We start from the raw sequence: 72,089 nt of genomic DNA on the forward strand, positions 1-72,089 counted from the left end.
AGGAGTAGGGGTAGGAAGTAAAAAGTAAGACATAGCATAATACACCCCACCCGCCAAGAATGCAGAAGCAGTTAAAAACAGTACAAACAACTGGAATACAAAACATTTAGTACGACTGAGTTTCTGCAGTTTGACTCTATACGCCTGAGCTCCTTCCAAATCGTTCAGCTTCGAAAATGCCATTTCCCTACGACCGTCCGCAACGTTTCTTGACGCACTTCGTTCTGTGCAGCAATGGTCAATCCCCAGGAGTTCCTAGGAACCGACGGCCTTTAACCTAGCGTCAAGACCTACTGTCCAGAAGGAAGTACGCGCGCGGCCCTACGGCCCTCAATACACAATATGTATTTATTTAGCACAATAATTCAGCTGTGGAAGGAAAAAGAGATACAAAAATCTCAATATATGTACAAACAATTTTCAATCATACGAAATGTTCAAAGTTGATCAGGGGAAACGAGGATATTGCAGTTATCAGTTTCAGCAAAGCAAGAAAACAATTTTATTTGTCCTTAGTATGAGAACGCAAAGAATATCGATGTTTCCCGGGACGTGTCTGCTCGTCAAATAAAGGATCCGTTGAAGAGACAGCGTCCTGCTGATCAGTTTGTTGATTTGGTCTTGAGTCTTTTGCTGACAATGTTCCAACAGTGGCTTTCTGCTGCGCCGAGTGTTCACCAACAAGTTGTGCGTCGCTAAAAGGTACAAACGCCGGCAATGTCTCTGCTTCTGTTGACGCAATGCCTTTCCTCACCCACGGGTCTGCCGGCAAAGGAATAGGGACTCGCTTACAATGGGTAGCATGTACCCAGTTCTTCCGTCCCTCAAGACGAACGGCAGTCCTCGTGGCCAAGAGCACCTGGTGAGGTCCAACAAAGCGGGGGTCCAGATTCTTCTTGCGCGAAAAATTACGGGTGACAACCCAATCACCGGGCTGGAGCTGGTGGCCTGGACCCTCCGTCTGCGTCGGCAAGGCGTCGTAAACCTGTTGATGAATTAACCTCAGTTTAGCAGTCAAGTCATGTAAGTAGTCAATCAACATCGGATACTCAAGATCAACAAATATACCTGGCCTAGGAACCCCCCACACATTCGCAGGACGGCCGAACACTATTTCATAGGGACTAAGCCCTATTCGGGAGTGTACAGTCGCCCTCGTTGACAGTAATGCTAGAGGCAAAGCGTCAGGCCACGAAAGTCCAGTCGTAGCCTGAATCTTCGCTAATTTTAGTTTAAGGGTGCCATTGTACCCTTCAACCAATCCAGCTGACTGGGGATGATTGGCGCTATGGAATTTCTGACTAATTCCAAGGCCCTTACACACACTCTTCATCACACTTCCAACAAACTCGCTTCCATTATCTGACCACACAACTCTAGGCATTCCATACCGAGGAAAGTATTCCTTCAGTAGGATTTTCGCAGTAGACAAAGCAGTATTGTCTTTGAGGGGATAGGCCTCAATCCATCGGGAGAATGCGCAAACCACAACCAAAACATATTTCAAGTTATTGCATCGCTCCATATGGATGAAGTCCAATTGGATCACCTCAAAGGGATACGAAGGAGGAGCAAAACTGCCAGGGGGGGTTGGGGTTCCTTTGCCAGGATTGTACATTATACACACCATACAATTCTTCACCAGACGTTCAGCACACTTTGTAATGCCATCATTCTTCCATACAGGCGACAACAACTTGCAAATGCCTTTCGCGCTGATATGTGCTAACCCATGTGCCATTGTCACAACGGCCAGCACATACGCATCAGGCAACATCCATCTTTTCTGATCCGACAAATCAATCCAACAACCATTCACATCCAACTTTCCCGTGCTTTCTTTCCACTTCATCTTTTCCGTGTCGGTGGCCTCATTCTGAATCGCTTTCACGCTCTCTATAGTATTCTCACACATACTCGATTCTGTAGGCCACCTAACCGAACTCGTCACATACATTCGAGTGCTAAGGTTCCGGGCAGTCTCCTTAGCAATTTCATCTGCAAACGCGTTACCACGACCAACATCATCCGTCACCTTGCGATGCGCACTACACTTAACAATTGCAACTTGAGCAGGCAAAGTCAATGCATCCAAAAGATCGTTCACGAGCTGGCCATGCTGTATTTTCGTGCCATGCGACGTGAAGAAACCACGCTCTCGCCACAATCGTCCAAAGCTATGTGCTACACCGAAAGCGTACTGGCTATCGGTGTACACATTCACACGTTTCCCTTTCGCTAATACACATGCTCTAGTAAGAGCAATCAGCTCTGCAGCTTGGGCAGAATTCTGATTCAATCTCGCAGTCTCAACAACAGTATTCAACGTCACAACAGCATAAGCAGTAGTCACATCACCATTCGGCAATTTAAAACATGACCCATCCACATACAGGGTGCCGTCAGGGTCTTCCAATGGGGTGTTTTTAAGGTCCACTCGACCTTTTGTTTCCTCCTCTGTACGCAAGTAGCAGTCATGTTCTGTTACTTGATCTGACTCTGCACTAATCGGTAACAAAGTTGCCGGATTTAGGACATTACAACGTTTTATTTGAATGTGGCTTGCCAAGAGCGTCAATTCGTACCCAGACAACCTTGCACTCGTCAAGTGCTGAGTTTTCGTTCGATTCAAAAGAGTATCGACTGCATGCGGAACCATCACCGTAAGCATATTATCCATGACCAATCCTGCTGATTGTCGGATGGAGACCGCAGCTGCCGCAGTTGCTCTCAAACAACTCGGCAATGCTCTAGCTACTGGGTCTAAGGTCGAGGAAAAATATGCACATGGACGTTGCTTACCACCAAAAGGTTGCGTTAAGACACTCAACGCACAGCCTTCTTTCTCGTGAACATATAACGTGAACGGCTTACTGTAGTCAGGGGTACCTAACACAGGAGCCGAACACAATGAATCACGTAATTCAGAAAAACTTTTCTGACATTCTTCCGTCCATGGTAAAGGAGTTGAAACATCCTTGCACGTAAGAGCCACCAATGGTTTCGCTAGCAATGAAAAATTTGGAATCCACTGCCTACAGTACGACGTGATACCTAGAAAGGCACGTACATCTCTTTGGGTTTGTGGCACAGCCATTCGCGCAATTGCTGCAATTCTCTCTGGGGTCAATCTCCTTCCCTCCTTTGACAATAAGTGACCTAGATAGGTTACTTCTTGACAACAATATTGGAGTTTAGAAGGTGACACTTTGTGATTCAACTCACAGAGATGTTGCAGCAATGACACCGTAGCAATTTTGCAAATGTCCTGAGTATCAGCAGCCACCAATAAGTCGTCGACATATTGAATTAAGGCCGCACCAACCGGCAACCTAAACGCATCCAGCTGACCCTTCAAGGCTTGACTGTAAATAGACGGACTTTCACAGTAGCCCTGAGGAGCGCGTTTGAACCGGAAGCTACGTCCACCAAGAGAGAAACCGAAAAGGTCTCTGCTCTCTTCGGCAATCGGGATGCTGAAAAACGCATTTTTCAAATCAATCACCGAAAACCATGAAGCAGTAGCTGGAATCAGAGTCAGTAGCGCCGTGATGTCAGGCACAACAGGAAATTGAGGAACCACAATTTTATTCACCTCCCGTAAATCGATAACAAAACGATAAACAGGCGGTTTGGTAGGATCAGTACGTTTAAGAATAGGCAGTACAGGGCTATTGCACACGTTTCCCCGAGTCTCCTCAATAACATCTTTCTCGATCAAGTCATAGATGATCGCTAACAAAGCTCGTTCACCATCAAGGGAGATACGGTATTGGGGAATACGCGGCAACCGCACATTCGATTTCAACTGAACAACATAAGGGGAGATATCAAGGAGGCCCACATCGTTTGGACCCGTCGCCCACAAAGACGCAGGAAGAGAATCCAATTCCGGTGGAAGCTTTTCGAGGGACAAATACATGGGAGAGACTACTTTCTCTCCGAACGTAAGCTTTACCCCCGCAGGAGAACAATACAAAGTCGCATACAAACGTTTAAGCAAATCCAGACCCAAAAGATTCTCACCACAACCAGTGGTTAAAATCAACGGAGCTTCAAGCTCACGAGGCCCAATTTTAAGGGGCAAAGGGCGCGAAACTGGATTGCTAACGGGGGCGCCAGAGAATCCAACGGATACATTTGTTAAGCCAGACAAAGGTGCGCCAGGGAGTTTCGAATGCATGATAGAACTTTTCGCTGCACCAGTGTCCAACAGAAAAGGCTCAACGACGCCCGATGCAGCAACTGCGACGTAAGGCCCTCTCTGATCGACCGGAACTGATACCACTCCCTCTCCTTGTCTTTGGCTGTCCTAGTAATTACTGTCGTCAGTTCCCTGATCGACGTAATAATCGTCTACATTGTACTGCGCAGATCGTCCTTGCGATGATCCACGTTGGTCGAAACAGTTATTAGAATTTGATGAGTTGTCAGAGCGGTCGTTCTGAGCACCACGACCTCTACCACGTGATGCATTCTGTGAACCACCACGGCCTCCTCTAAACGAATTACCACTATTACGATCAGTTAAAGCAGGACAATCAAATTTAATGTGTCCCTCCTGTCTACAATAAGCACATTGATTGTACCCCAACGAAGATCTGTTGAAAGAGGAATCATTACGCGACTGCGATCTATTCGATTGCGACTGTGATCTATTCTGCTGAGACGCATTCTGATTAGAACGCGGCGGATATGCTTGTTGTAACAACACTTTAGTTTTCAGCTCTTTTGTCTTTTTATCAGCTCGGTCATTTTCTTCTTTCTCCCTATTTTCATAATATTGTGCCGTAGCCAGAATCTGAGCTGAGGTAGAAACGGCCCACGCACTTTCTGAATTCTTCAATTTATTGCACAAATCGGGCAATAAGTTCGATACAAATTTATCCACAAACAGCCGTTGTCCACCCTCAGTACCCATATCCTGTCCACTATGATCAACAAATGTTTCCTCAAACCTCGTAAAGAAGTCTGAAACACTCTCATCTTTCTTTTGCTTACAGGCTGACAACTTGTCCCAATTTACCTTCATGGCTGGCATAAGCGTTTTCATTAATGTAATGATTCGCTGGGGAAGAAGTGCAATCAACTGATCGGGTTTAGCAGCAGCCACTTGTCCAGCGTCTGCCGCTGTAATGGCAGCCCAATCACCACCTAATTCATTTACGTGATCTTGATGACGAATCTTGGCCCATACCGGTTGCGGTACGACATTGCCAAACAACATGTCAATATCGGCAAGATTCATTACCGTAGCATCCACAAGCTGCGATAATTCTTTGTAATACCCCGCAGGATTTTTGCGAGGATCAGGCAAAGTTTGTTTCACCTGAAGCACTTCCGATCGTTTCCATGGGAGATGTATCCATACTCTCTGGAAATGTGCCGCTATTGGGTTATTAACATCAGTATTATCAGCAGGTACCCAAACCGGCGGAACTTCACGCATAGGGTATTGGCCAGACTCAGCTTGTTGGCGTTCAAGATCCTCAACAAACAGTGCGTGAGGAATAGGAGCAAGGCGATAAGACAGCAACTGCTCAATAGCTCGTCGGACATTAGTATCGACTATCAGTCCAGTTGCGAACTGAAGCCGAAGATTGGACAGGGCGGTCAGCACCTCGTCAGGCGCAACAGCCGCTATCTGATCATGTAGGAGTTTACACATTTCGTCAAACACATATCTCTGAGTCGGTATGTTGAATTGACTAAATGTTTCAAGAACGACTCGGGGTGGATTTCTTTGCGGATTGTCCATCCAACCCATCGCCATATTGTATAGCGCAGCGCGTTCCCTATTGGCAGGAAGCTGGCTACGTCTCTGAGGACCATCGGAACCAGCAGACCCAAAAACAGGTCCGAGCGACTGAAAGAAGCTAGCCGCAATGGGAGAATTACGATTACGAGTAGAGGGACAAGAGTAAGACACAGGACTAACAAGAGAAGGAGTAGAAACATTAGCAACGACAGGGGTTAACAACACAGGAGCAGTAGTGTGAGCAGGAGTATGTGGAAGCGGAGGAGCAGTAGGAATAGAAACAGGCACAGGAGCAGGAACAGTCGGAAGAGCGGGTGCAGGTTGAGGAACAGGTGGAGGAATAACAGGTGGAAGAACAGGTACGGCAGGGACCACAGGAGCTGCGGTACCCTGTACGTACGGAGGTGGCGACTTCATAAGATAGGACATTAAAGGATCCTCAACTGCCTCTTCCTTCTTATCCGACTCCGTAGGCAAAGCAGGATAACATTTATCTATGGTCATACGTTGCAACCTCTCAAACACTTCCTTATCCTTATCCTCCTTATCACGCTGAAACTGCTCAGCTTTCTTCACAATGGTAGCAACATTATCTCGCTCACTACGTTTATTCTGTCTGATTTCTTTCTGTCGGGCTTCTTTGCGCCACAACCGAAAGGCATCAAACATGGCCGGCCTAGATTTGCGTTCGAACAACTTAATTTCCAAATTATCTAAGATCGACGCTTCGAAGCTACCATGAGGTGGCCAACGAAGATCGCCGTCTTTCTTTGTATATTTTATCCAATAATCGTTAAAAGCAATCGGGCCTAGCCCATGTTTGCTATATAAGTCATAAGTAGGAGTTCCTACCGGAGGTATCGGACACGAGTCCTCCAGCAGGGAATCCGCACCACAAGGTCTAAAGCAACTGAACAAAGTACTGCGACCAGGCATCTTGCACGCTAGCCGAGTTTCACAAACTTCAAGGGTTACGGGAATTACCAAGTCCCAGCAAGAACAAAACCCTCGGTCTTTGGCGGCTGCAGTCGTCAAACAAATACAACAACAAAGTTACGCTAGCAAAGTGTCACCGACAAAAACACTCACACAGCGTGTACAACAACAACAAACCACTAGTGTTTACAACAAAGACACTCGCTAAAGTGTCTACAACCAAGGATTCCGGGAGCGACCCACAAATACTTAACTCAAAGATCAATGGCGTCCTCAGGAAGGCCCGTCTATCGTCTCGCTATACCAAGGTCTACGCCAGGCGCCAAAACAGGTCTACAGTCAGGGCAGCAGTCCGTCGCAGCCGTTAGGAGGCGGGAATCTTCGCGGGAAAAGTCTTCGGGCCACTTATTTCGACAACAGGATCGATGAAGCGGGGTGCACCTTCCCTCGGAGATTTCACACGAAGTTCCTCACGATCGTCGGGCTTGGACCGGTACCACTGATGCAGCCCCACGTTGGGCGCCAACTGAAGGACTGGGTTCTTTTGGACCCAGCGGTGCCAGGGCACAACACCTGAAACCTTCGTGGGTAACCTGTTCCGGCGTACAAGTCACAGAGACACGGGACACTTCCTTCGGCGTCAAAGAGTCAAGGTTTATTTACTGCAGGGAACACAGAAGTCACAGGAAGTACATCGAGTGTAGTTCGGGGAGACTGCTTCAAATTGGTTTTGTGGATCGCTCCTTTTATACAGTTTTTACCCATAGGCTAACATTAAACACAAAGGTTTACAACTCAGTTCCCACATCGAGCTCCCAGAGGGGTCGCTTTGGTCGCTTTGAAACATACAAGGTCCGGAACATAAGTGCGGAAACATTTGGCGGTTCCCAACTGTAAAAACCCATCTTCCCACCATTAGCAAATTCCAATCAGCAGTAAAGTGGATTGAAACAGGAACGAAAACAGGTGCAGAGGAAGACGGAGACAGTGGGGAGATCGGAAAGGGTGTAAAAGGGGAGGTGCCGGGAAGCACGAGATACAGGCATCAAAGGGACGTGCCTAATGAGATGCACGGCTGAGACAATAAGTCCGTGCGGCAAGATGAGCCTCAAGCGGCGCCACCTGCCTTACAGTAGCAAACCCCCTCGTCATAAAGACACTTTCAAAGGACATGTGTCTTCCGCAAATATCTTGGGAGTCCCAGGGTCGCGAAGCGGACAGCGTCCGTTCGCTGACTACTTGAGGGCAAGAGACAAAATGGATGCCGTATCTAAGATGGAACCCGTGGGTACAGATGAAAAAGCCCACGTAACAAACGAACGGTTTAAGTTAGCACAGCGAAACTGCGCACACTTATTAAACTCGTCATTTGCGGTTCATAGATACTAGACTCGACCATATTCGTGCGAGTCGAAAACACCACTGACAATTGTCACGGAACCTCAACTCGCACAAACTCGGAGCCGACACAATACGACATCGGATGATCTGGGGCATAATCGACGGCAACTCCGGTGTCCTAGCACAACCAGGAACCCATCTTAGACTCCTTATTGCCTGGGCCGTGGGGGAGTCGGGCTGCGAGCGGAGGTGCTGGAGGTCGGCGCCGGCTACTGGTGTTAACTGAGGACGCGGCTGTGCGGGCCTGGACAATCGCTAAACGGAACTGCGGGAGACGGCACAGAACCCACGCTGGTGGAGGTGGGGTAAGGGCGCTGTCCCAGCCACGGATGCAATACATTAAAGATCCCACTTTGCGAGCCCGCATGACTTTATCTTTGCTTTGAAGCCTGCTTGTGTGGGTCGGCAGGGCGAGGGGCCGCCATTTTGGATTGGGCACAGCACCGCAATTAATGTCGGACTTGGGGCAGACCTGTGCATCCTGCTTTTCAGACATCAGTGAAGTGGAGGTTATTGATTTTACACTCGCTTGGAGGGTCAACCATTAAAACCATAATCCCGTGTCACACAGCGCTACTGTTGCCTGCGCCTCACACAAGGGGTTCAGACACTGAGTGATCTGTGCATGATCATGGTGGCAATGGCGGATTGCCCCTAATTGCCGAGGATGGTGTCGGCCCCTGCCTTGTGGATCCAAGCACAGTTCTTATACCAGGTAGAACTGACCAGGCTTCTGGTGCTGTGTTGGGTGAGGAGCTACATCACGAGAGACGGAGATTGGCCCGGACACGCACGATGGAGCCCACGGTTGGAGACCTCTTTGTGCCGCTGGCCGCGCGACCCGAAGGGGAGATAACGCGAGACAGCGTCTTAGTGACACATGCCTCGCGAACATAACGTCAGCAGCGCGACGGTCAGGGTGCCGCCCCCTTTAGGGGGTGGCCAATGCAGGGCGAGCATGTAAGGTGGTGGGCGGTCCTAGGGCCTTTATCTAGGCCAGCCTGGTGCAGTACTTCCTCTTTGCCGCCGCGTTTCATCGGGACTACTCTGCGCTGTTGTTCCGTGTGTGCCCAGGGTGCGCCTGCCGGCCTTGCTGGTCTAGCGTCGGGTATTCCCTCGTCGGGTTTTGCGGTGAGTGTTAGTCGAGGGTCCTGTGTTCAGTTTGCGGTAAGGGTTGGTCTGAGGGTCGTGTTTTCAGCTTGCGGGCGTTGCGTTGGGGGGGCACAGAGCGGGAGGAAGCGAGGAGCGCGAATGGCGGTTTGAGTCTGTCGATTGTTCAGTTTGAACAAGAAATACCGGAAGTGCTCACGCGGAGGCTGAGAGATGTTCTTATAAGTCGAGCCTGATTCCGAAATGTGGATGAGCTGTGTGAAAAATTCTGGGATAGTTCAAGAACACTAGCCAAATGGGTTAGAAATGTGGTTTGCTGGTGCCTCGCCTTGCGGTGAATGCAGGTGTTCGTGAGCACGCGTGCGGGCGTTTTGATTGTAGAGGGGCACAGAGCGGTAGGGACAAAGAGCGGAAGTTTTAGATATGTTTGTCATCTCCGATGCCGAGTAGCAGTTTGTGTGGCCTGGGGCGCCGAGGGAGAGCGTGCACGGGATGGATGGTCAGGCCGTGGTCATCAAGGGGCTGCTTGCTGTGGCTCGGGAGGCCCTGCATCTTTGGGACGCCTGGGTCGTGGAAGTGCTTTGCCGTGGCTCGGGAGGCTCTGCATGTTTGGGATGCCTGGGTCGTGGAAGTGCTTTGCCGTGGCTCGGGAGGCTCTGCATATTTGGGATGCCTGGGGCATGGAAGTGCTTTGCCGTGGCTCGGGAGGCTCTGCTGTGTGAAGTTGGCTACGCCGCGATGTTACAGTGCGGAGCGTTTAGTGGCGGTTGCGGTACGGCAGACTCGACACAGCTGGCATCGCGGAACTGGGGATTGTGATAGGTCGAACGAAAGGTAGCACTGTTAGTCTGTTGGAATGTCTGGACTAATTTTCAGGGTCGTGTGAAAGGGGCCGCGTTGATCTTGTCTCCTGGGTTGGCGGGGTGGACATTTCATCTCCCTAAGGGGATGGGTAGCAGCGTCGCCTTACAACGCATTCGCAACCCCCCTTCCTGCATCAATATGGCCCGATCGGTGTCCTTAGAGGGATCGGTTTGCAAATGATTAGGATACACGGTGAGGATGGTTAGCAGCGGCGCGCACGTTCCTCCTGTACCCGAAGTTTGCTAGGCCGGGCTGTTGGCCCGAGTGCTGCGGGTCATCAACACGACTTACAGCCGAGTCAGCCAGCCTGCTCGGAAGTCGGTTACTAGAAGCAATTTTGGATGATGGACTTTGGCTCCTTGTCGTGAACAGGAATCCGCATGTGTAATTGACTATGATGGGCAGGAGAGCTTTAGTTAATTTTAAGGTGTAGCATCGCTACGTGTCTAGCGAGGTCGAGGGCATGGCGCGGAGTGCTCCTTAGCGGGGGCAGTGTTTACCTCCGATTGTGCTTGGTTTTCAGGGAGAGAATGTGGCATAACAGTTAGGGCGGTCGACCGCGGAGCTGGGGATCCGGGTTCGAGTCTCGGTAGGGAAGCGAAACATTACGTGTAATTTCTCAATGCCTGCCTAAAGTGAATGTGTCGTCTGCAAAATAACTGGGGCTCATTTAAAGTGCCCTGATACCTTCAGGTCTAGTGGAAGCGCGTGCCTAAGTGTACTCTACTGGCCCACTATACACAACTGATATAATAGCAGTGGCCAAGCACACAGTGCTACGGTGGTATCTTACAACGCAAGTGGGTGGAATGTTACAACGCAGGTGCAGTGTCACTCAAGTGCTGGCTTGTTTTGCTGGCCCGTCTGCGGTCGATGCAGCCTGGATTAGGCGGGTGGACAGATCGAAGCGTACTTATTCTGTATTATTGCTGGGCAGTGTTGATTCGGGCGGGTGATGGGAGTGTCCATGCTGCCTCGGTAATATTGACACGGTGTTTCTTGGGAAGGTCCCAGGTGTTAATGTGACATGGCAGTTGTCGTATCGCATGCCTGACACTATCATCCAGCTCTGTGTTTTTATCTCTAAAGCAGGTTGCATCCGGCAATCCGTTGTTCTAATTTTAAGGTTGCAATTATGGGCCAGACATACGCTGCAGTAGTTATGCTTCGTTATCAAATGTAGCGATTTTGTTTTTCTTTACATAAAACATTGTCTTTCGCTCTCAAATGACGCAGTGTAACTGTAACCTAACTTGCTCGCATTTCTCCCTTCTCGGGCTACTGTTGTGTGGCTTTTGTTCATCAGAAAAAGTAAGCTTAGGAGTCACTGAAAGTTCCAATGTATTTAATGTGTTTCTTAAAGACAATCCGAACAAAGTCTGAATTGCTGTTCATATTTGTCCACATGTATTGTTACTTTTATTTCGGTTGAAAAGGTCTTACAATAAACAGTTTTACTAGTAATACAAATTATACATTAACAGCCAGACTGGTTAGTGCCGTTTTATACGGCCGAACTACAGGAGATTCCCTACTTCTTCTCTGTACCAAAGACATGGTGACAGATAAGAAACTGTCCCAGTGCTGGGCAATTTGCAGGGTCATTTACGCCCACGCTCAGTGACTGTATCAGTTTCACCAAATGACTCGTGCAAAGGCATCATACTTTACCAGGCAGTAAGTATGCAGACGCCTAAAGGCAAGAACAATAGTACATTTCCCAATAGTGCAACATTTTGCGTAGCACGAGTGCAATCTGGCACTGCGCAGATCAATATATATATGATTCGAGGACTTGAGGCACCTCCCATTAGCTGCATCTAATGCGCCATCCGTGTCTTCGTCCTTTTCATCTTCTATTTCAAATCATTGCTTTTGATCCGGAGAGACCGCGGGAACTCCGCGGTCTCAGCACAAAGGGACAGTGGGTCTCGCGGTCGTCTAGACCGGGCTGAAGGGTTAAGGAGAGCTAATACCCGTGACATGTTAAAATGATATCCCAGGCAACGGTAAAATGGAATACGACTTATTAAAAAAGGGGAACGAATCCAGAGATTGAGTTATGTTTTGCGAAGTACCCAAGGTCTGCGGTTAGGTATCGAGGCTGCAAAATCTTGCGTAGTTTTTGGATTTTGTATCATGAAGAAGATGCAAATGTTGTGTTAGTTTTGCTTTTATGCAATAGGCCTTTCTCCAATAATGTATTCTGTTTTAGCGCTACAATACAGGGCAATGCGCTTAGCGCGTACTACGGCATGAATGGCCCATATCTCCACTACCCTACTGGAAAAGTACTCTGTAACCATTCCTCAATTGCCAGTCTTACAGCTAGAGTGTAGCTATGCTACCATGTAAACTGCCAGTGGGCTTCAGCCTTCCAAAGGAATGTGAGAGGGCAAAGCCTATTGTATTGTAAACTGCCAGTGGGCTTCAGCCTTCCAAAGGAATGTGAGAGGGCAAAGCCTATTGTATTGCAAACACTTGTTGGGTTAGCTGGCCTATATAACATGGAGGTAAAATAGACAGACCAGTGCTTACTTTGTAAAAAAAGAAGTGCCGGGGCCCGCCTCTAGAGGTCATTGTGGGTTGCACCACCCATTAACCCTGGCGGTAACAGTATCAACGCAACTACTAACCATTGCACTCCTACAAGTGGACAATTCAGATTATTCCTGACCCCCAAAGCTATGAGATGGCTTGGGCAGCAGATATTAGTCCTTGGTAATGTTTATTTGGTTAGTAAACAACTGTCGCGAGCTCATCTTTAATTTAGACAAACAGTGCCACCATTTTGTAGATTGTCATAAGTAACGGTGTTGGCAATTAAGTGCCAGGTCGAACACCAGAAATAACTGGCTCAAATTAAGTTCTGAGACCAACCATTGCCAGCTCAGATCATTGCAACATTGAGAGAAGAATCCTTTCCTTGACTAAATCTAAAACCGATATCGTACATCACATTCAGCAGAGAGAATGATCCCAAGGCTGTGATTTTTAGTAGGCTTATTCTACAAACTTAAGAGCAGAGGTAGAATTCTCCCCTGCCGCACATCCTGCAGCAGAAGACTATTGGATCAACAAGACAGCATAGTAATGAACATGCATTCTGAGCCAATGAGATAGGCTCCCTCATCTCTTAAAATGGCTACTGACTAGGGGCTATTCCCAGTGATTCTTATATAAAGCCTGTGAACATATCCCTTCCCATGTTACTGCTACAGTGTGACCAACCGGCGGGGGGGGATCCTTGGGAAGCAAATTGTACAACTTGAGGTTACAAAGTTTATTCTCGAAACGAGCAAATCATTATTATGCCTCCTCCAGCTTGCCTGCTCCTATGTAGTCGGTGAAATGATGTGTATATATATATATCTCTGGATCCTGTATCTACTAAGCCGTTTGATGCATTGTATATACTTCTGATTCTTGCTTTTCCCTTTGTGCAATTTTACGTTTAACTTACCAACACGTATGTAGATCCAAACGTGATCTCTTGTACTGGATCCGCTTTCAGCCACTACTTCATGTAGAACATGGACAAAGGAAGATGATTTCGTAACATGTATAAACATTATGCCGCTTTCAGTAAATTCATATCATCCTGCCACTCAGGACCAATAGAAACTTTAATTAGATGCACTGGGGGTTTCATGATGGGCTTTTCTGGTGCAACCCAGATGCCCATTACGCTTCTGTTCAGCACTCTATCGATCAACACTACAGATATATTTAGTAATGTTATTCTTTTAAGCGAAAGTGGTGTGGACATATAGCCATTTCCAGTTCTAGCCAACTAACTAATTGTAACTCTACGGGGGTAAATGTGAATTATAAAGCTCCTGGAAGAATATGCCTGTCCTAGATTTCCAGCCGGTGCTTCTTTCTGAGATCAGGGGGCTAGGATTAGGTGAAGTGAACGGGCACTATATAAGGTGTATGCTCGGATAACAATCCCTAGGTGACCCGCGTTTGCTCAGTACGAGATGCTACCGGTACAGCGGTGCCGCCAACTTATACCGGGTGCACGCGTTATTGCAGGAATACTCTGCAGGACACTTGCAGAGGTAAGTAATTATGCATTTTGGGTCCTTCCAGACGCGAACCCTCAATTTACCTGTGCTCACCCAGTGGTAGCTTAGCAAACTTAAAGGTAATGTGTTAAGTTAACTTACCCATTGCAGACATTTTAGGCGTTCCTTCAGTCCTTTACAAATGCACTCGAGAGAATCATGTTATGGTCATTGTTGCCTTGCCGCTTCTAGGAATCTTCAGGTAGTTTGCAAAGCGCCACAGTTTGAGTTAAATGCAAGCACAAATCCAAATGTGTCCATACTAGCACATGTATCCTAAAAGGCACGGCTGGACTAGGCAGTAACGCACAACACTTCAGGGGTACACACCGGACGTTTTGACATGTTAATGCAATGTCACTCAACCAAACGGGCAGCAGTCCGAGATAGCACCCCTCCTTAAAGTATATTTTGCCCTGATTTTAGTCCGGGTCCAATGCCACTGTAAGCACGAGTTTATGTATACAGTGAGAATGCATCCATAGGAGCAAGCTGGTGGGACATACATGGCAGAGTGTGCAGTAGGTGACATCGAGGCACAGTGATTGGTAAGTTAGGTGGCAGGTCAGGCTCAGGCAGAGCTGTAATTATGGCAAAGTGGAATTGTCATTAGGACGCCAGTCGAAACCGCCCATGAGCATGTTTCATCAAAGAAGCAATACATTCCGACAAGGCTAATGAACATCTGCAATGGCTCACCACCGCCACCTTCTGGCTACCAGCCCCTTACGGAGAAGGAATTGGTTTTGTGCACATATATTCAAAGATGCTAGTAAAGATTCTGAACACCAAGTCTTGAGCAGGCGGCACAGCCCCCTGTCCTGGCCCACGATAAAAATCATTATGCAATGGCGGTTTTATCAAGCACGCCATCCTGAGTGAGGCAGTCTTTCATTGCTCGAGGTCAACTTTTGCCTAAAGCAGGTGTGGTTTTGCAGCTAAGGGTGTGGCCTGAGAACGGTACCTTAGCAATCCCCATCAGAGGTGCGGCGTTACAACTAGGGGCGTGTCCTAAGAACTGTACAAGATCTCCATAGCGGTGTGGGAATGGGAATTATGATAGAGGTACCCAAAAAGGCTTAGTAGGGAGGAGAGGCTAATTCAATAACCCAAATGCAATGGTCACTGTCAGGCTCTAGCAGCGGCATAAGGGGTAATTAAGGGTTACAACGGCCCTTAGGTTGGGTACACTTGTCGGGGTTGGGGTGAACATGTCCCCCTCGGAAGTATAAGTGGAGCGACAGAGAGCGAGATGAAGTAGCTAAGTGGGTGGGGGGGCTCTGTCATCGACGGGGGCCTCCTCCAGAGCTGTGGCGGAGTACAGGGCGATCTGGAAGCAGATGGACAGTAAGGGTACCTCTGCGGCAGAAGGAGACAGCAATACCTCTGCCTGGCACAGTAGGGGTGCCCGAGCCAAGAACCTGGAGCCGAGGGGGTTCCAGGAAACAACGTCGGCGCCCCGTTAGTCCTTCGGGCGGTCGGGGGGCCTAAACCGACCGGGGGTGTGCCTCATCGCTCCGCCCCGACAGGGGGGGCGGGAGTAAACGAGAACTATTAAAAGTATTGCACCGTCAAGAGCATCGACTTACCGTGCAAATTGGCTAATTAGGCAGGCGGGTCAGCGAGGGGCTGCCGTCTTGGATCGCCTGTAAGATGACCCACCTATCTGCTATTTGTATGCAAATAAACCTGCATCACCGTTTTCCCACAATTATGTCTCTTGAGTCTTCTTGGTTGTGAATGTATTGGGTACAAGTGGAGCGAGCGATGGCGGTGTGGGCACTATGCCGCTGGCCGCGCGACCCGAAGGGGAGATAACGCGAGACAGCGTCTTAGTGACACATGCCTCGCGAACATAACGTCAGCAGCGCGACGGTCAGGGTGCCGCCCCCTTTAGGGGGTGGCCAATGCAGGGCGAGCATGTAAGGTGGTGGGCGGTCCTAGGGCCTTTATCTAGGCCAGCCTGGTGCAGTACTTCCTCTTTGCCGCCGCGTTTCATCGGGACTACTCTGCGCTGTTCCCGCCCTGGCCCAGACCCAGCGGCAGAGCAGCAGGTTGGTGTGAACAATTAATGGTCTGTTTTGTGTTGCAGGCGGAGTCACAGGGCGATCTGGAAGCAGATGGACAGTAAGGGTACCTCTGCGGCAGAAGGAGACAGCAATACCTCTGCCTGGCACAGTAGGGGTGCCCGAGCCAAGAACCTGGAGCCGAGGGGGTTCCAGGAAACAACGTCGGCGCCCCGTTAGTCCTTCGGGCGGTCGGGGGGCCTAAACCGACCGGGGGTGTGCCTCATCGCTCCGCCCCGACAGGGGGGGCGGGAGTAAACGAGAACTATTAAAAGTATTGCACCGTCAAGAGCATCGACTTACCGTGCAAATTGGCTAATTAGGCAGGCGGGTCAGCGAGGGGCTGCCGTCTTGGATCGCCTGTAAGATGACCCACCTATCTGCTATTTGTATGCAAATAAACCTGCATCACCGTTTTCCCACAATTATGTCTCTTGAGTCTTCTTGGTTGTGAATGTATTGGGTACAAGTGGAGCGAGCGATGGCGGTGTGGGCACTATTGCTCTCGGCTCCCTCCATGCCGCCTGGGTGGGAGGAGCCGCAGAGCTTGGACGGAAGCTGGACGCCATTGTTGCCCCACCGACGGATGGGAGCCCCGATGGTCCTCGGACAAGTGGTGCCGCTCGCGGCTCTGCACCGGCACCGGGGGTCACTGTTGCACACCTACAGTTGGTTACGTGGCGGGCCCCGGCAGGTATGAGAGATGGGTTCCGTACGGCCGATCACGTGAGTGCTGCATGGGGGCCTGGAACTACATTGCAGGCAAAATATTTCCACAGAACAGTGGCTTTGCCCATTCGAGTAGCACCACCTTTGCACCCGGTTGAGGTGGCTTTCTATTCTTTGTTGCCCTGGCTGTGTCGCGACTTGGGAGGATGGCTTGGAACCTTGTTGCTAAACCTGGACGTCCGTATGTTGTGTTTTGACGGTTCCCTGCTGCTGGAGTCTCACATGGAATTGGCTTTGCCTTGCTTTCCTGTTGACTCTGATCGTGTGAGATTGTACTGTATGGCGAATATTCAGTTGACACGTACCAATGGACGGGTTAAAGTGGGTCAGGGTTGAAATTTCTTCCAGATGACAAGGGACGGATGCCCGGCCAGCTACTGAGAGGGGGGTGCTTTATTGTTCTGTTTTTATAATGCCACAGTCGATTGTCAATTCGTGGGCTTATCTGTGATCGATCCTGTGCTACTTAGTGCGAGCGGGCGGGGGAAGGCAGGGGCCCGGTTTTAATGGCTCTCCTCCGTTTTCTCCCTTTCTTTGGGGTTCATTTCAGGGGCGACAGGCACGCTGGTAGGGGGTGGGCCGTAGCCTCTTCAGACGTGCAGGGTGGGGGGTTGGGAGGGGTGGGGTTCTTGGTTTCGTATACTCCTTATTTCTATGGCCCTCTTTCTTTGGTTAAAAGTCTCTCTTCTCTATATTTCGGGTTTTCGTTTTAAGGGCGACAGGCACGCTGCCAGGGGGGGTAGGCCGTAGCCTCTGCAGGGGTGCAGGGTGGGGGGTTAGGGGATGGGTTTATTGTTTCATTCTCCCTTAGTTACTATGGGCCTTTCCTTTTTCTTCTTCTTTTTCTCTCTTGTTTCCTTTATCTATCCTTTTTCTTTTGGGTCAGTGTGCTGGGTCAGTGTGATGCCTCTTGCTGTTTTCGCTTACTGTAGTAATGCGGGAGGTACTAGGGTTGTCCTACGTTCTTGGGGTGGGCGATGACTGGTGCGATACGTGTATAGGTACCTTTTATCCTTTTAAGTGTTTCATCACCGGTATTCTGAATATTCGCTGTGTTGCCATTCTGATGTACGTATTGCCCACTCGGTGTTTTTGATCGATTGTATAGCATCTGAACCTTTATATTCAGATTTTTTTTTAAAGGAACCTTATTTACTCCTGCATCTCAGTAGTCACGTTTGCCTTCAGTGTAACTCGGAATGCTTGCTGTTTTTATATCGATGTACTGCTGAGTTGTCATATAACTTGCGTATGTGCTGCAAATTGACGTCGAGGCCGGCCAGGTGGTTGTAAGCCCGTAACTGTTTGCTGATATTGCACAATAAAGGTTTTCACAAAAAAAAAAAAAAAAAACTATGGATTCAACACTGGCACCTGAAAGGGAGTGATATCGATTTGCAAGTGCCTTCAAGAACTACTTCAACTTTTGGAATGTGGGGTATAGGGAGAGCACAAGGTGACTGAGGGGACCCCACCATACTCCCTCGAATGTCCTTATCATGACAGTTTTCTTCTGATGGAAAACACTACAGTATTTGCAGTTTCGCACTGCTTGATTTGGAAAAGAGTATTGCCGGTGCACAAAGCCCTGCTCCGAAACCCGCACCTGGCACTATTAGATGACACGAAATACTAAGGCTGCATAGTCTTAAATCCACTGCAAGCCTCTTTAATCCACCATCATACACACCGTTCTCCTTTGTCTCACTTTTGCAGGTTCCTGCTTTCTCCCTTGTTGACGTTTTTTCTGTCTTTCTCTTCCTCCTCCATTCCCAAATGTGTGTGTTTCTCCCTCTTGCTGCCAATAAATGACTCACTGAATGTCTGATGAGGAAAAATAAGTGCCAATCCCCAAAAATGAGTGCCGGTGGTCTCCACCGGCAACCACCGGCTCAAATTTAGCAATGCAATTAGGAATGCAGGGATGGAGGATTGCTGTCCCTCATAGGCCTCCATCCCTGTTCGGTCTGATTTGAAAAGAGAATCCTTCCTTATTCATATAAATGGGCAGGATTCTGAAAATCCTAATAAAAAAGCCAATTTTGTGCTAGTACAGATCAGTACACCTGCCGCAGCACAAAATAAGCCCAGGATGATAAACCAGTGACGATGCAAGCACAGCTATTACTTTGCAACTCAGGATTTTGTACATCGGGCTTATGTGTGTTGCTACATTAAAAATGCTGTAAGTGTTACTACTTTCATTGCAACTGACCTTCTATTTATTTATTTATTTTGTAGCACTTGTTGGACATTCATAATGCTCTCCGCATCCTATCGCGCCCGCCAACGCTTTCGGGTCACCGCCCTCTCCAATGTTTTCTTCCATCATCCTTCTCTGCAGCTGTTTTTCTCCCTGATCGTGAATGTACACTGTCCTGGAACTGGATAATTAAGGTGTTTTTCAGTGCTCACTTATGGAGGAGCCCCGTCACGTCATTACAAACAAATTATGACGTCACTAGCCGCTGTGCATTCACATATTGTCTCAGGAGAGGACAAACAGCCTTGATGCACAATGGCTACTCTCCATGCACAAGATCCCCAAGATATACATGTGCAGAATTTTTGATTTGTCTTAAGAATTTTACCTTAATCTACATCTATATCAAATAATATAATATAGTTTTTAAGTCTGACTTGACAGCACTTCTGTGGTCAGACTTTATGTCAACCCCAGGAAGAGCTTTAACCCGTTTAGAGCGTCGAACGTTCAGCGCCCAGTGCTGAACGTGCGGCCCCGTCCGCCAACGGTCGTGCGCAGCACTGGCAAGGTAGTGCTCGGGACGACCGTTGGCCGACGGCAGCACTTAAAGGGTTGATAAGCAGTACTGGGAGGGGCTCAGGATCCGCCCACATTTTGTCCTTCTTCTCAACTAGCTTTTGAATGGGCAGAAGGCGTGTGGTTTTGCTGAGAAGGGATCTTTGCATTGCACGTTTTGCCTTGTTGGAAAGATCATTCTCAATACAATATGCTTCTTTGTTTGTTTTGACAAGCCAATTATAAAGGCTGTAAGTCAGAGGTCATAGGATTGATCTATATATTTTGAAAAGTTAGGACAAAGGCAGCAGGCATGGCATTTGTTGTGAAAGGCACATGTTAAAAAATCAGTAGAACTTTAAGAGCAGAATATTGTCATGTTAAAACCCTGTAGACATAAATTATGCTCCCTGGAACTCAGGGGCATATTACCAACAACTAGCGATAATTATCGCTATGTTGGTTTAGCTGCGATATTTTTATCGCCGAGCTGCGGCAATTTTTATCGCTTAGGAACCTTGCTATTATCAAGGTTTATCTCCTAAGCAATAAAAATCGGCCGAAATGCATGAATATCGCTGAAAAGTCAGCGATATTCATGCATTACCGAGCTAATGCTCTTAGCCATGCTATCCACCTCCCATTGGATAACATGGCTAAGAACTGCTCAGGGCAGGTGTTAGCTTTTGGAGATATTTGCGCTTAGCGCGAATATCTCCAAAAGTTGATAATAGGAGATAGCGATGTTAGCGACTGTTTCCAGTCGCTAACATCTTGGCACGCCCACTTTGCATATCATTAGCGATAAATATCACTGACATGCAAAGTGGGGCCCAAGATGGTCGCTATCTCCTACTAGCTGTCGCTAACTGGTGTTAGCGACAGCTAGGTAATAGGGAGATCATTTTATCTCCGCTTTCTTGGCTTTTAAAGCCAAAAAAGCAGAGATAAACCCCCTTGATAATATGCCCCTCAGTTTCTAATAGTAGCCAAGCGTTTTCGGGAGTGGTTTCTCCCTCTGGCAAGCCCTGGTGGTAGAAGATCTATACTGTGAGAATCCTTGTTAGGCCTTTAACGAGATGGTATATACAGGTATGACAAATGTAATTGTGCGCAAATTTCTATCCTTATGAATGGGTTCCTGTTGGTTGCCTTATTACCTAGTAGGTCTAAGTTGATTATGGTAAAGGGGGTATGGGATTAACTGTTTAATTACGAAGAGGTAGGTCATATGCCATAGGGCTGCTTTGTTTATTATGAAATGTTATGGCAACAGCAGTAGGACTGACTTATTTACTGTGAAAAGCATATGCTTAAGCCAAGCAACCTTTTCAGGATGGATTGTGGTAAAGCCAGTATTGAGGATTTTATAGATTATAATAGTAAGCAAGAGTTTGGATTTTGGTTCCCTTCTCTGACAGTTCCTGAAGACAGAAGATTTGCACTATGCTAAGCTTTCTTAGAGTGTGTTGGGAGGATTGTATATTGTTTTTCAAACTGTAATTTTGTATACATTTGTACTTTTTTGGGTTGTATTTAGCTGTGTGCATATAAAATTAATATTTAGACAGGGCCTGGCAGCTAAAGTTGTCTGCTTTTCTCATGTGATCAACATAATTCATATAAAATATATATACATTATATACATATAGAGGGGCTGTAAGTCAGTCCGCTTCAGCCATTGTTCTATTCAAGTGTAATTCCCATTCTGCTGTGCACTAGACAAATACAATATACAGTATGGGGCAATGGATCAGCCAACATAGACATTTTCTTTATTGCCCTGTGAGTGACTGGATTTTGTCTGTTCACTTGTGCACATCTGACTGAAAACTGAATATTCTTCAGTGCCAGGGCTAGTGAGCCAGACCTTCAGTTTTCCACATCCTCTTTTTGTAGGTCCCCTTTCATTTAGTTACTTCTCCAGTGTTTATTTCTTTTTTTCTTTTAGGGTGCTGAGCCACTTCCCAGATCGATGGATAAACACATACAATTTTCCAAAAATAAACACAGATAAACGCCGACGGAATGTAAAAAACGTATAAACCATAAATCTAGGAACCCTAGTTGCAAGCCAGACTTATTGGCATTGAGAATGCTTGTTGATATGAATATACCTGGCCTGATAGAAATGTACATGTCTTTGTCTTAATTCACATAATTCCAGGAATTTCATGTTAAACTTTTTTTGCAAAATTCCCCAAATTACGCCATTACATCACTTTGCGTGATTACCCGCCATTTGAGGTAAAAATGTACTGTCAGTGGCAGAATTCACAGTAAACTATTTCTACAAATTGCTCGATTCATGGTAAAGAAATTCAAAAACAGGACACACGTGGGTTAAGTTCGTGGTCCTGTTTAAATGCATCCTTGCTCCAAAAATTGATGTGTGCACACACTTTGCATTTAATTATAGCGGGAAAGGACGTATTTGCATTTCAATTAATTATGCACAATTTTTCTAAAATTTCACGTAATTGCATGAAAGCAGATTACGAAGATTTCACACACCCTCTAACAAATACAATATTTGTAAACAATATAATGGTAAAATATGTTGCACACAAGAAAAAAATAAGAGTACAACTAGTCCTAAATTTAGCCCTATCCTAACTGTAGCCCTGAACCTCAACCCTAGCCTGAACACTAATCCTAACCCTAATCCTAATCCTAACCCAAGGCCTGGTCTGAAACCTAGCCCTGAACACCAATCCCATTCCTAGCCCTACCCTATCACTGAACCAAACTCTAGCCTTGACCCTAACTCTTGCCCTGAACCCATCTCTAGACCTGAAACTAACTGCAGCCCTGAATCTAAACCTATACCTGAGCCAAGTCTCAGCCCTGAACACAACCCTAGCCCTGACCCCATCTTCAGTCCTGAACCGAAACCTAGCCCTGAACCTAACCTTAGACCTGAATTTAACCCTAGACCTAAACATAATCCTAGCCCTGAACCTCACCCTAGACCGAAACAATGCCCTGAACCTAACCATAAACCTAAATCTAACACTAGCCAGGAACATAAACATAGACCTAAACCGAAACCAAGTCCTGAACCTAAACCTTAACCTAACCCTAGACCTAAACGTAATCCTATCCCTGAACCTAACCCTAACCCTAAACCTAAACCTAACTCTAGCCCTGAACCCATCCTAGCACTGACCCCCAACCCTAGACTTAAACAAACCCCAACCTCCTGAACTTATTCCTAGTCCTGAATTGAACCCTAGCTCTAACTGAAATCTGTCCCTGAACCGCACCTAATGCTGCAAGTGCAAATGAGATTAGGATTGTTGGTATCTTTGTGCCCATGATATAATGCTGAAGATATTTTGTAGCACAATAATTTGCCATATTTCGGTAGCACACCCAGATGTTGCCCAATATGCATAGTTTTACAAAATATGCACTAGTATTCACAACTCTGCATTTATAAAATATGACTTTCATTCTAAGTGCAGCACTGTTTTACATGGTAATTATACAATTCGGGGTATAATTACCATACCTTTCCGAGTCTTTGATCTCGGAATAGGAGATACAACGGTAATGTAATGTGTTTTTCCTAATTCTCAAGTGTGCAAATTTGGAATGTGCAGTGTTTGACTTCACCTATTTGTGCCAGATTTTACCTGATGAAAATTATACAGGGAAACACCATTGATGTGTCTATCAATGCATCAAAAATATCCCTGAATCGAGGGCAAACAGGAGTTTATGGCTAAATCAAGATTTTCGCAATGCCAAGAACGAGGGCCTGAGACCTACCCGCAGCACACATCCTTTCAAAATACATCAATTAATCAGGCACACATAGAGACAGCCTAAGGTGAGACTTTAACAATAAGAAGTCTTGCATGAGAGGCTGGTAGCGATGGTAGCACATGGGTGTTTAATGTTGTCTTAGTTTGGGATTTAAACGTACAGTGAGTTGGGGCGGTGATTAGTTGTAAGATACATGGTAAGGGAGGGAGGGGAGTACGTTTAGGGGAATCTCATGACACCGCGACACAACATGGGCGGAGGGTACCTTTGCTAGCATCCTCAAAGGGGTTCCATCCCTTTTACGGAAGGTACATACATGCCCACCATAACACAAACCCAAGCTCTGACGCTACTAACCTGGAATGTTAATGGACTGGGCAATAAGTTGAAGAAGAGTTTGGTAATCTGGACCGTTAATAGAAATCAGCCCGACATTGCATAATTTCAGGAGGCACGCCTCATTGGTGTACAGCATTATAGTATAGGGAGGGAAGATACAGAGTGGCGGCATGCTCAATACACCTCGGGCTCGAGAAGGAGGACGATTCTACTTGGAAAGACACTTCCAATCCACGTGAGATGCTCGTGGGCGGATACACATGGGTGCTACAAGGTGATCCTGGGAGAACATGAGGGAGATGCAGTGTTGCTGGTCAATGTCTATGCTCCTCCTGGACTCCAGTCCTAAACTCTACAGAAAGTGGGTAGTATTCTACTCGAAGACCTTCCGGCACTGGTGGTGAGGAGTGGAGACTTTAATTTGGTATTAGATACAAATCTGGATAGGATGAGCTCCGGGGTAGGAGAGGCAGCCAAAGAGAAACTGGAGGCTTCATGCTAGCACTGGGGCTGCGCAGCGTTTGGAGAACTCGCCATAGTGGAGAGAGAGGGTATTCATTCTACTCCAGGGCCCACAACATGCACTTGAGACTTGATTATTTTCTCACTACAGGCGATTCACTCCCCAGATTTCGTGAAGCCATGTACCTAGCATGGAGAATCAGTGATCACTCACCTCTGAGAGTGACATCCATTAAAATTCCAAAACCAGGGGGGATTTGGAGAATGGAAACATGGTGCCTCGCCAATGAGCAGGAGGTTCTCAAACACTATTTTGAGGATAATAAGGATTTGGTGAAGAGCCCAATTACACTGTGGGAGGCGTACAAGGCCACTATCAAGGGAGTCATCATCACAGGGGCAATAGGGGCATATGGGAGAGACCTTTAGATTGGCTACTTTAGAGGGGAAATTGACTCAGTTGGAGAGGGAATATGCGGATACCCGAACCCCCATGGCAAGATAACCATGGACTTAAGGAGGGCTGAGTATCAGACAGTTGCCAACCACAAGTCCAAAATGGCCTCTCTGGCAAAACAGAAAAGGATATATGAATGGGAAAATAAGACAAGAAAACTGTGAGCGTGGATACGAAGTAAAGAGCAAGTTTCTTAGAGCAAGTTTCTTAGAGAATTGAAGGTGGGGTCCGGCAAACCAGTGAGAGGTAGCGATGAGATCGCGGAGGAATTTTCATGGCATTTAAAAACATTTTACAATTACCACATGCGGGTCCCTGACAGATAAGTGCTAGCTTTTGTACATGTCTTTCCTATGAGATAGTTGGGTGAAGAACATACATTAGATCTAGAAATGGATATTACAGGTATCCATGGGTCACATGCAATTCAGGAAAGCCCCGGGATCGAACTGTTTTGGAAATTGCACAGGTAGACAATAACCCCTCTACACACGGCCTTCACAAAGGTGTTTCAAGAGGGTGAGCTAAAGGACGATATGCGCTTGGCGACTGTGGTGCTCTTCCTAAACCCATATAGATGCGACTCAAATTCCTATTAAATGCAAATGTCAAGATCCTGGCCAAAATGTTAGCGACTAGACTAATGGTAGTAGTGACAGACTTGATACACCCGGCCAAGAATGTTTTAATGACGGGGTGCACAACTAGTCTAAACCTGAGACGGCTACATAACAACCTGGCGGTGGTGGGGACCTTGCTGGCGGGAAGGGTGATCGCCTTGCTAGACGCAAATAAGGCATTCGATTTGGTGGAACTGACATACCTATTTGAGGTGCTGGCTAAGATGGGGTTTGGGCCCAAATACGTTAGGTGGGCCAAATTACTTTATGATCGGCCAAAGGCCAGGGTGTGGGTTAATGGTCACACTTTGCGAGAATTTCGAGTGAGGAAGGGCACACGTCAAAGGTATCCACTCTCGCCAAAGTTGTTCGCTTTGGTAATTGAAGTCTTGGGAGAATGGGTGTCAGTGGACACGCAGGTCTAGGAATGGTCGAGTGGCGACAGAGGAGAAGAGTGCATAACACTGTATGCTGATGATATCCTACTGTATCTGACGAACGTGGCCACTGGACAGGCTAGGGATATTTTCCAAGTTTTAGGGGAGCATTCAGGGTTTGCTGTAAACTGGGACAAGTCTTTGTTATTCTGGAAGTGAGAATGGAGGTAGAGGGAGACCCTCGCTCTACCGCAGTGGATAGAGACAGAACAGTTTAAATATTTGTGGATCTGGATAACTAAGGGCCATATGTAGGTGGCCAAATACCGGTCGGTAACGGCCGATTTCGGCCGTTACCGACTGGTATTCGTAATTCCAGATGTAGGGGCCTGAAAATTACCGATTCTGTATATTTACCGAATCGGTAATTTTACCGAATCGGTAAAGTACCGATTCGGTAAATATACAGAATCGGTAATTTGGGATGTAGGTGGCACTGGAAACAGTGCCATAGGCCCTTAGAAATTCGTTATTTACCATAAAATACAATGGCATGGTAAATAACGAATTTCTGTGTACATGCACATCTGTGCATGTACACCTGTGCCATGTGGCACACATACATGCCCTAAGGGCATGTATGTGTGTCACATTGCACACAAGCCAAAATCAGGGGTGCAACAGGGTGTCAAAGTGACACCCTGTCCCCCTTGACAAATCGGTAAAATTACCGAATCGGTATTTACCGATTCGGTAATTGCCATTGATTCCTATGGGCCTCAAGGCCCATAGGAATCAATGGCAATTACCGAATCGGTAAATACCGATTCGGTAATTACCGCATAGTACCGAATCGGTAATATTTACAGAATAATTACCTACATGGCATTTATCGAATTGTAAATACCGAATCGGTAAAATTCGGTATTTACGATTCGGTAAATGCCATTTACCTACATATGGCCCCAAATATACAGACTTGTACTATGTGGCAAAATTTGGCTCGCTGCTTAAAAGGCTGGAGCAAGGCATGAAACATTGGCTGCCACTGCCACTTTTGTTAAACGGGAAGGCGATAATGTTTAAAATGTCAGCACTCCTCAGGTTCATGTATGTCCTTCAGAATAGCCCTTATAAGATCACGGGTGGGTTCTTCACCAAGGTGGGCGCACTAATGTGAAATAAACTCTGGGCGGGGGGGGAGGGGAAGCCCTGTATAATTATGAGAGCCCTTTAACCCCTTCCATGCTCATTACGAAACGGCTCCGTCATGAGCGTCGGTTGGCCTGTGCTCATGACGGAACCGTTCCGTCATGTTTCCATAGCCCCAATGGAACGTTCAGCACAGCGCAGGAATTTGCGCCGCGCTGAACGGGTTAAAGGTCTAAATATGAGAGCGGCATCACCTTACCGGAGGAAATACTATGAAGCAGCACAAGTGAGTGTGATAAATGACTGGGTGTACGCAGACTGTGCTGACCCTGTGTTTCTGCAAGACAGGTTAGGAATGGGAGATAGGAGTTACCTGCACACGCTATACTGGGGTGGATAGCAGCACGATGCATGCCCGGGGACTGTGGTGGACATCTGAAGGAGACTAACCAGGAAAATGGGATGGGGCCGGAAGCTGACCCCAAGGACACCATTGTGGTAGGGCTCCAGATTGCGACACGTTGTGGCTCTGAGAGGGTTTTGGGGTTGAATGACATTGGCCTTTCCACACTGGTTGATGTGTGGGATGTGAACGGAGTGGTTCCCTTCGACTTCCTGAAAAAGGAGTCGCGGATGTCAGGGACGCAATGGCTGCAATATGGTCCACTGACACATGCCCTCAGGGAATGTGTGTCTCTGGAAGAAGAAACACAAGAAGACTCTCCACTGGAAAGTAGACTCCAAGACGGGAGGGTTAAAAGGATATTAATCTCGCAAACATATGGAACGGGGATGAGAAACACACAGCCCCCTCTGTCGAAATTGCGGGCAACATGGGAACAGGACCTAGGGGAGGTAGATGAGGATGACTGGCGGGAGGCTTTGGAATTCCCAGCAATGGTGTCAATAAAGGTGAATTCCCACCATATCCAACTAAAGATACCACACCAGGCCTACTACACACGCACCCTGCTATGTAGGATAGGTAGGACCGAAGATGCCGATAGCCTTATGAGCTGTGGCCTGGAAGGCACTTTTTACACACACTCCGGCACAGTCTTTCCATACGAGCCTTTTAGGAAGTGGTTGGAAGTTCTCTGGATAGGGCAACGTGGCTACCCCTGGAGTTGCAGCCACGACTGGCGCTGATGGGTAGATCGGGCCCAACAGATCATTCCTGCTATCAGAAGCTATTAGTACATTTGGATTGTATAGTGGCAAAAATTGGACATTGCTCAGAAATGGGGTTATGGTACTCCCCTAGGCATCAAGACGGGGGCTTGGCATGGAGTTTTGTGATATAATGGAAAAGGGCATTTACAGAGGAAGAGGGTGACTGAGGAAATTTGATAAAATATGGGGCGGGTGGGACATGAAAGTGGGTTGAGAAAGGGGTGAAGGTGGGCACGCACATCAAATACTAGTTGAGGGGATTGTGAGCATTCAATGTAGTTGCCTCCATACATAAGAACTGGGGAGGAAGAGAGAGCCACGGAGATGAAGGAGACGGAGGGCGCTGATGTGGCCTCTGTAGTTCCACTATGTGCAGACTTTGTGACAATAAGGGAGTTTGAGGGATGTTGTGTTTTGTATGCTAACCTACTTGTTGTTCTGCATTTAATAATAAAAATATATATACAGGAGAGAGGATGTAGCCTTACGATTAGAGCGGTCGACGTTGAAGCTGGGGAACCGGGTTCGAGTCTCGGCAACGAAGCTCAACATCCTGTGATTCTGGGCAAATCCCTTAATCTCCGCGTGGCTAACAAAAATCAATGGGTCCTCATGTAACGAAACTGGTGCTATGTAAAGCGCTCTGATACCCGATATCTTCGGGTCTAGTTTGCGCTATATTAAACCAAAAAAATTAAATAATAATAATTTTAAAAAATTAGGCCCACAAACCTTAATGATGCTTCTAATTTGCACATCATATGTTCCAGCAAAAATGCTTTCCCTTCATGTCTTTCCCTGAAAACTAGCTTTTGTGGTTACCAAAGAGTTAAATTGCTTGAACATACTTGCGTTCTTCTGGTGGTTTTGCACAAATTGTCATTACAGCTGGAATAAAGCAGCCACAGATTGGTGTGTGGTTACAGAGGTCACCAGCGTTTTGAGATACTGGCGCCATAGCCAGGGAAAGGATTGTGAATTCACTCATAATGGAGGCGAGGCAAACCCCTCGTTGAGTGGGTTACTGAAATGTCCCAGCATTGTGTTTTAAAAGCAAAATGTATTTTTAACATATGGATCACTTGAATATGTACTCACACCATCTGTGTATGAGCTTATGAACTTTTTAACTTCGATGAGATACGAAAAAAGTTGTGCTGCTTCAAAATAAGCGCTGAATGACTCAGAACAAGCTCTGACAAAGCCAATAGGTCTGGCATTGGGTGTAAGCCTTTTGTCTTTCTCAGTGCTTGTTTTGATTTGTCTCAGTTTTTGCTAATCTTTATTTTTGGGGAAAGCTACTGGACACTGAAATCTAAAAAGAAATTGGCAAAAACAAAAAGCTATTTTATTGGTCTCAAAGAATCACACAGTGCCATAGTTGTCCCCAGCCATGCAGAAGAGAACCAAAAATCCAGATATTGCCCCTTAAAAAAGCTTACACTTTGTTTTCGAATACTATATTCATCTGTATTGGCCGTGAGGCGACATTTTAGTGCTATATAAAACTCCAAAATAAAAAAATAATCAAAAGTGTGAAGAGACTGTTGGGTCTACTTGGTTAAACAGCCCTTCATTCAATGAACAAATGGGGGTAGTGACAAAGAGCAAACGCAAAATTCATTAAAAAGTATTAAATCCCCACCAATAATAATACTCTTATGAATGGGTGTAGATTTACTACTTTTGGGAATTTACAATGTTCCTGATTACATACATGGAAAATTGTTCAGGCTTAGGTTTCTAGACATACTAGTGGGAATGTCATGTGACCTGTCCCACAGTTTTCCAATTCCCTTAAAGTGGAATTGTACATAGAAAGGCAGTTGTACAGGATTCACCAGCATCAATGTGTCTGCGACTAAGGTGATACCACCTCAACTGCATGAACCCTCCGACGCTTGATGCCAATCTAATTTCACAAAAAACACCAGCATCGAAAGGACTGTATCTTGGGAGAATAACGCCTCTTTTGCATGAACACACCCATGATGCCAAGTACTACGCTAAACTAGTGTAGGAATAATCATTATCACAGAAAGGACAGAGTACATCATTTACAGATTGAAAATAACTGAAAATCCTCCAATTTCTGGTGGGAACTCTAAGGGGCATATTAATAACCGCATGCGATAATTATCGCAAATCGCGCTTAGCGTGTTTTCTATCATCGTCGTCTATCGCTGGTTGACATCGCCGTGTTATCGGCATATTAGCAATGCTTTGCACCGAGGCGATGTCAAAACCAGAGATAGACGGCGATAAGCAGAAATATTGTGTGAAATCCTGCGATGATCATGCATCGCTAATGTAAACCTTGATAATTGGCATGTGTGCACTTAACCATTTAATCCACCTCCTATTCACAGGAGGCCTCAGTCAAGTTTCAAACAGGTGTTAGATTCCTGAGATAAACACGCTTAGCGTGAGTTTTCCTATCGCTTCGTAATGTAATGTAAATTGGTATTTATACCGCTCGACTATCACTCCAAGGAGCATCTTGGCGCCTACACAGACCAGAGTGGATCTAGAGTCTGGTCCGGCTTCTTTCAGTAGTATGACCAGGGTTCTCATACTAGTGCTCTTGCGCACGTGTCAGGGAGACTAAAAATCCAGGTCTTCAATGCCTTTCTGAACTCAGATTCCCATTCCATAGCACGGAGATGTAGGGGGAGTTTGTTCCATGCCTTGGATCCTTGGACTGGCAGGGATTTGCCACCCCTTGAAGTGAGTCTAAAAGTCGGGATAGCAAACAGGTTGGCATTGGAGGATCTCAGGGTGCGCCATGGATGGTATCGGGAGAACCTCTTTTGTATGTACTTTGGTCCTTGCGAATGAAATCCCCCGAAGGTGATTACTAGGACTTTAAACAACACCCGTTTGACCACTGGTAACCAGTGAAGAGTGTTCAATGCGGTAGACGCTGAGGATTTCTTTGGCCATTTCAGAACCAGCCTGCGCCATTTGCATCTTATGAGTAACCACCTTGTTGGTTCCCCCATATAGACTATTACAATAGTCGAGTCTTGATGTAACGAGGGCGACCGCTACCATTACCTGGCTGATAGTGGGAGTAAATCAAAGAATTTTCATAGACTTTTAATGACATTAAAACAGGTACCAGCTACTGACAGCGCCTGTTGTTTAAACGACAGACGGCATCAAACTTGATGCCTAAGTTACATGCCGCATTAGTCGTGTTTGGCGGTACCTCCGCATCTTCAGGCAACCATAGTTTAGGGATAAAGTCATTTTGCGGGCCCAGCGGCAGTATTTAGGTTTTTCCCGTGTTGCACTTCAAATGATTCTTTCCCATCCAATCAAAAGTGGCCGTCAAGCAGCGTTTAAGATTTTCTTCCCAGTCCTTAGTGTCTTTATCAAGGACTAGGATAAACTGCGTACCGTCCGCATACGCGATAACACCGATCCTAAAGGACGATATCAGCCTGATCAGAGGGGTAGTGTAAACATTAAAGAGCATCGGGCTCAGGCTAGATCCCTGAGGAACTCCTGACGTGAGTGTTTTTCCCTTGAGCAGAAGTCACCGAGAGTAACCACTTGCCTCCTGGCACTCAAAAAGTTTTTAATCCACTCCAGTACGTCTACTGCAATGCCAGATGTTGCTAGCCGGTCAATCAAGATGGTATGTGAGACCGTGTTGAAGGCTGCCGACAGATCTAATAAGATCAGGACAGCCTTCTTACCATGATCCATAGCCGTTCGAATAGTATCAGTGGTAAACAGGAGGGCTAATTCTGTGGAGTGTTGGGCTCTGAAGCCTGATTGATTCGGGTGCCAGGCATTGTTTTCCTCAATGAACTTTGTGAGTTGTTTATTCACAAAGGTTTCTGTTATTGTACATAACACGGGAAGCAACGAGATGGGTCGGAGATTAGACAGAGTGGTGGGATCTGCTGGTTGTTTTTTCTGTAAAGGCTTAACTGCCCCAAGTTTCCATTCCGAAGTAAAAATTGCAGTGGCCAATGATGCATTTACAATATTATTAATTACAGGGTTGACAGTAGCTACAAGAGCTTGAAGAAGAGTAGGGGGGCACGGATCAATCGACGATCCTGACTTGATCGCCAGTATGGCTTGGCGGGTTTCCTCCAGACTGATAGGCCGAAAAGTCGCCATACTGTCCGAGTGTAAGCTTAACACGCCCCCTTCTTCTGCTGTTAGTATGTTGGGGGTGACAAAATCTTTGGTGAGTACCTGTACTTTTTGTTTGAAAAAGTCCGCTATAGTATTGCAGAGTTTTTCAGACGGGGGGATTTCCTGCAGCAGTATTTTTGGGTTATTAAAACCATTCACAATCTTAAAGATCAATCTTTGTTTGTTGTTAGCCGCTTCTATTGCTGCTGTATAAAAATTAGTTTTGGCCTCCTTAATCAGTGCATGATATTGTCTTCGTACTATTTTATATCTGCAGCGTTCCTCATCTTTTTGCCACCTACGTACGTTCAAATGCTCGCACCTCTCCTTGTTTTTCTTTTAGTGTGTGATTAAACCAGGGGGCAGATACTCTTTTTTGGCTTGACCTATTTCTGTCATTAACATGACCAGATTTGTCCTTAAGAAGACATCCACTCCCCGAAGCGGTTATTATCTATTACCGGATTTCCTGTCATTGAAGGCCTACATTCACTAGCTATCATAATCAGATCCGGATGCCCAATGATCGATTTCCAACCCCCATTTCTAAACTGCGACACTTTCCCTAAGTGTTTGCCCGTGGCTCCCCTGTCTAGTGAGAAGTTAAAAGGGACCAGTGAATGATCCAACCATGTCTGGACAGTAGGGTGGCTTACTTCGAGTGTAGCTAGGTTAGAGCAAATACAGTCTAGGATGTGTCCTGCCCTATGCGTTGTATTCAGCGTAAGTACTGATAGACCTAATACACCCATTGTGTCTTTGAACGAGATGGCTGCCGGATCTGTAGGGGAGTTCCGGTGAAGATTAATATCCCCTAGTAGAGTGAAATTAGAGAATCTAAGGGCCAAATTACTGAGTGCCTCCCCAATGCTTTCCAGAAATTCCTTATTCGGGCCTGGAGGGCGATAGACCAATGCTCCTGCAAATATAAAGGAGTCATTGACCTTAATGCGAAAACCAGCGCATTCCTGGAGCTCATTTATAGAGCATTTCCAGGTATCACGGTGGATAATCGCCAGGCCTCCACCCCCTTGTTCCACTCTGTCCACCCTTTGTATAAGATAACCTGGGGGCAAAGCATGCACTATATCTGGATTACTCCATGACTTCAGCCAAGTATCTGTGATGAAGAGAAAATCCAGATCAGTTTCAATTATCAGATCAAAGATGGGCAGCGTGTGTTTGGACATTGACCTTGCATTTATGAGTCCCCCACGCAGCCCTTTACTAGAGCCTGTGACTGATGATATTTGCGTGTAAGGGAAGGAATTTTTTACAGTCCAGGCAGCTGACCGGGCCTTCCCAAGATAATAAATCTAGTAGGTACTGACATGCACGGGTAGTGGTGTGTAAAGATAATAAAGAAAACCTACTATATTGGATGGTTGATTGCAAATGGACATCATCTCTGGCCCTTGGCCCCGCCGGAGCGCGGACGGGCGCAGACGGGCCTACCTTTGGCGCACCTTCGGCGTGCCATCGGTGCGCCCGCTGCGCATCGTCGCCATAGGTGCTTTAAGAAGTAGGCTGGGCTCGGTCCTAGTACAAGACTAGACCCTCAACCTCAGCCAAGATGGCCGCGTGTAATGTGCCCCCGGAAGTGAGGATACTCGCTTCCTATGTGCCGTGCTGTCTCCCTCCACACAAACAGCCGCAGCTGCGGTGGGCCGGGGAGCAAAGCGGCGACTATGCAGTCGATGTTACCAACAGCTCAAAATTGTGCGCAGTTAAAAACACATCAGGTGACAATTTTTAAAATAGACGCAGGCTACTCTGAATCTTGATTCATTCAGGCAGCGCGCTCACCACAATGTAACAGTTCTATGCGTACTAGCAATTCAGTACTAGCATTTCAATCTGACACACGTACAAAGCCCAGTTCAGTGTCTGAGTACTACCGAAGCAAAATGTTTTGGTAGTCCGTGGGTCCGGGCCGGCATTGTTAATAGGGCGAAGTCGTGTTTGGGACTGTTACCATGAAGTTTAAGTGAGGAACACCTACTTTGCATGTCATTAGCAATAAATGTCGCTGACATGTAAAGTAGAAGAAAAAATGGCAGGACTCCCAAGGAAGCAAGCGCTAACGCATGTTAGCGAGTCCCTGTAAATAGTGCGATGGAAAATTCGCTGCTTTTTCGGTGAATATCGCCGAAAAAGCAGCTAAGAATCTCTTGATGATATGCCACTACATGCGGAGAATACTCAGCCAACTAAATTTCCTCCCCATTGGAATATATTTGTGGAGACAGTTCAGCTGGTGGATTGTACTCCATATTTAGAGCTTCATCCAGAAACTGGAGGATTTTCAGTTACCTGCAAGCTTCATGTAGGATCTTGTATCTTGAGTGAATACCATCTCATATGCATGAACACTCCCACACATGAAGACAAGTACTACGAGAAAGCAATTTCACAATACCCACTGAAACTGAAGGACTATGCCCCAAGTAAACACCACCCACCCCATTGTTATGTTCCTGTGCACCCATGAAGACAAGTGATTCGCCAAAGCAATTTCACAGTCATAAACAGCATGGAAAGGACTGTGTCTTGACCGACAACAACCTCATTGGTTCAATACACTGATCTATGAAGGCAACTAATTAGCTCAAGGATAAAACATGTTTGAGTACAATGAGCTAAGTTGCATCTATACAGTAAGTGTGTAAAACAAAATCTAAATATGATGAAAGAAGGTATGGATAAGGGTGAAAACCTACCACCTGGTTTCTTTCTGTGCTTGTTTAGTTGTGTTTTGATATTTTCTGCTGCCAGCTAAAGGGCCGGGACGCCCCTTTGCTGGGGCAGCTGTTTTGCGCTATAAAAATCTCAATAACATAACATAACACTACTAGATTTTCTCCACTGGTTTTAGGGCCCAAATCCACACAATGCCTTTACTGCAAAATTAAATATACCAATTAGTAACTTGCTCTGATTGACTTCTACAATGCTGAAATCTACCACATGCGCCCATGAATGCACCTGAAGTGACTCTAGGAAAATTGCTTGGACCTCGGTCCCAGCGTTTTTCTGAATCAATCTGGCTAATAAATAGACAAAATATCCCTAAACCATCTTTTTTGTTTGTTACAGGGGCCGATATTGCCGCCTCCCGGTAACAAAAACGGCCCCCTAGGGGGCCTAAAACCAGCCCCCACCTGGCAGCCCACCGGGGAAACTCACGGTGTCCGCTACGGCCAGTTCGGCCCTGATTATCGGAATGGTCATTTCTTCACTGATTTCTAGGTAGGTGTTATGTTGTGCCTATACTTATACTTTGTCTACACCTACATGAGCGAAGTCAGTGTTTAGAATGTGTTATGCGAGTGGAAAGTATGTTGTCTGCGTTGCATATTTGTCAGTATGTTGTCTGTGTTTATTAGACTAGCATTTTCAATATGCAGAACTTACAAGCTCCTCCCCCCTTTTTACAGCTTCCAGGTGATACACCTGTCAGGTGGAAAGTTTGGTACAGGGCTTTTGAAAAATACCTTGGTGCAATGGGGGGTAGCAGATTTAGTGCACAGAGGAAACATTTCATTTTGGAGCACAATTTAGGTTTTGAGGGACAAGCTGTTTTAGAACATCTTCCCTCTAGATGTAGTCGAAGGTGAGGATGAATTAGATGAATTTCAACAAGCTGTCAAAATGTTACACAAACAGTTTGATGAAGAGAGTAGTCTGGTTGTGGCTAGACATACATTTTTTACAAGGGAACAAGATAAAGATGAGAGTATAGTTTCCTATGTGGCGGTCCCGTCATATACTTGCATCAAAATGTGAGTTCGAACTTTTTTCTTCACAGCTTATTCGTGATCAAATTGTTGTTCACACTAATGATAAAAAGGTGCAACAGAAGTTACTCACTCTTAAAAATCCTACATTACATGAGACAATTTCTATAGTTAAAAGTATCAAGTTTTCACAAAAAGCGTCAAGGGAATTGAAACCTGAGAAAAATGTTTTTGGTGCTATAAAGGTTAGTGGAGAAAAATCTGACAAAGGGCAAGTCTAAGTGAACAAACCATTAAGTGAGTCAAAAAACACTAAATATGTTTTTAACAAAAATGAGAAAATGGTGGTTTTCTCAAAGAATGTTTGCAATAAATGTGGTTTTGGTGCTCATTTCCCCAATTCAGGGATCTGTCCAGCTAGGGCTGCATCCTGTCGCAAATGTGGTAAACAGGGCCATTTTGCAAAAGTATGTTGTTTTAAGGGAAATGTGAGTGCTGTATATGATGAGGATGTCATCTCTTATGATGCTGTTTGTGAAGTTGTGAGCTCTTTAACTGACTTAGTAGTTGTTGTCAAAGATGATACAGAAGATTGTATTGACTCTGTGGTGGAAATTATAGTGGATGATAAGCCCCTTCACCTTTTATTTGATTCTGGGGAAAAGTTAGGATGTATAATTCGATTTAAACATTTTATTAAAGTAAAAGAAGGAGCAATTCCAATTAAACACAAGTTACGCAATGTACCTTTAAGCGTTAGGGATGATCAGTCAGCTGAACTTCGGAAGATGTGTGAATCAGGGGTCATTGAACCTATTGAGTCGTCCCTCTGGTTGTCCCCTTTGGTCGTTGTGCAAAAAAAAATGGCAGCCTTAGGGTTTGCATTGACTTACACAGCGTAAATAGGGAAATCTGGGTTGATTCTCACCCTCTCCCTCGTATTGATGACATTTTATCTAAGTTTGCTGGTGCTAAGTTATGTTCCAATATCGATCTAGCTTTGGCGTATCAGCAAGTTGAACTAGATTCTAAAACCAAACATTTAACTGCTTTTGTGTCACCCATTAGTACATTTCATATCAGGAGGATGCCGTTCGGACTGGCTTCGGCGGCATCCGTTTCTCAACGCATCATGGAGAATGTGTTGGATGGTGTCACTGACACTGTTGTTTTCCTGGATGACATTTTGATCACAGGAAATAGTAAAGAATCTCATGACAAGAATCTCCTTTGTGTCTTGGAAAGGTTAGAATCTAGAGGGATTCTGGCAAACGAACTCAAGTGTGTTTTTGGTGTACAGTCCATTGAGTTTTTGGGGCACCACATCTCAGGAGAAAGGAATTGTGCCCAGGGAAGGTCTTATTCAGGCTATTGTTGATGCTCCATGCCCATCCATCCTCTAAAGAACTTGTGTCTTCATTTTTGGGGATGTGTGAATTCTATACTAAGTTTATCCTTAATTTTGCGACAAAAAACTGCACACATGAGAGAGTTGTTAAAAAAAGAGCCATTTTTAAGTGAGATGAGGTTTGTCAAAATTAATTTACGCAAATAAAGAAGGAGTTGGGGTCTTGCAAAATTCTCACACCGTTTGATCCCGGTCTCAAATGTACTCTGTCTGTCGATGCCAGCTTATATGGTTTGGGGGGCATGATACATCAAGTTAAACAGGGTAAAGAATATACTGTGGGGTTTGCTTCATGGGCTTTACGACCAAGTGAAAAAAACATTTCGGTCATTGAGCGCGAGCTCTTAGCGTGTTGTTTAGAGGTTCAAGTACTGTCTGTGGGGAAAAACTTTTAATCTCCTCACTGACCATAAGCCACGTGTTCCCATTTTGGAGGGTAAAATTGTAAAAGACCATACTCCAAGGATTTCCAGGCTTAGTTCTAAATAGCTGCAGTACAGTTTCGATGTTGCGCACATTTCAGGGGATAAGAATACAAGGGCTGATTTTCTATCAAGGTTTCCTCTTCCCATCTCTAAACACGATTGTGAGGATATTGTTGATGAGGAGTGTTTAATTTTTGCTGTTGATGTTTGCTCATTAAGGTGTTTTACTAAGCATGAATGGTTTATTGCTTTAGAGTCTGATCCTGTTCTCAAGGACATAAAAGAATACATTGTTTCAGGTTGGCCCAAAGAGAAACATCTTGAGGGTCATTTTCATCCTTTTGCTAAAATTGCTGATGAGCTCACCTTGGAGGAGGGTGAAAAGTTTTTTCCTCCCGAGTCATTGAGAAGTAGCATCATTGATTTTAGACATGAGGGACATCTTGGTCAAACTAATACGAAAAAAAGGATTTGTGCATTTTATTAGTGGCCCTCTATGGATCGTCAGATCAATGATGTGGTAGAAGGCTGTGTAACATGCTTTTCAAGTGACAAGGTTGTAAAAATAGTTTCACCTCCTCTCCAAGAAGTCATGGCCCCTGATGGTCCCTGGTTGTAACTGACTGTTGACTTTGTGGGGCCATTCAATATATTGCCAAGGAAGTATACATTTGCCTTAGTTGTGGCTGATTATTTCAGTAAATGGTGGAAGGTTCATTTTATGTCTGACCCTAATTCTCAGGAAGTCATACAGTTTTTTCAGGGTTTGTTTGCAAGAGAGGGTTTCCCAAAAGAAATTGTCTCGGACAATGGGGTACAATTTACCTCAAGGAAAATGTCTGATTTTTTAAGTCAGTCTGGTATTATTCACAAGTGTGTGGCTCTTTATCACGCAGAAGCTAATGGCTTTATTGAGCGCAACAACCGCATTCTTGTGGAATGTATACAATGGGCCGTTTTATTGAGAATTGAAATAAAGGAAGCCATACAAAGTATGCTTTGGGCACACCACACGACTCCAAGTGCGATTACTGGTTCAAGCCCTTTTAAAACTCCTTAGGGGCAGAGAAGCTTCTTTTCATTTGTGTCCGGCATGGATGAAAAAATGGGGTTCACTTACCAAGAGGGGAATGTCCGTTGATATAGTTTGTTCTTCTAGGCAATCGATTTTGAGCAACTTGAAAGATTTCAAGTCTAATATCTCAGTGGGTGATTGGATCAAGATCAAGTCCCCTCACAATGTACCTAAAGGGCTATCAAAGTTTGGTCCACCTGTAAGAGTTGATTCTGTTGCACGCTGTGCTGTCAGAGTCAATGGGAAGAACTGGTGAAATCTCTCAAGAGTTTGCAAACTTCCTGAGAGGGTTGTGTCCCAACTAGGTCTTGATCCTAGTAATGCAGGATTTGGACCCTCTCAGAAAGCGAATCTGGATTCTGCTGATTCATTTTTGAAATATGTTCTGCCACGTAGAAGTGGTAGGAGATTCTTATTTCACCATTTCGCATGAATTTATAATATGAATTTCATTGTAATCCTACATTCCTATTTCTTAATATTCTTGTATTCACTTGTTCCCCGATATTCTGTTTGTTTCTCATTTTTTTTTCTTTCGGTTTTTTTTGGGGGGGGAGAGATGTTGTAGTAATCTCTCTCCACAAAGCACCTATGATGTCATCCCTATGACAACAGATTGTTGATGTTTGAATGCTTACTGTGCTGTTATTGCCTGCCAGTATCCTGGGAGCTGTGGAGGCTAACAATCAATAAACTACATGTCTTTCTATCAGTTTGTGTCAGCCTGATCACTTCAATTTCCCTATCTTAGACTCTGCTCCTCTCTGTCTGCAAATGAAGTGCACTTTGCACCACTTCATCTTTCTTAAATGCATTTCCCTCTAAGTCATTCAAAGAAGGATTTACTGTTTTCCATTTGTTGCCCCTGAAGTGAAACCGGCCCCCTCCTTCATTTTCTGGATTGTACTCTGCATTCTCCCACCGTTGCCCCTCTCCACTTACAAGCTTTGTTTTTGCACCCTTGCCCCTCCAGGGAGCATGCTTTCCTTCAGCTTCTCTAAGTGCACCCTGTGCCACTGTTATACATCTACTTTGCACCATCACTCCTCCAAGAGCATTCTCCCCGTCCCACTCTGTTGTGTGCGCTGTGCTCTTCTCTTCTGCCAGGAATGCTCTTCCCTCTCTGGAAGCGAACACTCTGCCCCTTCTTGGTTGTTTTTAGGGGTCTGTGTTCATAAGAATAAGTGTCTTTTCCAGGTGTTCCTTCATGAAGCCACTGTGTGGTTAATGGCTGGAGGGTCGCCACCTCTTCCAGAGAATAATGTTTTAAGATTCTGCAGAGACCACAAAAATAACCTTTCATGCCACAATAAAAATGTCAAGATAACTGTTGAATAATGGAGTACTGGAGCAAGATCAGTGTTTTGTCTTGAGGCGTTTTTCACAAAATAACATGAATCACGCATATTCGCAAAACTGTATTTTATGAGGATAAGCTGTGAGTTACCACTTTTTACTAGGTTAGTGCCCTTCCATTTCTGTTGCTTTGCAGCAGTTTTAAGATCTTACAGTTTCTTGTTGCTTCAATGGGTGTCATTTTTTTTTCTATACTAATATAATAAAGAGAGAGCCCAAACCATTGAGGCGGGTAATCTCAGGAACCACAGCACCAATCACAACACCCAATACAGCATTGGAAAGGGAGGTTGCAGCAGAAGGACATAGGCTATGCAGACGCCTACCATATACATTTAAAAGGTAAAAGAACAGTGCCAGCAAAGTAGTCCCTTGTGGGCGTGTCTGCGTTGTGCTGTGGGCGTGTGCTGGGGGCATGACAAATGCTGGGGGTGTGTGGTACGTTCCGCCCTTCATGCCATGTCTCATATCGTGTGCTAATCCCACCCTGCTCCCTTTAAATACCCCAGCACCCCATAATCATAACCCACCCTTACTCCTTAAAATACCCCATCACCCTTAAACACTAAGCCATCTGAACCCTATAAATATACCCTGTACCCCAAAACCCAAACCTATCCCTAAACCCTAAAAATACCCCTGTACCCCAAAACCCAAACCTAGCCCTGAACCCTATAAATACCCCTGTACCTCAAAACCCAAACCTACCCCTGAACCCTAAATATACCCCTGTACCCCAAAACCCAAACTTAGCCCTGAACCCTAAAAATACCACTGTACCCCAAAACCCAAACCTACCCCTGAACCCTAAAATACCCCTGTACCCCAAAACCCAAACCTAGCCCTGAACCCTTAAAATACCCCTGTACCCCAAAACCCAAACCTACCCCTGAACCCTAAAAATACCCCTGTACCCCAAAACCCAAACCTAGCCCTGAACCCTAAAAATAACCCTGTACCCCAAAACCCAAACCTACCCCTGAACCCTAAAATACCCCTGTACCCCAAACCTAGCCCTGAACCCTAAAAATACCCCTGCACCCCAAAACCCAAACCTAGCCCTGAACCCTTAAAATACCCCCGTACCCCAAAACCCAAACCTACCCCATAACCCTAAAAATACCCCTAAACCCCAAACCCAAACCTAGCCCTGAACCCTAAAAATACCCCTGTAACCCAAAACCCATACCTATCCCTAAACCCTAAAACTACCCCTGTAACCCATTTTTTTTTTGTAAATATCTTTTTATTGCAGCAAGGTGAGTGATACAATCAGTGCATTTGTGCCATTTCCGTCGTCGCTCAAAAAATATGCAACTTCCCCACACCCGTGTCACACAGCCATTTAGCTCACACCCGGAGGTTGAGCGGCGATATCATGGAGAAAGAACTGCGCTGGAGAATACTGCATTGGTCAATAACTACCTGGTGTTTGGGAAATGGCAGTGCTGCTTTTCAGTCCTCACGCTCCCCCCTCTGCGCCCCACGTCCGATCGAACCAAGAGTCACTCTTTACCATTACTGATCAACCAGCCCCCCTGTCCCCCCCAACTCTCCCGACCCCTCCTACCCCCTTCCCTCGCCCAGAACTGCCCCCCCGCCCCCATCCGCACCCCCCACACCCCCAGGCGTGCTAGAGTACCACCAATACGAGTCCTCAACCCTCCCGACTAATCCAGATCCGAAGTAAACCATCAGGAGCTATCAACAACCAGCTGTCAGTCATCACAATGGAAATAGGGGAGCAAAAGAGGGGGCCTAGGTCATCCCCACGTCAGGCGGGCGCTCCGCCGGAGCTGGGCTATGCGCCGGGATGTCCTCCTCGTCCATGTCCAGAAGCGTGAGGTCCAGGACCAGCCTCTCCCATGCCCTGGCCCTCTCCAGAGCCGCGTCATTGTCTGCCCTGAGTGCGGCCTGCATACGGAGCTCTCCCTCACACCAGGCCCATTTATGTAGCTCAGCCTTCCACCGCTCTCCCGTGGGGCCCCTGGTCGCCTTCCATTGGGACGTGATGGCCCGCTTCGCTGGGAGGAGACCCAGGTCCAGAAACTTGCTAGTAACCTTGTTCTTTGATGTGTGTGGGAACCAGTGTAGGATGCAGTGTGCCATGGTGAGTTGTAAGTCCCTCTCCGTTACCTCCCTCAGAACATCCACTACCTCTCTCCAGAAGGAACCCAACTCAGGGCAGGACCAGAACATGTGTTGGAAATCGGCTAAGTCCGCCGGGCAACGCGGGCAGGACGCCGGATGGGCTGGGAAGTATTTATGTAGTTTGTCAGGGGTCAGGTAGGCCCTGTGTAGGACATAAAAGTGCACCAGCTGGAACCTCGCGTTGCGCGTCCCGTTCCGGGCCCGTTCCAGTATACCATTCCACGCCTCCTCAGGGATCTCGGTCGCCAGGTCAGCCTCCCATTTCGCCTTCAGGGCCAGCAGTGGGGCGATGGTCTCCGAGACCATGCGTCGATACAGGCATGTGACAGCCTTGACCGTCCCCGTCATCATCACTACATACTGGCAGCCCAGAGACAGTGGCGGTTCCGTCATGCCCGTCTTCCAATGTTTGCGGATCGCCGCCGTGAGCGCCGCGTGAAGGAGGAAGTCCCCCACCGCCAACTCAAAGCGGTCCTTCAGGAGGTCGAAAGGCAACAGCACCCCGTTCTCGTAAAGGTCACCCATGGACGACAGCCCCTGCAGGTCCCAACCGTCTAGCCCGTGCCATGAGCCACCATGCGGTAGTGCCCCGCAGAGCTTGAGTGGGATCTCAGGTGCATATGGAACTGCAATACCACCCCTTCGGCGATACCTGTTCCAGCATTTTTGGGCTGTCGCAAATTCCTGAGTGAGGTGGAAATCTCCCATCGGGAGTCCCAGGACAATCCGGGCCAACACCTGGACCGGGCCCGCCGGTTCTCCCGATCCGTCCTCCCCTCTCCTGGGTCTTGCCACCCATTGCGTCAGCCATTGCAGTTGCGCCGAAAGGTAGTAGAGCTCATAGTCTGGCACTGCCAACCCTCCATCCGTCCGAGGGCGGAGAAGCGTGTCATGCGCCACCCTGCGTCTGCCCGCCCCCCACAGAAAGCCGATAACCATAGTCCGCAGCTGCCGAAAGTAGCTCGCCGGGATCCAGATCGGGAGGGTCCCGAAGAAGTAAAGCAGCCGCGGCAAGGTCACCATCTTGAGAAGCGCCACACTCCCCATGAGTGACAATGGGAGCGTGCTCCAGAAGTCAAAATTCCCTTTAGTGTGCCTGATTGCCGACCCAATATTTCCCTCAAGGATATCCGCCCTATCATGGAAGATCGAGGTGCCAAGGTACCGCAGACTCCTCTCCTCCCACGTCACTCCCTCTGTGGTTTGTGGGCTTATTCTTCGTGGGCGGGCTGGGAATAGGTAGGACTTCGCCCAGTTCACTCGAAGGCCCGACACTCTGCTCAAAGATTTTAGGAGGGTCTTAGCTCCACGCAGAGAGTCAGCCGAGTCCGCCAAAAACATCAGCAGATCATCTGCGTACAATGCGATGTGGTGCACCTGTCCATAGACGTCTAGTCCCCGAAACGCCCGGCCCAGCCGGGCTCGCGCCGCGAGGGGTTCTACAGCCAGGGCGAACAGTAGGGGGGAGAGAGGACATCCCTGGCGGGTGCCCCTGCCCACCACGCACATCTCAGAGATAACCCTCCCAGTTCTGACCCTCGCCGTGGCGTTCTGGTAGAGCAGCGTCGTCAAATTCACGAAGCCCTCGCCGAGGCCCAGCGCGCGCATGACGTGGAAGAGATAAGGCCATTCTAGGCTGTCAAAGGCCTTCTCCATGTCGACAGCAAACACCACTGCCTCGTCGCCGTCATAGGTGTCAGCCTCCAGTACATGTAGGAGCCGCCGCACGTTAAGCGCCGTGTTGCGGGCCGGGATGAAGCCCGACCGGTCCGCGTGAACCAGCATGGGCATGTGGGGGAGCAAACGCGTTGCCAAGATTTTACTTAAAATCTTGTAGTCTAAGTTGAGCATGGACAATGGGCGATACGCCGTTCTGTCCCATGGTTGCTTGCCCGGTTTTAGCAGGGGGACGATCAGCGCCTCACCGGTGGTCGCAGGCAGGCTACCCAGCCGCTTCGACTCATTGTATAGCCACGTCAGCCGGGGCGCAAGGAGATCAACATAGGTGAGATAAAATTCCGTTGGGAATCCATCGGTGCCGGCGTCTTGTTCCTCGCCATGCTCTTGATGGCGACTCGCACCTCTCTCTCCTCGATCTTGTCCCCGAGCCGCTTCGCGTCCTCCTCTCCCAGCTCCGGCAGTTCAAGATCCTCCATAAAGGCCTGGAATTCCTCCAGCGAAGGGAGGACCCTGCTGCGGTAAAGCTCCGTGTAGTAATCATAGAATAACTCATTAATCCCCTGTTTGTCAAATCGCGCCGCCCCCGCGTGGTCCCTGAGTTCAAGGATGACCGAGCTCCGGCGAGCCGGATTGGCCAGCCAGGCCAGAAGAGCTCCTGACTTGTCGCGTTCCGAGTGCGCGCGTGTAAGGTAGGCCTTGTAGTCAAAGCACCGGAGGCGCTCCACCGTCGCCGCCACCGCCTCTCGCGCCTCCAGCAGGGCCTCGTGTGTGTCCGGTCGTTCAGGCCTTGCCCTCTCCAGCCCCCGTAATTTCTCGTCCTCCCTCGCAATGTCCTCTAGTAATGTTCTCCGCACCCCCGACGTCGTCGCAATGCATTGACCCCGCATCACAGATTTGAAGGCGTCCCATTCCGTCGCGGCCGAGCTCGCCATGCCCGCGTTGATCTGGAAGTACGCTTCGATGCCCGAGGCTATTGAGGTTCGGAGTAGCTGTTCGTCTAGCGCCTCGGGCGCAGTTTCCAGGCTGGGATCCTCGGGCGGTATTGCGACCAGCGCAGCCGCACGAGAAGCGGGTTATGGTCAGAGATCGAGCGCATGAGATACTCACTGTGGCACACCTCTGCATGCACGTCCTGGGAGCACAGGAAGGCATCCATGCGGACGTGCAATTCATGGAGAGCGGAGAAGAACGAGTAGTCCCTGTCCAACGGGTGGTTAGCCCTCCACGTGTCGACCAGATCCCACTGGCGTTGCCAGGCGGAGCGCGCAAGTGCCAATTTGCCAGCTGGTGCATTTGGTAGGGGGGGGTGCGATCTGTCCAGGGCAGTGTCAGTCACACTATTAAAGGCTCCGCCCAGGAGCAAGGGTTCCACTAAAAACGGGGCCAGTTTGTTGGACAGCAGGGAGAGAAATGCAGGCTGGTCCACATTCGGGGCGTACAAACAACCCAAATTAAGGTCCCTCCCATCTAATTTGCCTCGTACCATTATGTATCTCCCCTCCGGGTCAATTACCTGTTGTGTGCACTGGAAAGGTACCCCCGCCCGTATCCAAATGGCCACCCCCCTAGCTTAAGCAGAGTAGCCAGTGTGGTAGACTTGCCCCCTCCAACGTCGTTGCAGCGCCTTCCCTTCCTTAGCTAGCAGGTGCGTTTCCTGGAGGAAGGCAATGTGAATGCCCCGCCTGGCTAAACAGGAGTGGATCTTGTGTCGTCTATGCATTGAATGCATCCCCCTTACGTTCCACGTGAGACATTTGTAGCCTAAGTCGGATCCCATTGTAGAGTCCACCGCACTCCATCTACCCTCTTAGTGACCCCCCCAGCACGCCCAGGTCCCACCCCAATCCCCCCCAACCTGCTCAAGCAAACTACCCCAACTCCCACACCCCAGGACAGACAACCAACATGGAAACCCCATCCAAACTCAAGTAGCAAAAGTGTATCACATTAGAATAGGGCTAGGGTGGCCGTGACGCCGAGCCCAGACAGGCCCGAAGCCCCCCCCCCCCAAAACACTCAAGAGAGGCCTCCCGGCTCTTCCCTACCCCCACATCTCAGTGATAAGTCCCAGGAGGTATCCACACCTCACCGCATAGCGTCCGGAAGCAGCACCCATCCGCACCCCAGTACCTTACATATGTGGCCAGTGTCCTGCAATTCCGCTCAGCCAAGAATTCCATCTGCTGTTTGGGGAGTCACCACCGGCAGGTCCGTCTCTGAGAGCTCGTGTCCACTGCTGGAGCCAGGGCTGGGAACACTGACCTTCGACTGCTCCGATGCGCTACTGGAAGGGCTGGCGTCCCCCTGGCTGATGGCCGCCACTGCCAGCACCGCATTAGCTCTTTCCTGCTGCCATCCCGATGGGGAACCAGATCTTCGCGTCGGCGTCGTTTCCGTGGAACGCCTCCTGGGCGAGGTCTCCGGCGGGGGATCTGCGCACGACTCCCATCTGGCATCCAACCAGCTCCAAGCCTCCTGTGGTGTTAGGAAAAAGTGGGTGTGTTCCCCAGCAATGACCCTCAGCCGTGCCGGGAACAGCATAGCATAGGGGAGCTGTAGCGACCTCAGTTTCCGCTTGACCGCCAGGAAGGAGGCCCTTTGTCTTTGCACGTCTCTAGTGAAATCCGGGAAGACCATGACCTTGCTATTGTCGATTCTCAGGTCCGGCAGGTCTCTCACCCTCCGGAGGATGTGGTCCCTGTCTCGGAAGTGCAGGAGCCGCAGTACTATCGGTCGTGGTGGCCCTCCCGGCTTGGGAGGGCGCGCAGGGACTCTGTGTGCCCGCTCGATGGCAAAAAACGGGGAAAGTCCTTCTGGGGCTACCTCAGACCGCAGCCAGCCCTCCAGGTAGGAGACCGCATCCTGCCCCTCCACTTTTTCTGGGACCCCCACGAGGCGGAGGTTATTGCTCCTAGAGCGTCCTTCGCTGTCCTCAGCTCTGAGCTCCAGCACTCGTACCTTCTGCGCCATCTCCGCCAATGATGACTTTAGCACCAAAACCAAAACAGGGTCTGGGCTCACTGGCAATAAGGACAAGCCTCACCATCAATTAACTATAAACCAAAAACAGTACCAGTATTGCCTACCTAATTGAACTTGGACCAAAGATGATCACTCGAATCGCTGACTGAAACAGTGACTCTCGGAGAAAAGTTTTGTCCGAAATTAATCAAATGATTTTAATTGTTTTTACATCACATGTGCCATATCAATTAGCAATTTTTTGTTTTTTTAGATAAACATTTAGATAACTCCACAAAAGTATGTCAACAACAAAATGAAACGGGTAAAAAAGACACTTTGAAGACAAATTGACAACTTACATTCAACATTCATACGGGACAACACACTGATATATATACACATATAAACATTCGAAAATTCTATTTACAACATGATTTTTGAAAAGCATAGCATTGGAAATAAACAACTAAGGAGTTTTCATGTGCTTTAGAGTAAATCCAAACTTCCTAATGCTGGATAGAGAAGGTCCAAGTTCAATTAGGTAGGCAATACTGGTACTGTTTTTGGTTTATAGTTAATGATGACTTTAGAGCAGCTACATCCCCAGGCAGACCCTTCAGGGTTACCTCCGAGGTCGCCACTCGCTCTTTCAGCTTCCTATGGTCATCCTTCAGCAAGGTCAGGTCCGATCCGATGGTATCCATGCGCTTTTCAAGAGCTTCCCGCGACGCCACGATCGCCTGCATGATGTCCCCCAAAGAAGGATCCCGTGGGCAGGCCGAGCTCCCCGCACCAGGCCCCGGTGTATCTTCTTCCACGAGGTGGCCCGGGTCATCCAACTTCAGGGCTTCAAAGCCCTTCTTTCTGCCTCCTCGCACCATTCTGGCGGGCAGCTAGCTTCGTGTGCCCCTGCGGTGGTCGCCGGTGAATCAGGGTGCTCCTGCTCTCCACACCAGTTCCGTCGCAGACACTCAGCCCTTTCGCGCCTCTGGGCCCTTGTCAGGCGGGGTTCCAAGTCGTCAAGCAGCTCAAGGATCAGGTCCCACTCCACCAAGGCTGCGGGGCACCAGTGCTCCCCGTTCGGTCGCTTGGCAAGGTCTCCCCCGTCTGGGTGTCCCAGGCTGACTTCGCGCCTGCAAGTACCAGTCCCGGGGTGGTTCCCAGTTCGCGGGCGTCTCTGGCCAGGCAGCCGCCTCTTCCCGCCTTCAGTTCGGGTGCCTCTCAGGAGTAGGTGGCCGGTACCTCTGCTTCCACTCTCCCCACCATCGATGTCTGTGCGCCGCTAGCCTGCTGGTGATGTGGGCACCGCGCTTCCCCGGGCGGGGGCCCCCCGGACTATCCCACCGTCTGGAGGGGGGGCTCAGCACCCCATGAGGCCCCAGGGACTCCGCAATCGGCAGCCAAGGCAGGCACTGTCACTCGGGCGGCGCCATCTTGGGGTCAGGCAGACCGGCCGCCCCTCGCCCTCCGGTCCCGCTTACACTGTGGCGCCAGCCAATGCTCCTCACCTCCGATAGATTCAAGGGACCTCCACTGACAAACTGCCAAATGTCCCAGCGTCCCAGGACTCCTTATCGCTTCCAGGGCTCCGCCGCCAGGCGTTTCAGGCCGGGAGGGCGGCCGCCATTTTGGGCGCTCGTTCCTCCGGGTGCTTTGCCCTCCGCAAAAAGTTTGGCGAGGGCAGTTACGGGGTCCCCCAGACCTCCAGGTTCACCCCTCGTGCTCCCGAGACCCTCCTGCATGCATTTGTGGGCTCGGGGTCCGAGCCAGGGCGCAGGATATGTGGTGGTGCGAGGCGGGTGCGGAGGAGCTCCGGAGTCCCGCTTCCACCTACATCGGTGCCTTAGCCACGCCCCCTACCCCTGTACCCCATAACCCAAAACTATATCTGAACCCTTAAAATACCCAAACACCCCAAAACATATACCTCAGTACCACAAAACATATACCCCTATATCCATAATTACCTTATCCAAACATTAAAAAAAAACATGCTTTTACCATTCATGCATTTACAACGAATTTCGTTGTAAATGTATGCGTGGTAAAAGCATATAAACTGTAATGCCATGCGTTATAATGGCATTGCGGAGTCATGGTACTTTCGTAATGAAAGTATGCGGAGTGATGGTATGCGGAAAGAAAGTTGCGGAATAATGGGTGTTTACCCTCCCCTGGTAAGTACATTGGTGGCACGGTGGCCCACATCTCCAGCAACATACTCATATTTTTTCACCACCCATTTGAAAAATGCACAGGTCTCTCTCATTGATCGCCAGCACGACATACATTTTTAGACACACCTCCCGCCACAAGTTCTAGAATTGGGAACTTTAGAGCTGGGGAGCTACGTTCGAATCTCCAACAAAGAACAAACGCCTATACTGATACTTATTACAAGAGGGAATTACCACCAGACAGGAGGATTCTTCAAGACTGGGGTGTGCTTATAAATTGCTATTTTATTTTAACGTCTGGGTCAAAAGGAAGAAGGGGTCATATATGTTTTAGTCATATACAATTGAACAAAAATACAGTTTTTACACACCAAGAGAAAGTAATGCGGACAAAAACCAGTGAAAAATTTTTTGGGTTAAAATCCAACAGGCATATCGAAATCAGTCGTATCACATTCATTCATCTTCATTCGTACAACACACAACTACAAATACTCAGCCCGGTTAGATACGGATAAATAACTGAGCGGAGTATTAGGTCTGCTAGAATATATACAATTATATACAAGTTATACAATTTATACAAAGGTTATACATGTGAAAATCAAAACAAATCAATAATTTTCAAATGGTATAATCAAAAGCAATATATCCAACAATTTGCATTCAGTAGTATGATGATGTTTCCACACTACGGGGAGGATAATGAAAATAAGCAGACACTGGACATGAAGGGGCCTACGCGTTTCAAATCCCTATGAGTTGGAAGGGATTCTCATCAGGGCCAGGTAGCTCTAAAAAAGAGAGAAAGAACACAATTCTATAGTTTGTAACTTAAAAGGTTAAAAGAACCAAGAAGCTAGAGTGTAGAACCACCCACGGTTCCAAAAGCTTACCAATAGCGGAGATGATCCGAGAGAAAAGATGTATCACCTGTGTAACAACAAAACAATAAGGACTACATAAATGAGGTGAAATGTTTGTCCGAGACTTAGGGATACAATGTTTTGGGAAAAAAACCAATTACCTAAGGTGTGTGCGGCAGCCACATCGGTGAAACAATTCCGTGAAAACAATTCCTAGTAGGAGAATGGACGGCGAGTACACTTCGGAAGGCCTGGGGGAGAGACGTACGCTATTAGTGTGGAGTGATAGCATAAGATAGTGCTTCATAGAATGCTACTGGACTTGGTTTCTTACCGGAGGATCGTGGACGATCACGTCCCACCTCTAAGTTGTGGAATATTCGGGTTCAGTCTTCGTTAGTTTCCAGTCACTGATTGAAAAGGAGAGAAGAATATTAAAGACTTCTCAGGCCAATGTTCGAGGTGTAGGTACACATGTCCTTAAAGAAGAACGCTTGAACGAACAAAAGCTTACCAGAAGAAACGAAAGGTTTAATCGACAAAGTAGCCGGCGTCTCCGATCGCACTAGTCCCTCGCACATGCGTGGAGTGTACTGTGGTGGCTGAGGCTCGTCTTTATGTAGTACATCATTGCGCATGCGTGAAGTCAGAATGGTAGTGACTTCCGTAATTCAGGTGTTACTTCATAATTTATATATCTCCGATATTTCATTGAGCCCTCTCACGGCTGTGTCAAATTTGACAATCAGATAGGGCTCTCTTTTTGAGAGTCTTTGATCCATATCTCCACCTCGTGGATCCTTTTCAATACGTGAGATCACTGTCCATTTGATGTCACTCAGAGAATGATTACAACGTTTCCAATGGTTTACCAATGGGGCGTTTTCAGTTGCATTCTTTATTCGAGATTTGTGTTGGGTAATTCTGGTGCGAATTTCTTGGTTAGTCTTACCTATGTAAAGTAGGCCACACGGGCAGATGATACCGTATACAACATATTTGGTTTTACAATTACTGAAGTTATCATGTTTCCATGAGATGCCATGGTGTTGGAATAAGGATCCCTCGATGGTTAGTTCACAGCATTGGCATGTTCCACATCTATGGTGGCCTGTGATCGGGGGGAGTCCTATCATCTGCCTTAATGAAGGTTGTGCGTTAGGTTTTATCCCAGCCCTTACTACATGGTTAGCCACCCTGTTTTCTCTCCTGAAGGCGAACAGCGGCGGGTTTTGGAGGCTGGCGTCCAGATTTTTTACGAGGTGCCAATTTTGATTGATGATTTTTTTAAGATTATTGGCGTTAGGGCAATAAGTTGTTACACAGACTTGTCTGTTAGAAACTGGTTTATTTTTTCTTTCCAACAAGCTGTCCCTCGGGGTCCATCTGGCTCTTTTCATGGAGTTCCGCACTAGTTTTTTTGGGTAACCCCTGTCGCACAATTTCGAAACTAGATTCTCAGCGTGTAATTTGTAATCCTCGTTAGAGGTGCAATTTCTACGAATACGTAGAAATTGCCCATACGGCAAATTTTCTTTAAGGCTCCTCGGGTGATTGCTGGAAAATAACAGAGCCTTATTTCTGTCCGTGGGCTTAGTAAAAAGGGAAGTGGCCAAGCCTCCTGCCGATGGAAAGACTTCAACATCCAGAAATGCAATTTTTTCGGCTGAGTGAGCTATGCTGAATTGTATGTCCAGTGTTCTGGTATTTAGCCAGTTGTGGAACAGTATGAGGGCCTCTTCACCTCCAGTCCAAATCATGAAGACGTCATCGATAAAACGCCACCATGTGGCGATGTGATCTTTAAAGGGGTTATTATTGTGGATGTATTTGTCCTCGTAGAGTGACATAAATAATACTGCCAACTCCGGGGCAAAGGGACACCCCATGGCGACCCCTTTCGTTTGAAGAAAAAATTCATTTCCGAAACAAAAATAGTTTTTTTTCAGGGCAAACGTGGCCAGATCCACTAGAAATTTTGTGGGCACCCGGACAGGTCTGGGCCTTAGATCTAAAAAGTACTCCAGTACGGCCACAGCTTCCTCCTGCGGGATTTGTGTATACAGCTGTGTGACGTCCAGTGTTACAAGTAGATCTTTTTCTTTTTCGAAAGTTATTCCTTCCGGTTTAGTTATAAAGTCCGTTGTGTCTCTCAAATAAGAGACGACCATATCCATGAACTGCTTCAAAAAGCAGTCGACATACTTTGCTATCGGTTCTATTGTTGTTTTCACTGAATTGTTTCACCAATGTGGCTGCCGCACACACCTTAGGTAATTGGTTTTTTTCCCAAAACATTGTATCCCTAAGTCTCGGACAAACATTTCACCTCATTTATGTAGTCCTTATTGTTTTGTTGTTACACAGGTGATACATCTTTTCTCTCGGATCATCTCCGCTATTGGTAAGCTTTTGGAACCGTGGGTGGTTCTACACTCTAGCTTCTTGGTTCTTTTAACCTTTTAAGTTACAAACTATAGAATTGTGTTCTTTCTCTCTTTTTTAGAGCTACCTGGCCCTGATGAGAATCCCTTCCAACTCATAGGGATTTGAAACGCGTAGGCCCCTTCATGTCCAGTGTCTGCTTATTTTCATTATCCTCCCCGTAGTGTGGAAACATCATCATACTACTGAATGCAAATTGTTGGATATATTGCTTTTGATTATACCATTTGAAAATTATTGATTTGTTTTGATTTTCACATGCATAACCTTTGTATAAATTGTATAACTTGTATATAATTGTATATATTCTAGCAGACCTAATACTCCGCTCAGTTATTTATCCGTATCTAACCGGGCTGAGTATTTGTAGTTGTGTGTTGTACGAATGAAGATGAATGAATGTGATACGACTGATTTCGATATGCCTGTTGGATTTTAACAAAAAAAAATTTTCACTGGTTTTTGTCCGCATTACTTTCTCTTGGTGTGTAAAAACTGTATTTTTGTTCAATTGTATATGACTAAAACATATATGACCCCTTCTTCCTTTTGACCCAGACGTTAAAATAAAATAGCAATTTATAAGCACACCCCAGTCTTGAAGAATCCTCCTGTCTGGTGGTAATTCCCTCTTGTAATAAGTATCAGTATAGGCGTTTGTTCTTTGTTGGATATATATCGGCCCAGCCTTGCTGATTCAGGGCCAACCCCACTTGTTTTCAGGACGTTCGAATCTCGGCATCGCTCAACATCCTGTGATTCCAGGCAAATAGCTTTGTCTCCCCGTGCCGACCACAAATTAATGTGTTCTTCTGTAATGTAAATTGTGCTCATGTCATGTTGTTGAGTTCGCGCTATATAATATTGCAAGGATAAATAAAGTAGGGAAACTCAAGTTCACACACTACTGAACGCGCACTCTTAAGTGCATCAGCAGTGCACTGTGAATCGGAGAGTTTCACAGGCCTGTCACAGATAAGAAATGCTATCAAAACGAAATCCTACAAAACAATATACTACTGGCCGGCAGCAATTCATACCCCGACAACGTCGGGACGGGCTGCTAGTATATTTATATGTCTGCTTTGTCTTCATTGCTTGAGTTTGCTCACAAGAAAGTGTCACTCTTAGTGGTTGAATGTCACTCATAATTCCACTGAAAGTATGTGAAAGACACACATAAGCAATCTGAAACCGTGGCAGCTGTGCTGAGAGTAGGACTGGGTCTGCATTTTAAAATAATCGGTATCCTTATATGCACTTATGTGGATAAAACCATTTGTTAGGCATGCCTCTCGCTGAACACCATTAGCGTGAATACCCAATTCTAAATCTGATTATTCACTCCTTTGAGGATTGGAACAGTAGGAAACAAAAGTTGTTTTCACTTGTTGCTATCATAAAGGAATTCCAAGCTACTCTGACCGGGTTCTCCGAGAGCCGGTCAGTGCAGCGCTAGCTCTCTGCATATCGAAAAATAACAAGGACCCCCTGTCGAATTAATACAGCAATTCCTAGGGCAGGGCACTATTCAAGTGGAAAATCAATCCCTAGGCGATTTATAAGTTTATAGTGTGAGAGCAGAGAGCACAGCTTCGGGGTAAGGAAGGCACAATGGGGGATGGGGTGGATGACAAGAAGCATTTTTTTTCACATTTGGGACAATGGGGCAAGGCCTAGTAATATACGGCTCTACCACTGCTCCTCTGCCCATGCGAGCACTTAATTAAAGGGCCAGTCCATTTTTTTAAGGGGGGGGGTGGCTATACATAAAATTGTAGATTGGTAAAAAGAGAATAACTGATGTTTTTCATCTCGGGTTTTGAGTGATGAAATAGACAAATTGAGCTTGGCTCTTATTTATTTACTGTCACTCAGAACCTCCTTGTTATTCACATGTGGAGAACTGTGGCTCAGGGGTTAGAGGCGGCAGACCCGGAAGCTGAGATCGGCCCTGGACCAGGGTTCAATTCCCCGCCTCGGCGGGTCTTGGGCTCAAAATTCCACGGACTCGATAATTCTCGCTCCGGTGCCTTCTCGACTCATGGGTTCACACTCTGTGACTCTGGGCAATAGCTTGCTTAATCTCCACAACGGCCCCTCGTGGCGGGATGCCTGGCTTTCATCTTGTGGATACCCTGCCGGGGTTATCTCACAGGGGAATACCAGGACGGGTTCCCTAAGCAAGTGCCGGGAAACCCTTTGTGGGTAGCTGTGCGCTATATAAGCTCAAATACATTTACAGTTACACATGTTTAATTCCATATATTTTCCCCATTGCGTGTGGACCACCGAACCTCAGTAGGCTGCCCTTCGACTGCCCCATCACTGGACATTCACAGCATCTGGATATGCTCGGGAGAGAAGGCCTCGTAGGCCTGGTACCTAATGTGTAACATCCGTCTCAGAAGAGTTTTTGAAGATGGAGGAAGCTGTGACATGGGGTCATATGACACGGCCTTCAACACTTAATCAGGCACCTGTCACGGCGCAACATTCCCAAATATACGTATTAAATAAAGAAAATGACTTTCACTCCCCCAGCGTATCAGGTTACTGGGCGTGCCATGCTGCGAGCATGCTAAACCTCGTCTACAGCTTTTTGGTAGGCGAGTCAACGATGTTTTTTGGGGAATTTTCAGCCTTTTCCAAATAGCCGTGCCAGCTCGGGTTTCTCGGGCCCACCCCAGAAATTTGCCTTTGCAATTAGCGCCGAGCCTTTGTGTACAGCGGGAGCTGGGACCCGTTCAAGAACGTGAGGTTCTCTCAGCCCAGAATCCCAAAGTCTTGCGAAAGCATCATGGCCGCGCCTCCCCCTTTGAAACGGACCCGGAGACGTGTTTCGTCCCCGAAGAGTGCATTGGGGATCGTGTTGCCGCTCGCAGAGGCATTTTCTTGGAAGGGATGTCTCTGGCCTTGCATAGCGTCTGCAGACACAAACGCGACAGAGGCCCCCGTCTGGTGGGGGGTGTGAAGGGCGGGGCCGGTGCACCGTGTTCCACTTGCCACGGGCTGGCCTGGCCACAGGTCCTGCCAGATAATGCTAAGTTATTGAAGGGGTCCGAGCACAGAACGCCCCCCGTTCATTTTCATCTGGCAGGCCGGCCGGCATGTGCGTTTCCTCTCTCTTTTAAAGTTCATCCAGCATCTTCTTACGTGAGCCGTCTGGCTCCCCTACGTCATTTCCTCAGGGCACGTTTCTGAAAAAAGCAAGCACGTACCTTTGGAAAACGCTGCCTGCTGTTGCCTCTCGGGATCCCGTTCATCGTAGTGCCTATATTACAAGACCCACTGCTTTGTGCTGGAAAGATTGCACATAGCGCTATATTGAAAGCAAAAACAGTTATAGTCGATAAAGACAAAGTGAAAGGGGTAATAGTGGCTACAAATCGTTTTAACAAGCATTAATGATATCTCGTTATGACACAAGGGGGTGAACCCAGACAAATCACTAGGACCTGGGTAGAGTATGGTACCAAGAATAGGTGGCCCTAGTGGAGATAGTATATTAAGACAAACATTTTAACATCACCTGTAAAATTAATCCAAAAACAATTTAAAGATCAATTAAGTACATTTGTTCACATGGAACACAGATTCTCATGTACACCGAGAATCCAAAAGTACATATTCACAAAATTCAAAGTCCGTGCCCTTCTGGAAAAGGAAGGGTTAGTGCAGCGCAGTGCGGAAGTGAGGGTAAGTGGGAAAAGGAGGGCAGTGAGCAATATATACATCCAAATCATATAGAGTGCCAATCCGGCCTGAGGTACATGGCCAAACTATTTACATAACCATATATGAGAACACATAAACGATCTATCTCTATTGTCCACAATAGTGAATGCAATACATAAGGCCATCGACGTTTCGACCCGGCGGGAAATTGTAGATAGTTCAAGATCTTACAGAAGGGTCTTCATCAGGACCAACTGTGGGACACCCTGAGACCACCAGGGGTACATGGTGGTAAGTTGATAGAAGATGGGCGTTCAAGCTCCGATGTCAGGAAAATACGTTGAGTAGTGGTTGTAAAGACAGTATCATTAATTCTTCTGGGTTTGAACGGATCTAAATCCCAAGATCTGAAAGGAGCAGCTCACATCCGTATAGTTTATCCAAATAATACGATATACCCCCGGTGGTCTCAGGGTGTACCACAGTTGGTCCTGATGAAGACCCTTTTGTAAAACCTTGAACTATTAACAATTTCCTCAAGTCGGATTGGCATGCTATATGATTTGGACGTATATATTGCTCACTGCCCTCCTTTTCCCACTTACCGTCACTTTCGCACTACGCTGCACCTACCCTTCCCATTCCAGAAGGGCACGGACTTTGAATTTTGTGAATAAGTACTTTTTGATTCTAGGTAGACATGAGACTGTGTGTTCCATGTGAATGAATGTACTGAGTTTATTAATGATTTCTCAGCAAACGTTTCACCTCATTAGTACTAGTTTAACATCCGAATATAACAATAAGCAACTAAAAGGATGGCGGTTAAGTTTTTCTAGGAGTCTGCAGTACCTGTTGCGCACTGTTTAGTAAGTTTCAATATCGTTGCACTACAAGAGTTGCTTAATTATGTGGCATGTACAGTACATCTATATCTATGCAGAAAATGATTTTGTACACGTTTCTGATGAAGTGTGTGTGAGTGTGTTTGATGGTTTGCATGAGTGTGCAGTATGTATTACTGTCTGATTGGTTCGGCTGTGGTAAATGGGTGTCTCATGCGGTTGTGTGGTTGTCTTATGGTGGATGTGTGGGGGCTTCTGAGGGTGTGGTGTCGGGCATCAGATAGTGTGTAGCAGGTGTGCGAATCCCCAAGTGTGTATCATATGCTGTGTGTGTGGACATCTAGTGGTGGCTGCGTGGGGCAACTCCTGCTGGCTGTATTAGTGTCTAATGGTGTGTGTGGGCATGTCATTAGTGTGTGTAGACGTGTGTGTTGCCTTTATGTAGGAGGTGTGTGATTCTCCGTGCGTGTGCGTATCAGCTGCTGTCTGTGTGGGCATCTAGTGGTGGGTGCGTGGGACACCTGCTGGGTGTATTAGTGTCTAATGGCATGTGTGGGAATCTAATTAGTGTGTCTAAGTGTGTGATGATGTGTGTGCTGCCTGCCCTTGAGTGCTTTATATTGTTTCAGTTTATTTTGTCCATTTGTAATATACATGAAACAAAATATAGAGAATATTTCTTGTGGAGTGGTGTGTCTCACTGGTTAGAGGCAGCAGACCCAGACGCAGAGAACTGCCTGAGACCAGGGTTCAATTCCTGACGCGGCAGGGTCGTGGACCAGGGTCAGCGGACTAGATAATTCTCGCCTCGGTGCCTACTCTAACCAGGGGTCACACTTGGCAACTCTGGGCATTAGCTTGCCTTATCTGTACAACGGCCCCCCCACATTTGCCAGGGATGCCTGGTTTCACCTTGGAGATACCCAGTAGGGACCATCTCACAGGGATAGCCAGGACGGGTTCCCCAGCGGTCTACAGCGTCACAACGCCTCAGGGCAGCAGTGCGGTTTACAAGACACATACATTTACCTTAGACAAACTGAAGTATGTTTCATGACGTGACTATGGGGCATCTATACTTTTAAATTCTCTCAGTACATATGGTTATTAGTTCTCAACAACACAGTTTGATAGTAATGCTATGTGGCCACAAATACTCATTGAAACATGTCTACATAAAATTGTTTTTATTTGTGGCATTTTACTGCCAAATTAGTGAGAATCTTCTTTTAGTTCTTTTACTAATCATAATCAGAAACTAGGGTATTTATAATTGATGCAATCATTATGTACCTTAAGCAGAAGCATGAAAGTATAGGGCAGGGACAGGTGGGGATGTACCTGGTGTTACATACCCCTGGAATACCACATACCACAAACTGAACATTTTCCAAGTGTGGCAAGAGCCCAGACATGCATAAAATAGGATGTTGTCATTAGTTGTATCCTAATTTACTATGGATCAGAATGCAGTGACATTTCACATCCTGTTGCGAACCCTATTTTAGTTCTTCCACGTGCGCTCGTGGTACAGAAGGCAAGCAGCTTTTGATTCCAGATATAGCCAGCCATCTACCCACATTTAGAAAATTGTTCCTCCTCATATTAAAAAATCCTTGTTAATTTGAGGCAATAGATGGGCCTCCTCTGTCTGCTGTGAGCAACTGAGTCTACAACTGTGTGCTTTAGGATGGCACTGAGTATTTTACACAGTTTCTACACACTACAAGGCTGTACGGGGCATCTGAGGTCATTCAAGGACAAAATAAGGATCCACTGGGCCTTTGAGGGAAAACCTACACACAAGGTTACTCTACTGGGAATTTGAGGCTAAATCTGCACATGGAGAAGCCTCCCTGGATAATTGGAGTTAGACATATTAATTATGAGCCACACAGGGTATCAAGCACTATACTAGAGCATCATAAAGTTATACTGTTGCATGTGTTGGTTGTGCTTAGGCATTTTAAGCCATGCCTCTGTACATTTGGGGCAGTGCCTACACATGTGGACCTATAAATAGGTATTTGCGGCAGTCCCTGGACACATACATGTGTACTTGGGCCTATGTATCTGTATGTGGCTAGGTGATAGTTGCATCCTAGCATATTTTGGGCTCACCAATCATACCCTGATAAAACTCTAGGTAACGGATATGTGGGGGAGTAACTAAACTAGACTTTTCTTTAACTAGCTTTTTAAAATTTTATCATCAACTTCTTGTATGCTTTGTTACTTGAATCTGGTCTCCTATTGTAATATCATCAGGGTCAAAGGTCATTTGAATTAACTTCCTGTGATCTTGTCAGGCTTGTAGATCAAGTGATATCACTTCCTGTGTTGTCACTGGAGGGTTAAATGGCGCATGATGTCACTTCAGTTAACCCTGGTATGTTGGTGAATCGATGTCACAGTTTATTCAGATGACTAAAAACCTATGTTGTCTCTCCAAACACTGGAGGCTTTGGACTGACGGGCTTGAACTGGGGCAGAAAATAAGCCCGAGCCCAAAAATAAAAGTGACACCCATTATCATCATCAATAAATGTTTATTCGGCTTAAGCAGCCATAAAAAATACAAAGAAGAAAAACATTCTGTACATTAAAAAACATCTCATAAGTGATCCATGAGTCTTGTCAATAGAAAGGATAAAGTGCATTTCTAGTGGGCTTTACAGCAACTGAGTAGACCTCCAGAGTTTCCAGGTTAATTAAAAACCATGTCCTTCAAATGTGCACGATTCATAAAAGTCAGCATCTGGTGACAATTCATAACACCAATTCAAATTTGCGTAGACATTATCACAGTATATAAATAATCTAATCAATGTGTTAAAAACAAATCCTTAAAAACCAGGGTCATACAACTCTTTACATACACCAGTTTCACTGGGACAACTCAATGTGTTCTAATTCATATCTTTTCCCAATGGCCAAAGATACTTTTATGTAACTGGCTATTGCACTGCAAATGTCTGGGGTGGCCAATGATTGCAAATATTTAAAACCATCAACATATGTACAAGAGCGGATTTTCTTTAACAGTGGAATTATAAATCTACTCCTTTCCGATTTATATAAAGTGCAAAATAAAATAAAGTGCAGAGTGCTTTGGCTTGTGAGGTTATCACATGGACAAAGAGAGAGATCATTCGCCCAACCACACTGGCGTGGAAACCCCAGCAAAAAATGCAAAATACCTAACCAAAATCTAGTTAGGTAAAATATATTCTGCGAGTTAGTGGTGAATGTTAAATAATATTGCAGTGGGGCAGGGGACAAATGAATCGGACAAATTTCATCTTGATGAAAATAACACATGTTTCCCCTTGAGTGCAATGTCTCTTTGATGATAACTTTGGCGTTCAATGGAATACTTTCAGGGCTATCATAAAAATGCCCCAGTCCTATTTCATGATATTTATCTTTCAGAAAGCGAAGCCATGGTATTTTCAAAGAATTGGCCACGTTTTGACAGTCTTTTATTATTTCTCGTGAGAACATTAATTCTTCAGAAAGCCAATTTTTTGCCCATAATAGTAGAGGGTCACAAGATATACAGTCTTCTAACTGTTCTAGACCCAATTCATCATGACATAGGCGGTTAGGGGCACTATTAGGCGTCATCAGTGACACCCATTAATGAATTAGATAGCTAAAAAAGTGCCCCATTTGCAAATGGATTTAAACCAGATCTATTGACTTGGGGTGAATGTTTGATTTGCTCTGAATTCCATCCATCATCTGTGTGTATTTTGCTTCCTCGCCCTAAGTGCTCCGGGTATGCCCAGACGTGGGTCACAGGCTGACTGTGCCATTGGATTCAAGCTAGCCTGGCTGATGAGGGGTGATGCCCCAAAACCCGTCCCAGGATGCTTGTTTCCGGTCCAAGGAGGACCTGGCTTGGCAGTTCGGTCTGGACTGTTTCCATGAGGCACAGGGTCAACACTGCTTTGCATATGGCTAGGTCTAAACTGGGGTGGCATGGTGAGCAAAAGAACGATGGATTCAACCCAGATCTATTGACTGGGGTGAATGTTTGATTGGCTCTGCATTCCATCCATCATCTGTGTGTCTTTTGCACATTTGAAAATCGTGGCAGTTTAAATGTTTGAAGAAACACTGTTTTTTGTGTGCAAGAAATGGAAGACTGCCGGCATTTGCACTTGCTTAGGCAATGCTTGTGGTAATATCATGCAAATCAACAAAAAAAACGACCAACCAGACCATAAAACAGAACAAACATAAAAAAAAAGAACCACCCACTAACTTGACAGCCCGGCACTCCTATGACTGCTTGATTGCCCTCTAGGCTAGTCTTACTGAGGAGTGGAGCAGCTCACAGATGCCCCAGCACTCTGTTCTCCATTTTGAAGAAAGCACTGGGACAGCCATTAGCTCCCCCTGTCCTTCCTGGCTTACAGCAATTTCCAGGTCACAGATGAGTGTGAAAGATCAGAGCTGCCCCAGCTCTCTGTTTAAGACCGAACCAGAAAACAAAAAAGATTTCCTCCTGCACTTTTTAATTTTTTTAATTTAAATTCCCCTTTGCCCTTTGTACAATATGGATAAGTTGGTTTAGTAGGCGCAAATGTATAGATCCAGCCTTGCGCGAGGCAGTGGTGCTGTTTAATATCCTACCCCTGACCTCGAGTAAAGTGGGGTGGTGGGAGGGGGCATCCGAGGCCTGGAGAATAAGTTAAACCACTTCCCTACTCTCAATTTTTGTTTTTGTTGTAAATCTCCCCTATTTTTGAGAAGACGGGAGATATTAAATGAATTAGGGGGCATATTTGCAAGGGTGTTGTGCCACCGGAACATCTCTTTTTTTGACGTTCCGGTGGCGCAATGCCCTGCACCATATTTACAAAGCATTGTTAATCCACTTTGCATGGGTTAACGCCGCTTTGTAAATATGGTACCCTTTCACACAGTTTTCTGCGTGCAATGTGTGTTGCTGTGGGCGTTCCACCGCAACACCCATTGCTTTTGATGCTGCCCCTGATTTTCAAGAATGTGTCAATTTGAAGCAGCGCCAACAACGAACACCATACAAAAGCAGGCATTAGATTGACGCAATGAGGAGAAATACTTTTATTTCTCCTCGTTTTTGCTCCTTCTATGTGTGCTGCATTCTTCAGCTCACATGCAAAAAGGCAAATCACCTTTAAATATTGTTTCTGAGCGGAATAGTGTTCCTGCCTGCACATAAACAATCATTCCCTGCAACACAGACACATTTGCACCGATATAGTGCAAGGGTGCCTGTGTTGCAGGAAGTCATCCCCGCAACACAGGCACCCTTGCACTATGGCGCAAGGGTGTCTGTGATGTGGCTAAGCAGCTATTTTTAGCACCAGTGCAAGGGAAAGCACAGGGGTGCGCCGTATTCTTGTGAATACAGTGCATCCCTGCATTTTTTAAATGACACAGAGCGGTGCTGCAAAATTTGCCACAGCGCCGCACCTCACCATTTCCTTGGGAATATGCCCTAGGTGCGGAAAGGAGGTTTAACTATCCTCTGCCTTAGCCAATGGTAAGAGGGCCATTAGGACCCTTGAACTGCCCACACATTACCCAAAGGGGGGGGGTATATATATATAATATGCCCCAGGGCAGGTGGTTACATTAGTGTCTCAAACTTCACTGCCCTGTCCAAGGACGAGGTGGGATACAAAGCCAGTATGTCACTTTTTCCCATACTAAAAGTGACGATCCGGCAGTGCAAGTGGCTTGTAAATAATCCCCAAAGAGAGAGAAAATGGGGCAGAAATCAGCTGCCTACTCCATCTAGCCTGCCATAGGCTGCAGGCCATGAGGAACAGGACACCTCAGGGCTTTCCCAGATTTCTGTTCAGAGCAGACTGCAGGGACAGCCCAGCTGCCTCGCTTCTCCATGGCCTGCAGATCTGGCAGGCCACAGAGGAGTGAGGCAGCTTAAACTCCCTCTGCACCCTTGGGTCAGATGGCATGGAGTAGGGAGGAAGTGCTACCCCACCACCTTGGGCAATGATGGTGGGTTAGTAACCACCCTTACCCTTGTGGAAGGCTAGGTGTGTTGGTTTGTAATGAACACCCTACTGCAATCCAGGAGTGCGGCACCAACCACAGGCGCGGGTTGGCCCACACTGAACAGCAGGCCATAGAGAAGCAGCCAGCGCGAATATAACAAGTAAATGATGTCAGGAAGTGGTTTGCACCATCCCTTGCTTTGGCAAAGAACGGATAGATGGGTGAAAGGGATAACAGTACAACAGGTTAGGGATAGATTAGCATAAGTGGTTGGGCCAAGGCCTGTTGATTTATACATTATGCACCATTATGTCTTCTGGTGTGATGCTTTCTTTTCTTTTCTTTTTCCCCTCCCTTCCTTCTTATTATTGCAGACAAAGGAATGGAGGAAACCTGAGTGTCTACTGCACATAAGCCTATGTGGGTTTTGATTGATGTTTAGTACACAGCACTGGGGTATGTGAGTTAGACAAACACATGTTGTCTTATGTCTCAGTAATGGTTGAATGAAAACTCATCACTGCTACACAAAGACAAAGAATACTTGAAAAGCTAGTGTACCATCATGGTTTTGCCCAGTGATTTCGATTTTCTGTGCGATGAAAATTTGCTATGGGTAAAGATGGAGCACTAAAATACATGGACATATAGGGTCTCATTTATGAGGAATGCAAAAACAATGGGATGGGATGGGTATGCTCAGACGTGAGTCCCATGCTCTCCACACCACTGGATTCAAGCAAGCCGGGCTGAAGACGGCTGGAATGCCAGAAACCAGTCCTCGGAAGCTTGTTTCCGGTCCAGGGAAGGCATGGCTTGGCAGTTCGGGCTGGACTGTTCCCATGAGGCACAGAGTCAAGGCTGATTTGCATATGGCCATGTCTGAACTGGGGTGGTGTGGAGTGCAAAAAAACGATGGATTTAGGCCCAGATCTCTGTACTGGGGTGAATGTATGACATTGTTCTGCATTCTGTCCATCAACTGTGGTTTTTGCATTCATTTATGAGGAAGTCATACAGTGCAGCGCTGCAAGTCACCTTGCTGCTCTACGCGACAGGGAAAGGGCAGTAATGCACCGTATTTAAGTCAATGCAACGTATTCCCGTCTTTTCTCTTGGACTGGCAGCCTAGCGTGATCACCGCACCCTTGCACCATGATGCAAGGGTGCCTGTGCTGTATGCAGGATTGTTTTTGTGGGATAAGTGACACCTTCCTACACAAAACCTATCCTGGGAGGCCAATTCCTCTTTCTATGTGTGCCACAGAGTGCAGCAGACATAGAAAGGGGAAGAAGCAAGGAGAAATAGAGATATTTCTCCTTGTTACGCCTCCCATGAGAAGGTGTACATTTTTGGCCCAACCCCAGGTTTACAAGTTCTTGTAAATCTGGGGATGCATCAAAATCCATGGCAATTGTGTGGGAACACCCGCACAATGCCCAAAACGCCTACCTAGGGCACAGTAACGCAACTCAGAGCTTTGTGGTGCGTTGAGTTACTCCAGATTTTCGAAGCCACTCAGAGCCACTCTAGGGGCCAGATGTAGGTCGGCCAATACCGGTCGGTAACGGCCGAAATGACCGAATTTCGACCGTTACCGACCGGTATTGGGCTTTTTAGATGTAGGTGGCATTTTTGTAGGATTCGGTATTTTACCGAATCGGTAATTTAAGGATTCGGTAAATTACCGAATCCAGGATGTAGGGGCACTCAAGTTAGTGCATTCCTTAGTTAAGGATTCGTTATTAACCACCAACTAGAAGTTGGTGGTAAATAATGAAAACCTTTGAAAAAGCATTTTTTTTGCTTCTCCAACAGTGCCATGTTGCAGACATACATGCCCTTAGGGCATGTATGTCTGCAACATATGCACCCATACACAATTGAGGGGTGCAACAGGGTATCAAAGTGACACCCTGCCACCCTTCAATGTTTCCCCCTTTTACCGAATCGGTAATTACCGATTCGGTAATTGACATTCATTCCTATGGGCCTCCAGGCCCATAGGGATGAATGGCAATTACCGAATCAGTAAATACCGATTCGGTAATTACCAAAACTTACCGATTCGGTAATTTTTAACGAAAAATTACCTACATCCCATTTACCTGTTCTTAAATACCGAATCGGTATGATTCACTATTTAAGAGTCGGTAAACTGGGATTACCTACATCTGGCCCCAAGTGTCTTAGCATAGCTTAAAAAATCTGACTACGATCTTTGCGTCACGCATGTACCATATTCCGTGGTGGAAACGTGACGCAAGACTCTCATAAATGAGGGCCACGGTATATGTTTATTACTTTTTTCATCTGTTTTTCCAATTGCAGAAACGGTGAAATGTCTAATCAGATTTCAGAAAATAAAAAGCAGTTTCCTAAAAAAGGTAACAAGCAACAATTTGAAAGGCAAGGTACATCTGACTGGCACACACCATTGTCATTGAGGGGCGGGGCGTGTATTTTCTCCTGCAACTGAACTATTTTAGGGGACTCTAGTGGAATACGTGAAACCCTCACACTGTATAGACAAGAACCGTTTGTTATGACTGTAGAAAAAGCTAATATCATATGAGCAGTGTACACTCCATCATTTGCTGTTACTTTTGTTTTTGGAAAACTGTGCATGTGCTGCTAAAAATGTATTGGCTTATCTTTATTTTTCCTGCATTGTCAAGTGGTAGTCTTTCTTCCATGTATATTAGTAGAGGCTTTGATTGCTTTGCCACTCCTACCTCCCGTCACCCAATACCACGCATACTATTATGCAGAGTTGTAGTGTGTTGAGCTGTGCCTCTGCAGCTTCAGGGTCCTCCTTTCTAACACTAAGGGACTCATTAGTGAAGACATCACTGATGACAGCATCCAGAGGTACCAATGCTCTGCCTTTGGCGGTGCAGCGCAGGGGTTAGCTGAAGTACCAGACCCTGTGCCCAACCGTCTGTGAGCAACTAACCCACACTGCATGTGGCCTTCAGCTGTGCACAGTAGGGGTTGGTTGTAGGGCAGTGGCTTTGTCCATGCCCTGTGGTCAGTCCTTCACAGATGGCCAGATCCCACTGCCTATCACCTTCTGCGGTACACAACAGGGGCTGACTGCAAGGCCTCACCTACATTTGGGCCCTGATCCTTTAGCCAAATACAGAAAGAGTTGGCTACAGTTTCTGGAATTTATGGCAGTTCTGCTGCCAACCCTTGGCAGGTGGCAAATCCAACTACTCGCTACCTTTGACCATGCTGTACCTGCTGTAACCTAGGGGGCTGACTTGGAATTAATCTTGCACCTTCTACCTGAATGCCTCCAAGTTCTTGTGTGAAGATCCTGCCTTTAAACTAAAACATTTCTGATGTTAAAATAAGCTACTTGGAGATGCAGCTGGCCTCTGGCTGCTGTTGGGAGCTGGTAATGACAGAGGAGAGTCCTGTCTAGGGAAGGTAGAGAGGCCCAGCGACTAGGTTGCGATGGTCTGGTGTGCCCACCCTCAAATCCACTAGAAAGTGGGGTTAGCATGGCTGCTGGGAAGTTGGAGTCCAGTGAGGAGGATGGGCAAGGACCAGGAGAAGAGAACAAGAAGCCAGCTGGGAGAAGTCAACATGGTCATGGTGATGGCTGTCATTAGGGTGCCCAAGGCAAAATGCCTGTAATATGAGACAGTAAGAAGAAGCAGCAAGTGTGTGTGTGAGCAATTAAGAGAAATACTGATCACTTACAGCATGTCATTAAAGGAGTGCAGGAACATCTTTGTGGTAGTAATCTGCAGTCCTGAGTGATGGTCACCTAAGGAGCTGGTTTGCAGATGTTGGTTGTCTCAGTTACATAGCACTAAGAGGGTGTAAAGAGAAAATCGGTGCATGGCTACAGAGACTACACTTTTGAAGGCACCTATTGCAAAATACAAACTCAAATACGCCCTAAGTGCCCAAGGGTAGGCTCAGGCGTGGGTCCCTTGTTCACTCTACCACTGGAACCGAATATATGACGTTACAACGCATGCAATTACAATGCATTCTTTTACAACGCAGTCTTTACATCGCGACTACCATTACATTGCATGAATTTACAACGTATGCCATTACAACGCATTTTAAATAAATACCATTACAACGCATGCCATTACAACGCATACCATTACAAGGCATAATAATTTACGGGCAACAGTAGGGTAAGTGTTGGATAGTGTAGCGGTAAAAAGTGCTATTCCCACTCCAGTGAGTGCAACAGTAGGGAAATTGTTGGATAGTGTAGGGGTACAAATTACTATTCCCATGTACCCCAAAACCCATACCCACCCTAATACAAAAAAATCTCTATTACTTACCTTATGATGCATTGTAATGTCTTGCGTTGTAATGGCATGCATTGTAATGGTATGCGATGTAAAGGCGGTTGCATTGTAACAGTGGCGTTGTAAAGGTAGGTCGTTGTAATGACTGCTTTGTAATTGATGTTTCCCACTGGGACCAGGTTGCATCTGACTGAAGAGCCCTATTCGTGCTGAAACCACGCTCCGCTTGCTTCCTGTCTGGATCAGAGAGGACCAGGAACTTGTCCTATTGGAGCAGGACCAGGAATAATTAGCATATGGGTGAGTCTAATCTGAGGTAGCATGGTGGGCACAAAAAACATGTATTGGAATTCTACTCTGAGTGATTGGCAGTGGTTTGAGAAATTGCAAGCATTTCTCCCATCACCTTTTGTGTTTGACCTATTGTCGAGTAACCAGCGGAGATGGCGGGATCTTAGTGTCATTTGTAGCACCAGCTAGTGGAGGGCTTTCCTCTGTGTGGGTGGGATCAACTGTTGATGAAAGGGGGTGTTGCGTGGTTAGGAAGTGTAATAAAGAATAACTCCACTTTTTATACATTGTCATGATGAGTAGAGAGAGGGCTAGGAAGCAGAGCATTTCAGTGAGGTCATGAACATGGATGAGGGACTCCCATCAAACACAAGGGAGGACCGTGGAGCGGATTACTTTTGGCTTGGAGTTGTCAAGAAAAAGGATGTGAGTTGTTATTCATGCATGTGCCAAGTTCAGTGTGAGCTCTGGGTATGAAGGAAAAGAGCACTAGTGTTAAAACCGGAGAACAGCCTTTACAACGCGGGTATTACCAAGCGCTACCATTACAATGCTGCTATTGCAACGCAAGTCGTTACAACGACTTGTGCTGGAGGGCGCTGTTGGATAGGGAATAGTTTAATTTTCTATTCCAACACCTTCCCTACTGTAACGCGGGCTGGAGTTGGAATATAAAATTAAACTATTCCACTATCCAGCGCTTACAGCGCAAGTCTTTGTAACGACTTGTGTTGTAAAAACAGCGTTGTAATGTCACGCGTGGTAAAAGCCCGCGTTTTAATGCCATACAACCGTTAAAACCTATTATAATGCTGGTAATATTATTTTCCTGTCTCTTTGTCTCATAATTTTGCACAGTTTGATGATTGTACCTACAGTGATTAAAATCGCATTTTTAATCTTTAAGAAGTTAACATGTGTGTACAGGGATATTTACGCTAAAGGGGAGGCGATACATTTTAATACTATGTTTTTGGTTGATACACTTGTTCTTCTTTACAGTTTTTAGAAGAGTGCCCTGCATAGTTCCTTCTTGTGTAGTACTAAAACACGTTCTGTGCTATGCTCACAGTTGCAAGGCAGTTTGAAAGTAGCCTCCTATGTATGAGTTGAAGTTGTGTCTTCTGATGTGAAAGTGGAGTCTGGATATCTGATTGGGAAATGGTATTTGGTTCCCAACTGTTTGTTATGGATTCACATACGGATTGATTGGAGAGATTGAGAAGATGGGGAAGGAGAGTGTTCCTTCTAAAATGATATAATTAAACATCATGTCAATTGATGTCATCAAGTATGCCACTTGAAATGTCATCTGTGACGTCATTGAACATGTGTGATTTAAATGTGAGGTCATAACTCAAGTGACATCATTGAAAACATCATCTGACGTACTGTTTTTCAACTTAATTCCGAAACAGTACAGCTGTTCTCAAAGACACCACTCCTTTAAGACACCTCATTTTACGACCAAGCCCCTGCTATGAACCGCCTTTGCTCTGTGGACAACTGTTCACAGAGAAGCCACTCCCCGACACCCAAGCCTAACTAGTGGCTCAGCCCTTTGTACACAGAGCTTTCACCCTGTGCACAGCTCTTCAAAGAGAGACCACTCCCTCCAGAGAACCAAACCTCATTAGGTGGTCAAGACCCTACTACGCACAGCCTTTGCCCTGTGCACAACTCTACACGCATAGGCCGCTCTCTCCAAAAACCCCAGCCTCGTAAGACGGCCAAAACCCAGCTACCCACAGCCTTCGCCCTGTGCATAACTCTACATGCATGGCCACTCTCTCCAAAAACCTAATCCTCATAAGGCGGCCAAAACCCAACTACGCAGTCTGAATCCTGTGCAGAATTTTTGAGGAACAGCCCAATCATTCTAAACACCCAAGTCTCACTGTGAGGCCAAGCCCCGACTAAGCAAAGCCCAAAACTCCCTCTAGATTCGCAAGCCCCAGTGTTGGCCAAGCATGTTGCAAAAACATATTCTCAGTAGTAGTAGAAAAGGTAAAGTAAATTTACTCTAGATGTACCTTACTAAACACATTTAAGAGTATAGCCATCTGTCACACTCATTGGATAATGTCATCAGTGCTGTCATCAATGATGTCATTTGAGATGATGTCATGAGTGTTATATAATATGTGAGGTCATTAGCAGTGCATGGCGACGGTGCAAGTTATGATTAGCTCGGTAAACTACATCTGCCTATATCTGGTGGGTTTCAGTTTTTGTTGTTGTTTTGAAATGCTAGGTTTTATGTTATTACAAGGCCTGACTATAAAGTAACTTCAACCTTTGCTTTTTACTGAATAGCTTGTTAAACACTGGATTACAGGCACATCTTGGTATCGATGCTTCAGTGCCGCTTGAACAAGTTAACTTTCGTTATTATCCCCACACTCTCCTCATTCAGCATCTATAAGAAAAGCATGCACGTTATTGGTTCGGACAAAGACATAGGGCAAGATGTATCAAAGGGTTTTACCCATTCTGTCTCTATGGGAAAATGTGTTCATACATATGGCCCTTAATTTTATTACTTGGCAAGCTGTTCACATATTTGTACTCTAAAAGTTGATCCTAAGTCCCCTCCGCTGCATATGGCCTGTGACTGCCCAATCTTTAGCTGACATCCGAATATACATTTTTCCTGCCTAAGGGCCCGGTTCACAGAACTAACTTAAGACAAAATCCTAAACTTACTACTTTTGGTATTCACAGAAGTTAGGATTTTGTCTTAAGTTTGTCTTAAGACAGACTTAAGTTAGGATGTTGCCTTAAGTCTGTCTTAAATCTGTTTTAAGACAAACTTAAGACAAAATCCTAACTTCTGTGAATACCAAAAGTTGTACGTTTAGGATTTTGTCTTAAGTTAGTTCTGTGAATCGGGCCCTAAGAACGCTATGCTTAGCATGGAAATTCCAGACTGGAAATTCCTGACTTACTTCTGCTTTCCAGGAGTAAGCTAGGTGCACTACAAGGGTAAGCCATTTCTACTCACTGTCAAATCTTTGTGAATTAGGCCCTAAATGCATAACTCTAAACACAGTTTTACAACTTGCAACCCAAATAAACAGCAGTAATTACAGATATTGACCATTACCCAAAACAAAGCTCAATTTTAAGTATGGAACTCACACTCCCAATGTAGAATTTACGTTCCAAATATATAGCTTATATTACAAACGGTGAATGTGTATTGCACTTTCATTCAAAATTATAATCATTATCTTATTAAAGCACTCTTGAATGTGTATCTCCTCACTTCCCAGTGACTAATTAGACTGTCACAGACAATAAAAGATATAAGCTGTGTGTTTTCATAGAAGCCTCAAGAGCTTCATAAAATCACACAGGATCAGCGCACATAGATGTTCAAATACACCTTGAGAGGCTCCGGCACAGGGCAAATCATACTTATAGAAGAAAGGTGACTTTGAGACATACGAGCATAGGGCCTGATTCACAGAACTAACTTAAGACAAAATCCTAAACTTACTACTTTTGGTATTCACAGAAGTTAGGATTTTGTCTTAAGTTTGTCTTAAAACAGACTTAAGTTAGGATTTTGTCTTAAGTTTGTCTTAAGACAGACTTAAGACAGACTTAAGTTAGGATTTTGTCTTAAGTCTGTCTTAAGTCTGTCTTAAGTTTGTCTTAAGACACAATCCTAACTTCTGTGAATACCAAAAATAGTAAGTTTAGGATTTTGTCTTAAGTTAGTTCTGTGAATCGGACCCTTAGAAATGAAGAAAGGACTCATGGTAGAAGGTAATGTTAAGGATGGTGAAGGAGCATTGGAGAGTTGGATGAGGAATGTGCCCGATTGGTCTCCTGCTGAAGAGCTGCATATGAAAGCGTGTAGAAAAGAGGAAAGGCTGGCAGAGGTCATTGCAATCTGGAGAGAACTATGTAGGACATTCCTTATCCCAGTGGGTAATGGAACTGGTCAGATTGAATCCACTGATAATTATGGTGGAACGTAGAGTAAGGACCTAATTGTAATGCTATGTTGCGTGGTGTATGGCTCCCCCATATTTACTAGAATGATATGTGCATAACATGCTGTTATTGACGCATATTCATGATTAATGTGTCACTGAATTCTGCTACCCTATGGAACCTATGTTGATTAAGTCCTGCTGAAGTCTGTGTACAACCACGCAGTTGTTGATCTAAATTAAATAAATAAAGTTTTTTTAAAAAAGTATGCGGAAGGTGATGAAACGAAATGACCTGAGACACATATAGTCGAAAAAGGGAATTTCATACCAAGTGGTATGTCTACCCTTCTGCACAGGCATCAAATGTCAGCTGTACCTTTGCTTTTACAAGTGATGAGCCTATCCTCCACATGAGGACGGTGCTTTTAAACACAAACCCATAAAGTAGGTGCCTCTACAACAATGCAAATTGTTAACTTTGTGAATGTATGTTTCATTTTGCAAACTTTTCAGTTTATAGTACAGTTGGGGCAAATGGTCGTCA

Source organism: Lissotriton vulgaris, chromosome 10 (genome assembly GCF_964263255.1).
Source record: "Lissotriton vulgaris chromosome 10, aLisVul1.2, whole genome shotgun sequence".
NCBI lineage: Eukaryota > Metazoa > Chordata > Amphibia > Caudata > Salamandridae > Lissotriton > Lissotriton vulgaris.